The following is a 72089-nucleotide window of genomic DNA, read 5'->3' as shown; positions in this document are numbered from 1 at the left end:
GTTACAGTCTCAGTGCGTTAATTCTTTTTTTTTTAACCGTTTATTTTATTATTTTCATGTACAAACATGGCAGCAAGGAAAACATTTCTAATACAACCAAATCGCTAACCCAAAATTTTTTTTTCCATAACTGTTTCCCCCTCACCATGTCCGAACGTGTTCTTTTAATCTCACCCTCTCCCTCTCCCCGTCCCTCCCTCCCTACTTCAGTGTCTCATAATTCTATCACAGCATTGTATTTTCTCCGCTAATGTCCAGAGATGCGTTGTGAGGATTGCCATTGTTCATAAGATTTCCAGATTTTTTGGTGCTGCATCAATCTACCTGTCCGCAATGCAGTGAGTTTTGCCATCAGGCCAATGTAGTCCAGTTTCTGCAGGACTCTCGAAAGACCCGGTAGCACGGGCTGTTTCCAAGCTGCTGCCAGGACCAGCTTGCTGGCCACAAACACCTGGCCGGCAAATTGATGTATTGAATTTCGAACTCCTGTAGGTTTGAAATGCAGCAAGCAGTGGTCCATTTTCATTGGGTAGCTCACCCCAGTGACCTCATGTAGGAATTTCAGTATCTCTCCCCAGTAGGCCTGGGCATGTCTACAGGTCCACCAGATGTGAGTCATATCACCTGTAGCGTCGCACTGTCCAGCATTTAGCTGAGCCAGTGCGAAACATTTTTACAATGCGATGTGGAGTGTAATACCAACTATATAATAATTTATGGCCATTTTCGACCATAGCGCTAGACACTGAAACTCTGAGCAGAGATCTAATTGCTAATTTCCATTGGGGAAACGTATATGTTACCCCCATGGCATCACCCCATTTATTTAGATAGTGTTCTATTGGGTTGGTGTACAGAAGTAACGCTGCATAAAGTCGTGATATGCTACCCCTGCCTCCCCCCTTCATTAATCCATTTTCTACCTTTGTTTCTGCTAGGCTAAGTTCTCCTTTTGCCCGCCGGGTTAGAAAGTCTCGTACTTGGTAGTACTGGAAAGCCTGCAGGGGGGATAGCCCATGCTCTCTACGAAGCACTTCAAAAGATAGCATCCCACCTTCCTCCCACATTTGGCCTAGTGTACGTAATCCCATGTTCTCCCAACTGCAATAGGTTGTGTCCTCTCTGCCTGGCCCAAAAAGAGGAGCAAATCTAAGATACATGTGGCGGAAGTATCTGCGCCCGGAAAAAAAGCGCTCTCGGACCTTACTCCAGGTGAGCAAGGGCCATTGTATCAATGGTGGGCACCGTTTTATTAATTCCTCTAACTCCTGTTTAGCCAGCCAGGGAATGGCCCTAAGCGGAAAGGGTCCCATCCAGCCCTGTTCTATCTGCGTCCCAATATTCCCTACATCCGTGAACCATGTGGCTATGGTCCTCAGATGTGCTGCTTGGAAATATAGGGCAAAAGACGGGACCCCCATCCCCCCTCTCTCTTTAGATTGGTACATAACTTCCCTTCGAACACGCGGGGGTCTTTTTTTCCAGATGAAGGAGAATACCTTTCGCTGGAGGTTTCGTAGGAAACTATCAGAGTACCCTAGGGAGTATCACCATTTTTACTGCACTGAGTCTCCCAACCCAGGACAGTTGCAGGCCATCCCACCTTTGTAGGTCTTGGAAGAGTTTTCGTAGCGTCTCAGGGAAGTTAACTTGAAAAAGCTCATCAATGTTTCTCGGCATATTTACCCCGAGATATCTGATATAGCGCATGGCCCATCAAAATGGGGCAACTTGTTGCAGTCGGGCTTTTTGCTCAGCAGAGATATTTATATTTAATGCCTCCGATTTGTCTAGATTAATTTTGAAACCCGAGACTCTCCCATAAGCATATAGTATTTCTAGCACTCTTGGGAAGGAGGTCTCAGGATCTCTCAGCGTTAACAGAATGTCGTCAGCGAAGAGGAGTGTCCGTGTCTCTAGGCCTCCCAACCGTGGGCTTCTAATATCAGGGTGTGCTCGAAGTTGTATCGCAAGTGGCTCCATTACGATGGCAAAGAGCAAGGAGGATAACGCACACCCTTGTCTTGTCCCCCTATAAAGGAGGAAGGGTTCTGTAAGCCTACCATTTAATCGTATTGAGGCTGTGGGAAGCTTATAGATTAGGTGGAGCCAGTTGATGAATTGCCCCGAAAATCCCATTTTAACTAACACTCTGAATAGAAAGGCCCAACTCACTCTGTCAAACGCCTTTTCAGCGTCAAGTGACAGGATGCATAGAAGGGACCGTGTGTCCTGTGCGTGGTAAATCATGTGTAGGGCTCGTCGAATGTTATCAAACGTCTGTCTCCCATGCACAAATCCCGCCTGGTCTTCGTGAATAAGAGAAGGTAGACATTTCTGTACCCGTGTTGCTAAAATTTTTGTAAAGATTTTATAGTCTACCCCTAAGAGAGAGATGGGCCTGTATGATCCGCAAAGCTGGGGGTCTTTCCCGTGTTTATGAATAACCGTTATGTTGGCCAAGTTCCACGTTGGCGGGAGCCCCGAGCTAGTCTCCAGTGAATTAAATACCCTTAACATCAAAGGGGCTAACAGTTTCCCTAATGTTTTGTAGAACTTATTGGTAAAGCCGTCAGGGCCTGGTGCTTTTCCTTTAGGTAGCCCTTTTATAGTGCAAGCAATTTCTTCCAACTCAATAGGTTGTGACAACCTCTGGACATCATTACTTGCCAATTTAGGGAGCTCCTCACCCTCTATATAAGCCTCCATCTCTATATCAGTTATTTCTTCCCCTCTGGCATGCAGTGTGCCATAATAGTCTGTAAATGCCTCTTCTATATAATCAGGGTCTGTATGGATCTCTCCCCCCTCGTCTCTCAAACTCGCGATCGTATTGCGGGTTGCCTACTGTTTGAGTTTATAGGCTAGCAGGCGGCTAGCCTTATTACCAAATTCATAATGGGACTGCTGGGCTCTCTGTAAATCCTCGGCTAGATCCGCAAGCTCTAGATCGCAAATTTGATTCCGGAGCCGACGGATCTCGTCCATAATTGTCTGCGAGCCACTCAAACTGCCCCGATGAAGTTTGGATTCCTCCTGCTCTAATTGACTCCGGAGTGCAGCCTCCTTGGACATTCTCTGCTTTCTAACATGTGCCTTAAGCACTATTAAGTGGCCTCTCATGGTTGCTTTAAATCCCTCCCAAACTGTAATGGGTGAGACCTCTCCATTATCATTGAACTGGATATATTCAATAATATTTTTTTCTATGCTCGCAACATTAAGCGGATCTTGTAAGAGAGCATCATCTAAGCGCCACTCCTTCCTCCCTCCTCGGGCTTTGGGCAGCATCAATTGCATCAGTACTGGGGAATGGTCTGACCAGGTTCTGGGTAGTATCTGGTGGGTTCCCATCTTTCCTGCTACTGATATTTCCCCTAGCCAAAAATCTATCCTGGAGAACGACTGATGGACTGCAGAGTAGTATGTGTAAGTTCGCTCTTGTGGATATAGCTGGCGCCACAAATCTATTAAATGCCAATGGGCAATAAATTCTTGCAGTCGTATTCTATCTCTATGACCATAATGTGTGTTACCCGAAGAGTTATTGAGGCGAGGCTGTAAGGTAAGGTTGAAATCTCCCCCGACTATTAGAGAGCCCTCTATGTGTTGTTGAATGACCTGATCTAGCTCAGAAAAGAATCCCTCTTGCTGCATATTGGGGCCGTAAACATTCACTATAGTGTAAACCTGCCCCATCAGTGAGAAAATCACTAGGAGGTATCTTCCTCGTTTATCCCTGACCACTTTTGAAATATTCCATGATTTATCTCCCGCGAATGCTATGAGCACTCCCTTACTCTTCGTATTATCCCCATTGGATGCAAAATATATAATTGGAAACTTTTTATGGCGACACAGGTATTCAGATTTGGGCAATAGATGGGTTTCCTGCACCAGGAACACGTCCGCCCGAAGGCGAAGCATTTCTCTAAACAGGAGTTGCCGCCTCCTTGGGGTATTCAGCCCTCTCACATTGAGCAGCAATAAATTAAGTTCAGACATATTTCCTCTTAGTATATCTTTCCATAGCATTCTGGAATTTTAGCTGGCTCCTCATTTTCTGCCATTCCTGTTGGGCCTGTCCCCTAATTTCTCTGAAGTAGGCCTTCCCACCCTTCCCCCCCCTGTCTCCACCCCTCCTCCCACCCACCCCCCTGATTTTTCAAGCTGTCCCTGTGAACCATCAAGGGCATCTAGGGAAGGAGTGTGAGCTAAGTGTACGTCATGTCAAGACCCCGCTAGCACTCATATAATATAAACAATCAAAGCCCCATATTGGTTTTAAGTCACAGAACATTCTTATTAAACCGTTTAACTTTGTAACAATTGAACTTGATAAACATAGTGCCAACACATTGAGGTATCGCTCCTAACCACATCACATAGTCATCCAGAACTGTACCTTTGCCTCTCAGTAGTGCAACAAGCACCTTGATGTTCTGTAGCCTGAAATCTCTGCCAGGGCAAATCAGCCTCTCTGAAAGGCGTAAACAGATGGGATATCCTGTCTCCTAATCTGGCTCCCTTCAGGAGACTTTAGTTGCCGACTGCTGGCGCTTCAGACGTTTCTGACCATTTCCCACTCGTTGCCATTTTGGTGGTATCATCCGCGCTGTGCCTTGCTTCGCTGTTACTCCTAAGTTAGATGCCTCGCCCGTGTCTTCTTCTGGCAGAATCTCCTTCGCCTCTGAGAGTGATCTTATTTGCTGCATCTTTCCCTCTTTATAAAATACTAGGGCGAAGGGGTGCCTCCATTTGTATCGGATTCCAAGTTCCTGAAGGCGTCTGGTGACCGGTCTAAGATCTGCTCTGCGCTTTAGAGTAGTGGCCGCAAGATCTTGATATATTTCTACTGCTTATGTGTCCCAGGTAAAGTTTGGAGTCTGCCGTGCCGCTTTTGCCACTTGTTCTTTCAACTTATAGTCTCTAAAGCAGACTATTATGTCCTTTGGGAGGTTAGCCCGCGGGGATCCGAGCGCTCGGTGGGCCCGTTCTAGTTGGATTAAGCTGGGTCCATCACTGTGCCGCCCACCGCCAGGAGCTCACTCACCAATTTTTGGACCGTGGATTCGCAGTCAAGGTAGGCAGGGGATTCCGGTAACCCTCTAAAACGCAAATTGCATCTACGGCTCCGATTCTCCAGGTCCTCCAGCTTGTATAAGACCTGGTGGTGTGCCGATTCAATTGCAGTGGTTCGTTGGTCCAGGGCTTCGATCGTCTCTGACTGGGCATCCAATCTAGTCTCCACTTCCTCTATTCTGGACCCCAGCTCTCGTATTTCGCCTTTTAAGTCAGCTCCCATTATTACCAGATCATTGCGCATTGCTTTTAGATCTGCTCTGATTTCTTGGAGCCATTGCTGCCATTCGGGTCCCATTTCCTCCGCGGGCTTCCCCCGGTCTGTACTAGCCTCTGCTTCCATCGGAGGTGTTGTCTCGCTGGGAGACGCCGGCTGCTCTCGCTCCTGGCGGTTTTGCTGTGCGGCCGCCATTTTGTTTTTTCCCCCTCGTGGCTCCGAGGAGTATGCAAAGCGGGCGAAATCTACCTTCCTCGCCTCTTCCCGCATCAAAATCGCCTTCAGCCGCTGTCACTTGGGTCTCCACTCTCCGATGGAGCTTAATACGCTTTCCAGAGCGGGCTTTCAATCGTTTAATCGCTACGAGTCATGCGGAGCTCAGCTCTTAAGCGACCATGCCGCTCGATGACGTCACTTCCTCCCCCTCAGTGCGTTAATTCAACAGAACAGCTACCTATGGCAGCACCACTTAATACCGCTCACCCACAATCACCCATTGATCAACTCTTCTTCTTGCTCTTCTTGATGTGAAAGTCCTATCCCCATCCCCCATCAATCCACTCCCAATAAGTCCAGCTCCGACTACCTGTCCCCAACATTACCCTCTCATACCATCTGGACCCCCCTGGGCTCCCATTCACCTCTAGAACTTAGATCAAGGCCTGGCAGTACAGTGACAAGGAGCAGAGGTGGCCCTCCTCTGCTCCCACTTTTTCAAAATAGCATTGTTAACCTCAAGTGGCTTTCTAGCTTTACTACTGTTAGTGACCAGCCTTCTATATCATCATTTTATTTCATACTCTTCCAATTAATAGGGCCCTAATCATGTATACGGCTTTCTTAGAAGTGTCCTGGTTATACCTGTATGCTAACTAGGTACGTTTATTCCCCTTTTGAATTCAGCTGGTTTAATATAAATAGAGAAGAATTTGGAGGTTTAACCAGTAAATTTCCTAAAGATAGCCAATTAACCTTGAGCCAACACTGATACTGTAATCCAAACCGCAATTCACTAATGTGAATGACTAATGTGATTTTTTTCTTCTGTTAATAGCCCCTCTTGAAAGCAAATGGTGTACACACAGATGAATAAATTACCTGGAGCAATTACCTAAATTTTGTTGCTATGGACACAGCTAGCAAATGGTAAATGAACCTATACAGTACCTTTTTTAGAATTATGAGAAAGAGAACAACTCATCAGGGTCTCATAAAGCAAATGTACAATGGACAAGTCCCCCTCTCCCCCCTCCACTCTTAAGTGTAGAAATAAATATATATGTATATATAGTTTTAGGAAATGTGATTGTAACCTTGTATCCTTGCTTAAAATGCTTTCAGAGATGTAAGAATGAGCTTATTTTTATGATCATTACAAAGGCTTTTCTTAGAAAGTATATTGTCTTCAGCACGCTACAAAAAAAGCTTGATTGACTAGATGTTTTTGAGAGAGCTGGTAAGCACTGTATACTATTCAGAGAAAAAGACTCATTTGCAATAGAAGAACACAGAGATTCAAAATGATTGTTCTGATTTCTGCTAAAGGCTTATAAAGTCAGAGAAGTATAAGTCAATACATTTAAGAATGTGGAGTTTGTTCTATAGGATTCCCTGCCCAGTTAGAGCCCCACACGCTATCTGCTGATGTTCAGTGAAACTTAACCAAATCTCAGCATTAATCACTAAAGCCGTAGCCGGCAATTGTGTGGGCGGTCTAGGGGTGGAGTCAGCACTTAACTGCCTAAAATAGGGGTGTCCAACCCCGGTCCTCGAGGCTGCAATCCAGTCCGTCTTTTTCAGAATTCCCAATGAATATGCATGAGATCTATTTGCATGCACTGCCTCCGTTGTATGCAAATAGATCGCATGCATATTCAATGTGGAAATCCTGAAAACCCAACCTGGCAAGGGCTGAGGTTGGACACCCCTGGCCTAAGTTAACCTGAGACACTCTAAATTAAACCAGGAATATTCAAACCGTATTAATATCAATTCCAAATCTTAAAAAGGTTTGAAAATAGTGTTTTTCTGATGTCCCACCTTGTACATCCAAATATTCTGTGCATCAAAATCTTTAAAGAAAACACCCCAGTCCAATGATGTACACAAAATTTTTCCATTTATCTCCTGTTTAGATTTAAAGTTCCAGGCAGTGCAAGCTGTGAAGATCAGGCTGCTCGTAGTTTGGTCGGGGAAATAAGTGATTTACATATTATATACAGGTACTTATTTTGTACTTGGGGTAATCGAGAATTAAGTGACTTGCCCAGAGTCACAAGGAACTGCAGTGGTTCTCAGGCTGCTACACTAATCATTAGGCTACTCCTCCACTCTGTTAACATTTCTCCAAGCATACTCTAGGTCAGTGATACCCCAATCTGGTCCTGTAGGCACCTCAGCCAGTAAGGTTTTCAGGATACCCACAATGAATATCCATGAGAGGCATTTGCATGCACTACCTCCACTGCATGTAAATCCCTCTCATGAATAATCATTATTGATATCCTAAAAATCTGACTGGCCAGGTTTTGTGAACCACTGTTCTAGGCTATGTGTAATAAGAATCAAAATACAGCCCTCATTTGCACAAATAAAATGGTCCAAACCTAAAGAATGCAAAATCCTTCTTAGTGGGTTTATATATTGAATAATATAAGCAACAAATGGGGACCCCTGAGGGACTCCACACTAATTGCTAGGTAGTGCTGGTTTTTTTTTTAAAGAAATTATCCAGGTAACTTTCCTATGCAAATAAACTGCAAATACACACTATAGCTGAGTGGTCTGTTACAGAAATGTTAGTCAAAGATTGAAAACTCTGTTCTAACAGAACATGTAAATAGAAATCTGATAGAAATAAATGAACCTCACAAAATTAAAGTTAATTATATTAACTGCATTATCTGTATTATCTGCATTAATAGAAGGGTTATTTAGGGGAATACCCTGGAAGACGGTAGGCCTAAGTCCAATCCATCCAAAGTTAGATAGTTGTAATTATTTGAAAAGATGCTGTATAGGAGTTGTTCTGGTGATTTGAGCTGCTCCTGAAGTCCGAGATAACCAGTCACCTGAAGCCATTAGGGAAAGCTTCAAGGACACTAACAAGGCAACCTTTTAAAAGACAATCATAATCAAAGCCACAGGGATGGATCTAGAGTTGTGGGCAACTCTCTGCAGCTAAGTGCCAATGCCCCCTCCCCCCTCCTCACCTGGGCCTTCCACCATTGCTGCTGCTGCCTCCACCTTTATCTGCCCCCTGGGTCAGTTGCCACTGCCAGCTCCTCCCCCCAAATCTGCTATTGCTACAGCCTTGACTGGAGCCTACCTCCTCAGGCCCATGATCTAGCACTGTTGCATTTCACCCTCTCTGATAACACACAGCAGTGGCGTAGCGAAGGGTGGGCTTGCCTTGAGCTCAGGCCCACCAGTAGCAGCACACCTATGATGTGGCTGGCAGAGATTCCCAAGCTGAAAACTCCCAACAACTGTCCCTCCTGCATACCTTATAAATAGCAGATTTTCGCCTGCAGGAAGCAGCGACTGATACATACTGCTCACACCTGCCCCAAAGCCTTCCCCTCTGATGTATTCCCGCCTATGCAGAAACAGGAAGCTGCATCAGTGGGAAGGATATGGGGCCAACATGAGTACTGTGTATTAGTTGCTGCTTACTGCCGGTGAAAATCTGCTATCTAAAAGGTGTGCAGCAGAGGGGGGATATTTGAGAGGCCATAGGACATGCAGGCGAGAGAAGGAGAGACCAAATCACCTGTGGGATGGGGTGGGGTTCTTCTGCCCACCCATCTTGGGCCTAGGCCCATCCAAAATTGGGTGTCTGGCTACGCCCCTGACACAGTGCTAGAGCACAGGGCTCACACTGTGGAAAGTCAGATAAGCATGGTGCCCCTTTAAACATTGGCACCCTTCTGCCACGCTTACCTGACTTACTGTGTTCTGCGAGCCTTGCAAGAGCTAGCAGAGCAGAAAGCTATTAGAGCTGCAAGAGGAGGCAGTCATTTTAAAATTTTAAAACAAGCTGACTTCTTTGGAAAGAATCCCTGTCTGTTGGGAGGAAAGAGAAAATGGCCAGTGTTCAGATGACTGTTAAAGGAGTGAGAGACATGGCTGAGAATTCTATTCTGACAGTTTGCAAACTGCATTTTGATTTTGGTTATTGTGCTTTGGCATTTATGTTTTCTGGCTAACAAATATGAAACTGTCAGGAAGCTGGGAATTGTAAATAGAAAGACTGTTTTCCTGAGACCTAGCTGTGTGTAACAATCCTTTCCCTGAGGTGCTGGCTAGGGAAAATCAGTGACTGCTTTACAGCACATAAAAATGTATTATTTAACAAAATGTATTATCAACACTTTATAACACTTTAGCCCTTTGGGTTTTAAATGAAATGAACAATATAATTCAAAATCTATTCAAATAATATCAAACATATTTCCTATATAAAATAATCATGTCTGTCTACTTCTATTCATTGTGCATGTGCGGAAACCTTGGAACCAGAACAGTCAATCCCCTGAAAGTTCATTGAAATGCATATTATTAGAGGAACATATGACATTACAATGGTACAGGAACACACATTTGGAATATTAAATCAGTTCCCCAGCACTGGAACACAGAAAGGAGAAACCAAGGTCTCGGTAGGCACATCAAGTACAAAGCACTCCTCACTGACAAGGGTGTGAACTTTTACCACTCAACCTTCCACCACAATCTGTCCCCACTTTTTCTTTTTACCTTCATAGCCTTATCATACTCTACCATATCACTCTCATCCCCTTTCTTAATTTTTATGGGCAAGGGGTAGAATGGAGACTGGTAATTCAGGCTTGGCCTATCTGTTTGTCCTACCCTTATCCCTTATTTGCCCTGTCTATCTGTCCTGATTTAGATTGTAAGCTCTTTTGAGCAGAGACTGTCTTTTCTTCATGTTCAATTATGAAGCGCTGCGTACGACTGGTAGCACTATAGAAATGATTTGTAGTAGTAGGAGTAGAGTTAGGGTCTTGTTGGATTGTACTGAGGCAAGGAGATTGTTGGGGTTAGACCATGGGAGGAAAGGAGAAAAACTTTTTTGGAGCTGACAACTGCTGTGATTTAAACACTCCTAGGCAAGCCTTGGGAAAGGGAAATTGTAGAACAAGTGGGGAGGGAGGGAGAGAGAGGTGTCCAAAGGGCCCTCAGTGGACACATTCAGAGTAGCTCCTCCTTAATATCAAGTGCTCTACCAGAGGGCTGTCCAATCAAGATGGATTCAATATGCCCTGCATCACAAGAAGGCCTAGTGAGACCCAATCCTGCCACACCACACCCCAAACCATTATGCTATGCCTCCAGCAGCTTGAAAAAAGGTGATGGGGAATGTGTAATGGGCTGCTACAGCAAGAAATAGCTTTGAACCTAGGATGCCCACTCCAGCACCTCACACAGGTGTAAAGTATATGGAAGTTGCTACCAGGTTTCATACTGGGGGGGGGGGGGGGGGAGCACAATTGACTGTACTTTTCCTTTCCACTCCCTTCTCCCAGATCATGACTGTGGGGATCTGCGAGTGGGGCATTTCTTCAGATGAGACCTTGGACCAGATATTTCCTTGCCACTTCCTGAGGGCACCCCATCCTCTCAGGTGGTGAGGAGAAACCAAAGGAATCTGTCTGAGAGAGATGTGCAGGTACTGTTGCCAGTGCCTGCACATGTGTCTCAGACAGCTTTTATGTCCAATCATGCATGTTTTCACTTCTTTTTGTAATTCCAAAATACAATATTTACTATAATTGATGTCCTTCTCTATTTCTGCCTTGATGACAATTGTGTGTAGTGCTTCTGCTTCCATCTTCAATGTACCATTAATAAGCCACTGCAATGTTCTGATGTTGTCCAGTTTTCCTTCCATATCTTTCAAAATCGACTATGGAGTGGTTTAGTTTTATAGTTTTCTAATCTCATATCAAGTTGTTTTGCTTGCAGCCAGTGTTTTTTTAAACACTGACTGCTATGTGCAGAATTAGCCCTGGAAAGTAAGTACCAGGCCATATCTGTGCACCGACATTGAATATTCAGGGTTAATTCACATTACCTTTGCTGCCTGAGCTTATGTGGGTACCTGCTGATATTGGCTGGGACCCATATAAAAAGTTATTGGTCAGATCCTGATCCCCTTTCCACCCCTCCCCATAAAAATGAAAAATATTCCCACCACCCACTCCCCAAAGATTGTGCAAAGTAGCCACCCCTCCCCAGGGGGCTTACCTTGATGAATCTCTGGTTGTCCGGTAGTAAATGGGCAGGAGTGATGCCCATTCACTCCTGCCCTCATCTTAGGCCACTTCAAACTTTACAGCTTTATAGCTTCCAGCTAACAAAACAGTTATGATCTCAGATCTATTACTTTCCATTATGTAGTATGTAATTATTGGTTTATCCCCCATGATACATGCAGACAGTTTGTACTTTGCATGGAACTTCTATTGCATATTGAAAAGGTTATGTCTGTCACAGGACTTTGTGAACAGCCCATTCTTGCTAGTTTTCATATCACTTATGAGTAAGAGAAATTATTGCTTTGTTAAAATACTCACCTTTCAAAATGTTTAATCAAAAGTGAGTCATATCAACCATGAGCAAAATCACATTGGATAAAGTTTGTCTTAAACTTCATCAGGGTTAAGTGCAAAGCACAAAGATTTGGTGTGTATTCACCACCACTTGCAAAATTGCAGTGTTTCTTGGAATAGTAAACTGTCACCAAGTAATCATGCTTCTGATGGTAGAAGCCAATGTGTTTCATAATGACCAACACAAAAAAAAAAGCCTGAAAATATACTGTCACCAGAATTGGAATGGGTTTTCTTTTTCTTTTTTTTTTAAGTATATATGTGCTCCTACTCCCCCCTCCCCCCACCTATATTTTGCTTAATGGGCAAACACCACCGTTTTTTTTCCTTTTATTTTATAGTTATTATTAATTTAAAACAATAAAAACTATGCACACAACTCAAGATGATAAAAGGTTAACTTAAACTGTGATAAATCACAGTTATTAACTGCAGCAGTTTTGCTCTATTTCTTCTCTAATAAAAGGTCCATGGTGACCTAACCATCTGTTAATGGGAGAAACAGAAGATGAAAGAAAATGCTAGCCTAACATATTGACTATTCTTTAGAATCCATGTGTGTTTGTTTTTAATACTGTTCTACTGTCCTCACCGTTAGTATGTCAGCTAGTTTGTAAGCTCTGCTGAGCAGGGTCTGTTTCTTGTTATCTGTAAAGAGCATTGCATGTACCTTGTAGCTCTATATAAATATCTAATAGTAGCAGTATTAATGACTAATTTTTATATTGAGGAATAAAGTCCCCCAAAGAAAGTTATTTGATTGTGTCAACTTGCTGACAATTAGGACACTTTAGGTTTGACATGGGCCTCTCAAGCAGATCTCCCACAGCTGTGTTTGTATTTGTTTGTTTGAATCAGCTGCCCTAGTGTTATAGAAATAGCATCCACTTTGCAGTGCAGAAGCTTTCAGGCAGAAATTAGAGTGTATAAACCAGATTTACAACTGATCATGAATTAGGCTTATTATGCACCCTTTATCCGTTCTTTGAATCTTATTTCTTTTCTGAGGTAAGGAAATGTTTGCTTCCACTTGGAATGACTGCTGACCCACAAGGCATAGCTGATGATGGTAGTGATTTGTCTAAATCATTGAAGAACATTGCATTAGCCACTTGTTAATTTTCATGTGTAATATTTAAGAAGATGATTGAGATTCACCACCACTTTTTATTGGTATTGTCATATACAATGCTATCTTATTTTCCTTACTCTCCACTCACAATCACATCATGATGCAAATGAGAAAGGAGAAGTACAACTTTGCATTTTTGAGAGACGTGGGTAACCAGAAGTAAATTTTCTGAGTTTTATATTTATTGGTAACTAGGCAATATATATACTCAGGATTCTATACATATCATGCCTTAATTTCCATGTCGATATCAAAACGTATTTTATAACAATGTGTGTAACTTAATTGTTTAACTATCTAATCAGTGCTGCTAATTGGATGTTAACAAGCAATTATCAGCACTAATCGGAATCAAGGTTTATGTGCACAACTCGCTAAGCATATTCTATAACATGGTGTGCGTAAATTCTAAGATGCATAGTTGAAAATGGGTATGGCCATGGGCAGAGTGTGGGCATTTCTAAAATCTATGTTGTTGTTATAGAATACACCTGCTCTGTGCCCTAATTTATGCCAAATAAAACATGACGTAAATGGGTGCAACTAAATTTAATCACATGCAGAGGTGCTCGGCATAATTCTATATACCGCACAGAAATTTAAGCCTATTCTATAAAATGTAGACATACTTTAGAGAATATGCCTAGGCATATTTTTTTTCTGCACAGAATATTCAGGTGCCATATATAGAATCCTCGGGGTTACAATCAACCATAACCTCACACTCGAGAGACAAGTGAACTCTACAACCAAGAAAATGTTCCACTCAATGTGGAAACTCAAACGTGTGAAACCATTTTTCCCGAGGGAAACATTCCACAACCTGATACAATCAATGGTACTAAGCCATGCTGACTACTGCAATGGAATCTATGCGGGATGTAAAGAGCAGCTCATATACTTCAGACCGCTCAAAACACAGCAGCCAGACTCATATTTGGAAAAACGTGATTCAAAAGCGCCAAATCCCTCTGAGAAAAATTGCACTGGCTCATAATCAAAGAACGTATTGCTTTCAAGATCTGCACCTGGGTCCATAACATTATTTATGGTGAAGCCCCGGGTTACATGACCGACTTCATAGACCTGCCAACCAGAAACACAGTCGCATCAACACGTTCATACTTAAATCTCCACTACCCAAGCTGTAAAGGACTCAAATACAAATCAACTTATGCATCCAGCTTCTCCTACATAAGCACACAACTGTGGAATGCATTACCAAAAGCTGTGAAAACAACGTACGACCATCTCAACTTCTGGAAACTACTAAAGACCAACCTGTTCAAAAATGCTTACTCTACCGATCCAACTTAAGTGCCTGAACCCTGTGACACAATGTAACTAATAGCTCGTAATGAACACTATATAACTCTTCTTCTCTACGATTCCCAATATGTCTGTTACATATGAACCTTGCTCGACTATAACATCACTTTGTATTTGTTTCTCTACCGGAGCTGGCGAACGCCTTCACTATGTAAACCACATTGAGCCTGCAAATAGGTGGGAAAATGTGAGGTACAAATGCAACAAATAAATAAATCTAGCCTATAATATCTCTTTCCATAGGTGTTAAAATGTTGTAAAAATAATTCTAGGGTGGAAATACATAAATACTCCTGCACTATCCGTATAATAATAACATGCCAGCAGACTGTCTGAGCACTGTTCCATAAGAATATGCCTAAGTGACATGCATGTGAATGCAAGAGAGCATATATATATAGGTGAAGCATGGGTGGGACTTGCACAAATGTAATTTACAGAATATTACACATATCCTGCTGTATTTACACAGTTCTATGGTTGGTGTACCTGTGGGTGTGTAAATGTAAGACTCATCAACACTGTGTTCTATTAGTTTTCTATAACAAAATTTGAGTGTCCAGATGCCATTATAGAATAAGCTTTCACCATGCGGCATCAGGGCACCAAATTGGAGGCACCCACTTATAGAATTGTTCCCATAGGTTTGATGTTCAGCTGTTGTACAGGTAAGTTGTACATTGAGTTCAAGCCTGCTGAATAGCAGCCCATAGGCAAATACCACTAAATAACACCAAACAAGGAGGTCTTAAAAACAAACACATTTTATTAAAACAAAGTCAATTAAAAAGACATAACATAGCCATATTTTGAACCTACTACCTGCAGTGGTCATACAAGTTTGAATAACCCAGTGTTATAAAATCACTGTTATACGTGGTTTTATAGCTATGTAGATGGTTCTCTGGTGCCACTGGGGGGAGTAAGTGGTTGCTGACAGAATACTGCTACTGCTGCCATTAACTCCTGATGATGTGCTTTCTCTTTCCCCTGCTGTATAACTAATGCTCCTCTGATCCTTTTTTTTCTCCCTCTTGATCACCAGTTTATCCTTACAGATAAGAGATTAAGATCAAACTCTACATTCCCTGAGTTAGGAGTGTGGTTAATTACTGCAGTGATATATTGAAAACAAATCCATTTGGGGGCATTTCCACAAGATGATTTGTGGCAAGTACAGAAAAATAAACTGGTACAATCAGCATTTGTAGATTCTGTAAGAATAGGGCTTCCATATGGCTCCAGAAAAAGGAGGACACGTTGATCCAGTCTGGGTTTTGCTTCCATTGAAAGCAATGAACCTTTTTTTATGATTTTGGCTTGCTTTTTTAAAGCTTTAATTCTAATTTGCCGGTGTTTAGGCTTTTCCCTATTTTTTTTTTGATTCACTTTCCATTCTTCAAAAAAAAAAAAAAAGTCATTATTGGTTCTAATAACCTCATTTACATCACTATTTAACTACATTAGCAGTGCCTTGGTTTTTGACCAACCTTTTATAATGCATGCAATATATTTGATCTGGACTTCTAAGATAGTATTTTAAATGGTGCCCCTGCCACATTCAACTTCTCCTTTTGTTTGTAATTCTCATTTTGAAATAGTCCCAGGTTGTTGTTTTTTAAGTAAAATGCAACTGTAGTAATTTTCCTCCAGTGATCAAGTCAAATTTGATTACATTATAATCACTTTGTATTTATTATGATAGTATTACTGGTAAACACTTACATGCTTTGTAGCTGAGTTAAGAGGCATTGTGCTGTAGTTGAGAGGGAATATTTAATTTTTTTATTGTATTTATTATGAGGCTATGACTGTTGAGATGATATATGTTTTGTGTGCTCAGCTAAACTGGATTACTTTCAGTGTAGTAAACATTCAACATATTACAAGTCTATATAACAAAAAAGCAGAATGGTCTCTGTTACACAAGAGTTCAAAGTTTCCATCTTATATAAATGAAGAAGTATAAGGGCCCTTTAACTAAGCCGCCTACTTGTGCCCAATGTGCATCAATTTTGAGTTACCACCTGGTTGCTGCATGGCCCTTGTGATAATTTCATTTTTGACGTATGTCTACTACACGTGCCAGAAAATATTTTTATTTTCCGGCACGCGGATGGTAATCAGGCGGTAATCGGCATTCTACATGCATAGACCATTACCGCCCAGTTACTACGTGAGACCTTACCGCTAGGTCAATGGCTAGTAGTAAGGTATCAGACCCAAAATGGATGTGCAGCAATTTTTATTTTGCTGCTCGTCCATTTTCAGCAAAAATTTATAAAAGGTATTTTTTACAGGTGAGCTGAAAAATTATTCTGCATGCTCCCAAAACGTGTGTCTACACTACTGCAGGCCATTTTTCAGTGCACCTTTGTAAAAGGACCCCCAAATTTGTACAAACCTGTACACTGTCAACCTATATCTGGTACTGATCACCATGTTTTAATGAATGCTTAGGGGCACTTTTACTAAGCTATGTGTCTACACGCACCCAATGCATGCCAAAATTGAGTTACTGACCAGTTACCTCATGGCTCTTGCGGTAATTTCATTTTTGGTGTGTGTCCAATATGTGCAGCCAAAATAATTTTTATTTTCGGCCACGCGTACTGGACATGCGCCAAGTGGCGTTTGAAGTGCGTAGGTCATTACCACCCGGTTACCGCGTGAGACTTTACCACTAGGTCAGTGGCTGGCGGTAATGTCACAGTCCCAAAATGAACGCGGAGCAATTTTGATTTTGCTGCATATCCATTTTTGGCAAAAATTTTGAAAAGGCCATTTTTACAGGTGTGCTGAAAAATGGATTGGCGTGCACCCAAAACCTGTGCCTACACTACTGCAAGCCATTTTTCAGTGCACCGTAGTAAAACAACCCCTTAGTTTGAAGGTAAAAATGTATAGAGTCTCTGATGACTTTGTTAAAATGAGAGTAGCATGGGAAAATTAGATGAATGCTCTTGTGATAACAGTTGTCTTCAGGGATCCTTTACCTACTGGAATTTCAAGATGCTACAATGAATGTGCATTAGTTACAGATTCTGCCTTAGCTATATGCAACATCATTCTCCTTAGTCATATTTGCCAGCTAGGTGGGGGATGGGGTTAGAGGAGTATTGTGTAGTATAAAATGTTCTGTTAAGTACGCTAGAAGATTATTAAAATCAGCTGGATGGCATGCCTATTGAAAGGTACTGGGGAGAACACTGCAAATATGTGGTTCTCTCTTTCATTAAAGATGTATGTATATGTAGTGTATGCTACAGTAATTGTTTTTCTTTTTTAAAATTTTTTATGAAAGTTTAAGTTGTGCTTCAATTTAGGGGTCTTTTTACTAAGGTACACAAACAGATTTAACATGCGCTAATTGATAAGATGTCCATAGGACTATAATAAGTGTCTTATCATTTAGCGCATGCTAATCGTAAGGACTCCTTAGTGATTTATTACTAGTATTTTAACATAAATATAGATAGAATCATTTGTCAGTTATAATTTTTTTCTTTTGTAGGTGGACTTCTCCACCAATTTGGCCTTCCCTATCATTCCTAAAAAGATTATAGCCTGGTATGGTTGCATCCCATTCATGAGAATCATTAAACTATAGGATTAACACTCATTAACCTCTTTGCTTTATATAATAATTAGGGGCATTTAAAGAGTGCAGAAGCAGGGCAGTCACTATAGGAAGAGTGGCTGGAGGACAATGTGTACAGAATGCATTCTCATAGCTCCATCTACCCTCTATCTGTCCCTAGTAATTTGCTATTTAATTTACTGTCAGACTATGCCCTTCATTTGACTCTGATATTGTTTTTAAAAAGAAGCTCATGTATACAGGTTTCATCTGCCAATAAAATACATTGTTAAAACCAAGATAATCTTTTCTTTTTTTTTTTTAACCTAGAAATCTAATTGTTACAAGTGATTTCATCTTCAAATCTATCAGAGATATTTCTTAAGTCAGTGAAAGCTTGTTTATGAACCACAGAACATATTGTACAAGAACAAAAATTGAACAGGCTCGTTCCAATACTTTAATGGAAAATGTAGTTACATACATAAAATGGAATACCATATACAAATGTATAGTACAGACAAACCTAAAAGTAATTGCAAAAATATACATCATACAATCTTCAAATTAGAGACACATCATGGACTAGATTCTATAAATGGTGTCGAAAAATCAGAGCTGAAAAATTTAAGCATTGAGCACTATTCTATAAAGGATCAGCATCCTTTATAGAATATTGCTAAGCACAAATGACTCCTAACTTTAGGTGCCAATCGAGCCTATTCTGGGAATGCCCCTGTCCATGCCTTCTTGAAATTACACACTATAGGAGTTCCGTGCACAGCATTTAAAGAATATGATGTGCGTGTAACTTTCAACTAAGTCCAATTAACACAAATAATTGGTTGTTAGCCAATTATTGGCATTTGATTGGCTCATTAACCAATTTAATTGCACACATGAATTGACTATAGCTATGATTTGCATGGGCAATTTTAATCACCATATACAGAATCCAGGGCATGTGTGTAAAGTTTGGGGCTCAAAATCAGCAGGTTAACATTAGCAGATTTTTGTTAGTGACCTGGAATAATAAGAAATAAACCACAGTTAGTGTTCAAGTAGCTTCTTTACAAGCTCACATTTTAACTTTTAATATAATTATACAATTATATAATAAGACAGTTTTGCACAAATCTTCCACACCTCCCCCTTTCCCCAGAAATGTTCTTAACTATTAAAAATGGTTAATTTAAAAGCTAATTTTGGCAAAAGCAGTATTCAACATGTGAATCTTGCTGTTTTGATCAATACTGTGGCTTAACTAGCTGGTAAAATATTTACTTCAAAACCTACTGTTTGCTAAGATGCATTAGCTGTTATTGTGGCTGTCTAGTCAGACATATTAATTAATACGTTAACAGCCAAACACAAAAGTAGGTGAAGAATGCATCTTACTGTTAGAACTAAATTTTGTAAATGGCGCCTAATAAAACCCATCACTGAAAAAAAAAATAACGTTTAGTGCTATTCTATAAACTGTGCTTAAAGTTAGGTATTATTTATAGAATAGTGCTTAACGCCAGGAACCGAGACTACATTTAGGAGTGACCATTTACACTAACAAAATCTTGAAGTAAATCTCCGTGCCTAAATTAGGCATGGATCCTGTTTATTCTATAAAAAACATACATAAATTGTGGAAATGTCCCTATCCACCCCCTTTTTGGGCCTGTGCGTAAAATTTAATAAGAACACAGAAAAAGCAAACACTAGGCCTTTATTCTGTCAATGACCCGACACGGGCCGTGTTTCGGCGTACGGACGCCTGCATCAGGGGTCAAAATGGTCCTATGGATCTGCTCAAGGACTAATAAGATAAAATAAAATAAAAAGATGTGTATCCCGTTGTATGTTGGCAATCTATATGCTGCAAAACCGCGGTTTCAATACTGACGGCGGTTTTTTGCACCATATAGACTGCCAACATACAATGGGATACATATCCCAATTGCTCTTTTAATTTAATTTTATCTCATTAGTCCTTCAGCAGATCCATAGGACCATTTTGACCCCTGATGCAGGCGTCCCTAGGCCGAAACACGGCTTGCATCGTGGTCATTGTCAGAATGAAGGATAACATTTTTCTCAATCCTGAAGGCCCAGTGTTTGCTTTTTCTGTGTTCTTGTTTATATTTGTATGCTGTTACCCTCTCTTTTTGTGACAGTAAATTTTAATAACCAACTAGCACCAATAATTGTTTGTTAAGAAGCCAATTATTGTTGCAAATTGACTGGTTATTCAATTAAGTTGCATGTGCACTCAAATTTGTGTACACAATTTTTAGCAACTTTTATATAATTTGGGAGTTAATGTGCAGTCAATGTCACCTGAATGGATATAACTACACTATGTAGTCTGCCATGCAATTAAGACATATTCAACATACCTGTGGCTGATACCCCCAACAGTTAATATAGAGGTCATACAGTTAGCACATGTCAAAGTTTAGTAATTACCACATGGTAATACCTCTCCACACCAGAAATCTCAGCATAAATCCAGTCCAAGGTATCTGCCTGCCTCTCTGACATTGCTACTTGGATGTCTCACTGCCACATGAAGCTCACTATGTCCAAAACTGAGTTCCTTATCTTCCCACCTAAACCAACCTCTCCCCTTCCCCCATTCTCTATTTCTGTCGACAACACGCTCATTCTTCCTGTCTCATCTGCTCGTAACCTTGGGGTCATCTTCGACTCATCCCTCTCCTTCTCTGCACATATTCAACAGATTGCAATATCGCCAAAATTTGCCCTTTCCTTTCTGAACATGCTATCAGAACCATCATCCACACTCTCATCACCGCTCGCTTAGATTACTGCAACTTGCTTCTCACAGGTCTTCCACTCAGCCACCTCTCTCCTCTTCAATCTGTTCAAAATTCTGCTGCATGACTAATATTTCGCCAAAGTCGTTATGCCCATATCAGCCCTCTCCTGAAGTCACTTCACTGGCTCCCTATCCGTTTCCATATAAAATTCAAGCTCCTCTTATTGACTTATAAGTGCATTCACTCTGCAGCCCCTCACTACCTCTCCACCCTCATCTCTCCCTACACTCCTTCCCAGGAATGCCATTCACTAGACAAATCTCTCCTAATTGCACCCTTCTCCTCCTTCGCTAACTCCAGACTCTGTTCCTTTTGTCTCGCCGCACTTTATGCCTGGAATGGGCTTCCTGAGCCATTACATCTAGCTCCATCCCTGGCCGCCTTCAAATCCGGACTAAAGGCCTACCTGTTTGATGCTAATTTTGACTCCTAACTTGTCACTTGCTCGTAACCTTTATCTTGTCTTCCTTTCTTCAATAGTCCCTTTCCCTATGTGTCCTTCTGTCTGTCCTACCCTTATCCTTATTGGTCCTGTCTGTCCTGATTTAGATTGTAAGCTCTTTTAAGCAGGGGCTGTCTTTTCTTTCGTCATGTTCAATTGTGAAGCACTGCGTACGACTGGTAGCGCTATGGAAATAATTTATAGTAGTAGTAGTAGTATGGTAAGTGAAAAATCTTACGCATGCTATAGTACATAGGCCCCTCACTTTGCAAATGAATATACTGTTTCCTAGTAAAAGGGACTTAGCAAAATTTTGTAACTACATAGAAATGTTCCCAAACCATCTGTTTGGATTGCAAAAAAAATGCTCGTCCAAACTTTTTCCAGCAATGAGAAATCATATTATATTTTGTGTATATACTTTGTTAGAACACATGGAGGCGTATTTTATTTATTTATTTGTAACATTTGTATCCCACATTTCCCCACCTATTTGCAGGCTCAGTGTGGCTTACTTAGTTTCGTAATGGTGATTACCAGTTCCAGAAAAGAAAAATACATAGTTAAGGTAGAGGAGACAGAATGGATTAGGTAATCAGGTAAGGAAAGTTCATTTTATAAAAAAAATGAAAGGTATTGGATTAAACTTCATTCGTGATAAATTAGCTTGAACAATCAGGAATATTAAACTTCTAATCATGATAAAATTAGTATGAACAATTAGGAAATAAAGAATTGCGTTTTGTGTAACCTATGGAACTTTGTAAGGCTTAGTGCTTTGAAAATCAGCACCATAGGGCCCTATTTATTAAGCCATGCTAGAAGCATTTTAGCATTTTTAGCACACACTAACTATTAGCACGTGCTAACTGTGTAAGCACCCAGAATATTCCTATGGACACCTACACAATTAGCATGTGCTAAGTTTGTGCATGCGCTAAAAACGCTAGAGCACCTTCGTAAATAGAGCCCAAAGGGGTCCTTTTACTAAAGGGTTGGTGAGCGGCAACAGGCTTGCTGCGTGCCAATCCGGAACTACCACAGGAGCCCAGCAGTGGTTCCCACCCCCAGTGCATGCCATTTCCTCTTCTATTTTTGTAGCGCCAGGGCTTACCCGGCAGTACCATGTGCAGTCCGGTTACTGCCGGGTTAGTATGGGAGCCCCTACCGCTATCTCAATGGGTGATGGTAAGGGCTCTCCCCGAAATGGCTTTGCGGTAAGTGTTTCTCTTACTTCACGACCATTTTTTCTCAAAAAAAGATAGCCTTTTACCCACTGTGATGAAAGGGGTCCTCAGCGTACATCATTAACACATGCTGATGCTAGCGCAGGCCCTCTTTTATCACAGCTTAGTAAAAGGGCCACTACAACAGAATGAAAATAAAACCAATGTTTTGGAACATTTTTTAAAGAATATTACTGTAAATAAACTGACCATTTACCATATGTGGTTACAATTTTGATGGGTTTGGGAATTAGGAGAGCAGTATGGAAAGAGTGATGTTTAAAAGTTGGTTTCTTATGTCACTGCAGGACATTATTCAGATACGTACATTTCTGTAGTAGCATCAACATCTGTTCCATCACAGCACTTCTTTAAATAAAAAAAAAATGCTTAATGCTCAAATCACCATCTTCTATGGCACATTAATGTATTTATAGTACTAATCCATTAAAAAAATAAAACAAACATTTCTGCTAGTCTTAATGAGTGTCACATTGGGGCTGACAAAAATTGCATCAACAAAGCTAGCTGCCTCTAATCTGGGTTCCTGCACTTGAATCCAGAAACAGGGGGGACCAGGCCAGCATGCAAATATGAAGACACCTCCAAGGCAGAACCAAATAGGTTCCTGAATGGCAGATGCTGAAGAGATAAGTAAGGCCTAGCAGGTATATACAGGATTCCCAAGTTTTAATGTTACAATAGCATGAGAATTGTACATATAAATCTTGCTTCAGATACACTAAAATCTTTTACAAGATACCTCATTATAAGACTTGCTTTTTGCGTTAATGTTTTCTATTTTTTCTTATTTTGACTGAAAACCCCTCTATTTGTAACTCTCAAAACCACCTTAGAAATGGAGTGAATAAGCACATTTGTTTTGAAGAGGGTCTTGAAAACTGACAGTCTCATGCAGCATCACAGTGATAAAAATCATTCCCCCAGTTACTACTACTACTACTATTACTACTTATCATTTCTATAGCGCTACAAGGCATACACAGCGTTGTACACCATACACAAAAAGACAGTCCCTGCTCAAAGAGCTTACAATCTAGATAAGACAGGCAGACAGACAGAACAATTAAGGGTAAGGGAAAGAGGTGAGGTGAGAATAAAAGGACAGGTCAAGTAAGTGGTGGTTAGGAGTCAAAAGCAGTGGTAAAGAGGTGGGCTTTAAGTTTGGACTTCAAAACAGCCAAAGAGGGGGCTAGACGTACAGGCTTGGGAAGTCTATTCCAAGCGTGAGGTGCAGCAAGATAAAAGGAACGGAGTCTGGAATTAGCAATAGAGGAGAAGGGGACAGATAAGAGAGATTTATCAACAGAACGGAGTACCTGAGGGGGGGGGGGCGTAGGGAGAGACAAGAGTGGAGAGGTACTGGGGAGCGGCAGAGTGAATGCACTTATAGGTCAATAAGAGAAGTTTGAATTGAATGTGGAAACGGATAGGGAGCCAGTGAAGTGACTTAAGGAGAGGGCTAATGCTAATATAGCGACTTTGGCGGAAAATGAAATATCATGCAAGGAAAAGGCAGCTTTGACTGGTTATTTAATTTCTGGGAGACTGCAATAACAGATGGGCATGACCTAGCAGATATCCTGAAGACCTGACTGACTGGGATTCCCCCAGGACAGGTTTGAGAACCCCTGACCTAGTACAACATGTTGCTTAATTTACTGGCCCAGAATACACTGGAATTGTATTATGTGGTGGAAAGCATCAGTCAGTGTTACAATGTTCAGGGACTATAAAGAGCACCATTCCACCACAAATATTGGGGCCCTTTTACTAAGCCGCATAAGCATCTACGCATGCCCAATGCACGCCAAAATGGAGTTACTGCCCGGTAATTAATTTTTGGCGTGTGTCCGATACATGCGTCTAATAAATATTTTTTATTTTCCAGCGTGCGTAACGGATGCATGCTAAGTGGCATTTGGCGCACGTAGGTCATTACTGCCTGGTTACTGTGTGAGTCTTTACCGCTAGGTCAATGGCTGGCGGTAAGGTCTCAGAGCCAAAATGGACACGCGGCAATTTGCATTTTGCCGCACGGCCATTTTTGGCAAAAATTTCAAAAAGATCTTTTTTTTACAGACGTGCTAAAAAATGGATTGGCACACGTCCAAAACCCGCGCCTACACTACCACAAGCCATTTTTCAGCGCGCCTTTGTGAAAGGACCCCATTGTTAATTAAAAGAAAAAAAAAAAAACTGAATGGGTAAAAAAGTCAGTTTTAGGATATGCTTATAATTCAGTCATAGAGAAATGATCCTTGCTCTCTCTACAGCTTAGATACCATTCACTAGTGTTTTCATACAGTTCTGTCTTGGAAGCATTTTCAAACTGGGATGTACAGCACTCAGGAAAAAGTGAGGCTTAAGTACACTCCAGTATTTATTCACACTTTACATTTCAACAGCCCGCTTTACATTTCAAGAGTGAAAACATCTTCAGTTCAAGATAAAAGAGTTACAAAATTATGCGTCAAAATGTAATATCACTCTTGTTACTCAATTTTCTTTTAGGTATATTTTATAGCTGGTAGGAAAGCAGTAGTAGTATATTTTCACCCTCATGCACAAGGCAGCCACTGGAAATGCAAACAATATCTGTAAAATAATTTGATTCCTAGATTTATAGCAGATCTGCTGCCCCAATTGAAGCAAAGAAAAATCTAGAATCAAACTTTTTAAGAAGTCAAATTCTTGTATGCCTTGGATAGAACTAGAAACCCAGATTATAAGCACAGAAAATCTTCCTGACATTTGCCTACTCAGGATTTATTTCCAAACAAGAAGTACAAAATTGTCAGAAATGTCAACTGACAAAATAGATAAGGTAAATGAAAGCCACTGGATGGATCACAAACTATAGATTTTTCTTTTCTAGACAAACGTGCAATTCATTAGGGAGCATGACTATTGAGCTCAATGTACATTAAGAAGGTAGAACTCTTGTCACAATTCAATGGACTGGTAATATAAATAAAAATATTCAAAACACTCTGTGTAAATAGAGCATTATGGTCACAGTATCTGCAGTTTAGTAACACACTTTTCACTCATTGTGGGCAGAAGCAAATAACTGAGCAAGTGCTAGTGCCAAATAACTAATCCCCATAGGCACATATGTGCTTTTCAGAGCAAAGGAGGGCTGTGTCCACGTTTTGCATTATTTCAACTATGCATTAATTCATATCCTCTATGACCTGAAGAAGAAAACAATCGGGCCATGTCCATACCTAATCAATTCTGCCATCTGATGGGTGACTTTCTATGCACTCACTACTTTCTTTGTAATCTTTGGAACAAGAATGGGCCACGTCTATGTATTATAAATCTTGTGGAGTTGAGATGCCACATGTGTATAGATTGTTGATAGATTAAAGCCGATTCAGGCATTACTTGTTCTTTTTACTGAAATGAATAGCTCACAACTTAGATGGCCAATATCTCCCATTGCAACAATGTGGACTTCACCTGCTTTCAGGGGCTCATATTCAACTCAGCTTCTCTTACAACCACCCAGTGGCATTTCCTGCAAAGTAATTTCATCCCACTGCATACAAGTATCCTTTTTGAAGCTCAAGTAATTTGTTTGGGAATAAGTGAGGAGGAGTGGACAGACATCCCAATGATTCAGATCAGGTAATATCAGCAAGTTCAATATTTGAGATGAGAGTTAGACAGCATATATGGCTCATTATTCTAAATTCTTTAGACGTTTCACATCTAGAGAAGAAAAAAAAATCATCATAAATTTGGAGGTTAGAAGAAACAATCTGGCAAGCAGCAAAGAAACACTGACCCCTTTCCACTATACTTTTCCAAGAATCCCTAATCAGCTTTTTCTAAAGTAATTTAATTCAGTGAACTATATACAAATTATGTGAAGTAGACACTGGAAAATTATGTTTACATTAAATTTATTCCATGTACCAAATTCATGCAAATATTTGCACTGAGAGGAAGACAAGTATATATTTACACATTTTAATTCTTTTATGCTATCACTATGAATTTGTATTTGCTGCATCATTAATACAGAGGCTAAAAGAGATGCTCATAACCATTTGCCAGATAAAGCAACTTAAAATGGACTAGCAAGTTCCAAATATCTCTTAAACTGTTTATCCAGAATAGCACTGCTGCTAAGTAATTAAGAAATATCTACTATATACAAGACAACTTCTACCCCAATTACTAAAGTCAAAGGGTCCTTTTACTAAGCTGCAGGAAAAATGGCCCTATGCTAGCGACAGGGGCCATTTTCCTGCGTGCATGAAAAGCCCCTAGACAAATATGGCCATGCGGCAGCACATGGAGGTGCCCAATTACTGCCAGTTTACCGTCACGCAAGCCATTTCCGGGGATTTTCTTTTTCCTCTGAAATAGAGAGGTATGGTAGCCATGTCAGTCCACTCTTAAAGGTTAACAATAGAAATCAAACAAAATAAAACATGGAAAAGAAAATAAGATGATACCTTTTTTATTGGACATAACTTAATACATTTCTTGATTAGCTTTCGAAGGTTGGGGCAACCTTCGAAAGCTAATCAAGAAATGTATTAAGTTATGTCCAATAAAAAAGGTATCATCTTATTTTCTTTTCCATGTTTTATTTTGTTTGATTTCTATTGATAACCTTTTTCCTCTGGAAATGACGCACGCTCAGGGCAGAACTGCTGCCGGTGACTGCATTGGGCCAGCAGTAGTCCAGATTTAGCATTCGGTAAGCCCGCTTTGGGCTTACTGATGCTTTGTAAAATACTCCCATACTAAGGATAATGCTCACAGCCTGAGGTGACAAGCTAAATGCCATTTATCTAACATTACCTGCTATACACTAGGCTAACACTGACAGCAGCTGTAATCTGCCATCTTGACCACAAGCAGTCTCTGCTGTGCTTTCAAATTAAGAAAGAGTATAGGATGAGGGGGGGGGGGGGAGCAGAGAGCCTTGTATAGAAGAAGCAGTTATCACAATAGGGCAGTACAAAGAAAGTCAGATCACAACAGTACATGGGCTGATTCAACAGTAGTGAAAGTGCTGGATGGGAACCTACATTTTTTAAACAGATGGCTTCCCCAACCTTTCATTAAAAATTAAAAGAATGAACAAATCATGCATGCAAGGAAATTGTAACTGGCTTCATAAGGCACTATTGCTAGTGATATCTGACTTGCCTCTCTCTCACAACTGGCAATGAGTAAACAAGTATTTTCCCACTGTTCATCATGATGTCACACACACCACATATAATTAAAATTAGATACTGCTTCAGACATCTTGTAACATAACGTTATCTATGCACTGCAGAACACAAATGAGCATTCAAATACTCTGTGCCAAAACAAGGATTTAAACTTATAACTGAGGTCTAGTTTCAGCAAATGTGGGTTTTCCTACCTGTTGAGGAGCTTGATATAACCACTGATCTGTATCATTGGTAAATTTCATGTAGGCAAAGATGTTACAGACATCAGGAACGCTGTAATAATTCTATAAAATCAAAATAGCTTTTTAGGATCACATACAGTATTCCCCCAGATTCTATATATGATGCTTAGATTTCCATGCGGAATACGTGCATAACTTAATTTGCATAACAAGCCAATCAGCATTTTTAACAGCACTTAACAAGCAATAATGAGCACTAATTCACAATTATCACAATTTATGCACAGAAATCGCAAAGCATATTCTATAAAGAACTGTGCTTAAATTGTAAAGTACACAGTTCAAACTAAACACATATAGTTTAAAAAGGGAGCATTTATGGGTATGTTTATAAGCGTTTTGCTGGCGTTCCAACAGTTCTGCATGTAATTACAGAATACAGGTCAGTGCACCTAAGTCTACGTGCACGGATTTACACCAGGTTTTTACTGGCGTAAATGAACATGCGTAGATGTAGGCGCAATGGTATTAACTAAGTGTACGCTATAAACCACACCAAAATCTTATAGAATACACTTAGTTCCAAGCAGATGTTTGAGGCACCATTTATAGAATCTGACCCAATGTGTGTAAAGTATTTCTTTAAAAAAATGCATCAAGTTTTCAATATAGGAGTCATGAAAAAGTACATGAATATTAAATCATTTGTTTTGTGTGTGTGCCAGAACTTATGATAAAATAATATTTAATAAACTAGCATGATATCAGTCAAGAAACATTCTGTGAAATATCTAGTTACATGAAAGCTTGAAGAACATGTTCCATTACAAAGCATTTGTCCAGGAACCCTATGAAGCTCTGAGCAAACACTGGTGTATACAACCAGATTAGCAAATACTTTAACATCACATACAAAAACAGAAAATTTAGCATATACCAAATGAATACTTCACTACCTGCACATGCACATGCTCCATTCTACTACTCAGATTACTGGTATAAGAGGAGTGAAAAGGAATCTCAGGCTACAGTCTGGTTGATGGCAAGCAACCTATCTTCAGCAAAAGAAATGGTATTGCAATTCAGAAAAATGGTATGTTTCACAACCTTTCCTGACCACTGGACTCAAGTGTTATCAAGGTATACTCACATGTGCTCTTTTGCATAGCAACCACTTATCTTCCACAGGGGTCTGTTGAGTCTTTCTAACATTATCTGCATTTCTAGAAGATAATATCCAACTGTCTATGTTCAGAGGGAGGTGGAATGGGGTTAGGAGATCCGATGTTTGACTCTTACAGCTACTCTCATCCATCTCCTTGCTTGCTTTCTCTTCTGTGTTTGCTACTATGCTTTGAGATTTGGGCAACCAGGTTTTAGGATGATTACGTGAGGCCTCAGGATTCTCAAGCTGTGCTATGGCAGTTTGTGACATTCTTCTACAGGGGGGAAGCCAGATGCTCTGGGCAGGATTTTGTTTTTCAGACTCCACGCTTGTCCATAACACCTGGGTTAGTGGCATCATGATTTTATCTTGTACTTTCTTATGTTCATCTGGAGTCCTACAGAGGTAAAACCAGATGTTCTGGACAGAATCTGTTCTCTCAGATTCTAGGCTTGTCTTATGTACCTGGTTCAGTGGCATCCCATTTTTATCTTGTCCTTTCTTCTGCTCCTCAGGAGTTCTCCTACAGGTATAAAGCCAGATGTTCTGGACAGAGTCTGCTTTCTCAGATTCCAGGCTTGTCTTAAGCACCTGGTTCAATGGCATCTCATTTTTGTCTTTTCCTTCTTTCTTCAGCAGCCACATATTAAGAGCATCCTCCTCACAGCTTTCTCTACAGATATACTCTGAGAAGCTACTGCAGGTCTCTTTGACCTTGCCTTCATCCTCCACTTTAAATGCCAGCTGCTGATCCTGTAGAAGCCAGGTGTCACTGTTGGATGCAGCAAGAAATGTCTTCCCACCCAGATGCTCATTCAGGCACTTCAGGTTTCTACGATTCTCAACCTCAACAGCAGCTGTTTGGCCACCACAATTATTGCAGGATTTGGCTTTTAGGAGCCAATCATTCATATCATAGCTCTCTTTACAGGGCCTAAGAACACATTCCCACTTATATGTTAAGTCATTTTCAACTTCAGCTTCAGAGGATGTAAGCAGCCAATCAGAAAAGTCCATATCTTCCTGCTCAAAGAATTCTAATTCATCAATCTTCTCAATGGAGAAGGCAGAGCTCGCAATAGAACAATTCCGATTCCGAAAATGTCTTTCCTCAGGAACATCTTTTTGCTGACTCTTCAGAACCCAGTGCTCCAAATCCTTTAGCTGTCCAAAGATGTGCTCCATGTTAAAAGCACAGCCTTTCGATGTGCAGAAATCCTATTTGATGATAAAACATAATTCAATCCATTCAGTTGTAAGATTAAATGTAAAACAACATTTTGAAAAAAATGTGCTGTAGTTCTGAAATCCATTGCTTTCATCCTCTCCTCAGCACAAAAAGACACACACACACACACACACACACACACACACACACACACACACACAAAATACCATGCTGATCTCTTGGTGCTCATCCAAGAGCCAATCCTGAGGGTTGGAGCTAGGTAGAGAAAAAGCCTGAGGAGGAGTACTGGCAGCTTTACTTTCCAAAATCCATTCACTGAGTGAAGTTTCCAGTCTTCCAGGAATTGGTCTCTACAAAATCACACACAATCCATTATTTCATGGCACAGGGGAAAAAGGAAAAATATATTATACATAGATATGAGCCTTTACTTAGCGCCTGGTACAAAAAAAACACATCTAAAGTCTGCACAGATGAAGCAGTACCAGAGAACTGGGTGTCATCATCTTTGATGACAAGAAGAAGGTAACCAATTTATGTGATAAGATAGAAACTTTGATACAATATATGGGTGATAAACAGAAAGAAAACAAAAGAAAGGAAAATAAAGTTAAACCTTCTTTATTGGACTAATATATTTTTGACAGGCTTTCAAAGGCAGAGCCACCTTCTTCAGCAAAGTATGGAGCAGAAGATGACAATATCAGAATATATCATTGAAACATGAAAGCATTTCAATGGCAGCCTTTTATGTGGTCACACAAAATTAACTGGATGGGAATAATTCTAGTTGTAGGCAGCGAGGTGCTGCTTAATTGGGAAGCATTTATTTATTTACATATGTAACTGACCTCTTATAGAAGACCAACTAACAGAAAAGCATGTGCCACAATTTGATGATATGCAATTAGCTAGTGGAGTGTTAGACATCCAGCACATCTCCTAATGCTCTGATAAACAGAAAAACAAATTGCTCTGCCAGAGTGACACAATGCAGTCTAATTAAACCAGAGGAACATGAAGATACTCATCTGCAAGCTGGAGTGTGCATTCAGTTTGTATGGGCACCTAAAATTCTTAAAGTATTTGCAAATCACTTGTACATGCATATACCAACAAAGTAACACATGTACAATTGATTGTGCATGTACAATACATGTCTAAAAAAATCAGAGAGGTCAAAAAATTAAAAATGTCTGAAAATCATAATTAAAAAAAGCATAACCCTATTTTTTAAAAATATGCACAACCCTGCACTGTACATGTTTAAGTCCTGGCATGAAGCAATTCCGCATCAACCAAGGATTCTGAAGCACAAAGATACAGTATAAAGAGCCACCACAGGAGTTTGAATTTACGGCCTCTGAAAGCTGTTTAAAGTACAGGAGTCTTACACAATCCAAAAGCACTTAATACTTGTGTGATGATAAAGTAATTAGCTAGTGGAAAAAAGCACAAAGGGCCCTCAAAATTAGATAGGCATAAAATTGTTGCTTTATTAAAAGACCCGACAGGGTCCGTCTTTCGGCGGAACACCTGCATCAGGGGTCTCAGTGGTAGTCAGTTGTTTCCTAATGTAGTCTGGTGAATCAGTGGAGAATATCAGATTACAGAGCTTCCAGGTTCTCATAATTGCGCTTTGTTGTTATGAATGCGCTGCACTCTGATGGCAGGAGGTAGTGCATATTTTGATGGTTTGATGGTGCTTGCTCTCTTGTGTTTTATATATGTGATTGTGAGTATCTGGAAGCCCTTTAATCCAATATTCTGCACTGATTCATCAGACTACATTAGGAGACAACTGACTACCACTGAGCTGAGACCCCTGACGCAGGTGTTCCACTGAAACACAGACTGTGAAGCCACAATTTCATGTTTGCCCAATTTAGAAAGAATGCCCTCTGTGCTTTTTTCCACTAGCTGGCATGTTTGGTTCTGCTTTGGAATCCCTCTCTCTTTTTTGTTAAGGAAAAAGTAAGTCAGGCAAATCTAATATATGCCTTGTCCAAATCATTGTTTTACAGTTTGTAGAAGTCTAGGGGGGGAAAGAGCAATATATATAAATCAAAAACACTGCTTAAAACAAACTGGGATTATACATAGGACTAGGGGTAGAAACATGCATTTTTAAGGGCTTCAGTCTTACCATGGTTTTGACAGAGCCAAAAGAAATGATTGTGTGGTGAAGTGCAGAAATCCGCAAACTCAGGGATGAAGCCTCTTCTGGTTTGAGAGTCAGGTTGCCCGGTCTAAAAAATGGATAATTTATATTTCTTAAAATGCTTAACAAACTATACCCACCTATAAAAATATTTAATAGGCTCTCATTTTATCCACATCTAGAATTTTTATAATGCTTATATTAGGAAACCTATGGTGCTCATTTTTGAAGAACACAGATGTCTCAAAATGCTCTCCAAATTGTCCAGCTGCCAAAAATGTCCAAATATCAATTTTGTAAATGCAGAAAAAAAATGGCCAACACTGCAGTTCATCCAAATAGCAAAGGACCATGTTGGGGGCAGGTAGGAGGAGTGTTTTAGATGTGGCTAGGGAGGGCCCAAACACAGGATGACCGATAGCAACAATAAAAAAACATCCAAGTCTTAGATGCAGGACATACTCTGTTTCAATCACATCCAGGGTAAAAAAAAAAAAAAGGTGCTCAGATTAAGCAGCTGACCACTGCAGGGATTAAGGCATGACCCCTCCGTAATTCCCCAGTTGTTATTGTCCCCCTTCCTTTCCCCTGAAAGTGAAACTGGACAGGGATACCAGGCTCTATGATAATCTCAAGCATTCTGACCAAATCAGGAAACAAATATGAGGAGTAGCCTAGTGGTTAGTGCAGTGGGCGTTAAACCAAGGCACCTTAGTTTAGATCCCACTTATTTTTTTAATTGTGAGCCCTCCAGAAATAATATCTACTGTACCTAAATATATAAGCCACCTGCAAACCTGAAGGCAATTAAAGTGGTGTACATTCAGATACAGTACATATTTTTCTGTTCCTGGAGGGCTCACATTTACAAAACAACCTCCCTGTTTACTAAATTGCGCTAGTGGCTGCCATGCACTAATGCCAGCACAGTCCATTCACATGCGGCATTGTGTCCGCAATGCCGCACAGCTTAGTAAACAGGGTGGTAAAAGATTTGAAGAAGGATTTGAACCAGGGTCCCTTGGTATAAAGTCCACTGCACTAACCATTAGGCTACCCCTCTGCTCTGGCTGGTTGTCTATGTGGCAACTTTCCACAAAATGATGCCAGACAGATGTTCCTGTTTCAGTTTTTCTGTCGTTCACAATTTGGATGTTTTATTTTGAAAAATGGCTATTCAATTTGGACGTTCTCAGCACGAGAATGTCCATCTTGCAGACATTTTCAAATAGAAAATCTGGATGTTTTTCCTGTTTGAAAATGGTTGCGAGACAGATGGGGGTTTTTTTTGGACGTTATGAGCAGGATGACCAAGTTCTGACTTAGACGACTTTTTGAAAATGTCCCTCTATGCATTCAGGACATGCAGGGATCACAATGCAGGGAAAACAAAAATAAAAACCATGCACTGTTTACAAAAGTAGGAAAAAGGGAGAAGCAATTAAGTAGTTTTGAACAGCTGGCAGTATATCAAAAATTAGACCTTCCTGAAACAATAGCTGCTTCTTTTACTGTGGTAATATGCTACGACAACTTAGCTGCTATAGATTTCAGGGATTTTATAAGCACATTATCAGCTATTGCACAATTTGCTTTCCAATAATTTTTTTTGCTATTGTTCCTCTTTGTTTTATAAATGCCTTTGGCTCCTCCTGCCTTCTTTACATACAGTCTGTTATTGAAAAGTTGGTTTTAATGAAATTCAAAGTAGTGAAAGATCAGATGTATTTTTTTTTTTTACCTCTCTCGACAAGCAGAAATCTGATTAGCTAGGTTGTTACTATGAGGATTTTCCAGCTGGTACATTAGGCAAATTAACTGTTCCAACAACTACAGAGAAAGCACAATACTAGGTATTACCATTCTGGCTTCTCATTAAGCATATAACATTTAAGTACAGACACAATGATTACCTGAACAGTGAAGTCACACAACAGTACACATGACCTGTCACTCTTAAGATTTGTATGCCAGACCTATGCCCTTTTGAGCTGCGTAGAGGAGTTTTTTACACTAACCAGAAAAGCTGACAAGTTTAATAAAGCAAAAGAAAGCCAGAGAGTCCTCTTCTTACCCAGTAGAGTTTGTTGCAAGGCTTCCTCTTTCAGCTGCTGGATTAGCTCTACCTGGCCTATGAGCCAAACCTCCTGACTATGCAGGCACTCCAGTTGATAGCTAATGCATGCTTGGATCTGTCTTTAACCTGTAAGAACCAACATTAGCCCATGAGCACATTCACACATGCTTTCCACTACTTCATGAACTGGTGGAACCACAGTGCCACCTTAGCTCAGTATTCTGGAATAATTCATGTACTTTCACGGTTTGGTGTTCAAATAACTACTTTCTTCAAACCATCAAACTTCAGTAAGAGGCACACCACCGTACACTGATACAGTAATCTGCAATAGCCAATCACCACAAAACTTTGATCTTCCTCCCGATGAAACAGCTTTTCTCCGCAGTACTCAAGAGTTTCAAGAATGCTGCTTCATATGACAGATGAAGGTGTCTCAACTGCTTATAAATCCAGCTTTTAACAGTACGCATGTGTAGCTACCTACATCATACAAGCTGAGACACGCAGCACAAAATCCCTGTCCCTAGAAAAGTGAAAAATATTTTCAAGTGCATAATGATTTCATGATCCATGACAATGCAGATAATCCCTTGAAGATTCAGGGGTTTGGTCCAATTTTGATTGCATAGTACCTCCCCTCCTACACAAACAAGTTCCAAGCTTCACTGAATAATCTTCTTAATAAACAGATGTGCCATAACATCACCCTCAGTGCTTTACAGAGCTGGCAAAAGTATTTTTACAGCTGCATAAACAATGAATCACAGACAAAAATAGAAGCAAGCTTATACCACAGTGATTTCTAGAAGTAAAAATAACTCATCAAACATTGATAATCCCAATAGGAGCTAAGGTAAAAAGGACAACGCTGCTGACAACAGCTCTTTCTATAGCCATGTCAGATTTGGAAGTTGCAGGAATGTTTATTCCATTGTCACCCAGGCATAACAAATACAATCCTTGCCTTACTACTCTGTGCACAAAGTTGCCATCCTGGCACTTTCAGTTCACTCCTTGTTTTCTTCCTTCCTCCCCCCCCCCAAAAAAAAACAAAAAATAAAAAATACTGGACTACAAAACCACATAGAAACACAATGAGAGACTTTCAGTAGAGTCAGAAAACCAGGACTGGTAAAATAAGCCAGAGTGAGCCAGATGAACCGAGAACACCAAAAACTAAAGAGTTAGGAAGCAGACTAAAAAAGAATAGATCAAGTCAGTGAACAAATACCTCTCTGCCATTGTCTTTAATCTGCTGCTTTGCCTTCAGGATCCCAGCAATGGCTACCTCTAGGTCCTTCTTAGTTTGGAGACACTTCATGAGGGGAGATCTGCCAACAGCATCCCCAATCGTGTCCTTTGATGAACTCATTCTTCTCAGTGGTTCTATTTCAAGGAATAAAAATGAACACAGTTGACTTATTGACTACGGCTAACTCACAAACAACATCCCATTATATTGCACACACTCCAGAAAATCAATACATTTCGAGTCTATATGATTTACAGCATTAGCCAAATACCAATGAAGGGTGCACAGTTTGCAAAAGCTGATTGGGTTGAATGGTTGACACTCCACAGCATTTACCTCACAGCATTTGCACTTACTGCATGGTAATTTTAGTATTAACCATACAATAAGTGCAAACATTACCATGTTAGTAAAACAGACCCTTGATTTTGTCTTCTCCTCTAATATTGGATCTCTGTATATTGGGTACATCAGCATAGTTTTATATTTGTCTCATGATGATTCTCATTTTCTTTGAATTTTATTTTGTTTCATTTTATAACATGCAATGCTTTCTCTCCCAGGCTAAATGCATGCCAGGAACCCCTTCACTAGAATGCACTCAAATGAACTGTAGACAATTTTCAGATCATGGGCATAGCCACGGGGGTAGGCGGGGCTGCAGGGCAGAGGCCCTTCCCCTTTTATCTCAGGCTCTTCCAATGCAGCATAACCTGCTGTTGTTGACCAAGGTATCAAAAGCAGCAAGAGATGCTTTGCTATGATCTCATCTGGCATATCTCCCTCCCCCTTTCTCAATCCAGCATCTCCCCCTCTCTGACACCCCTTTCCTCCCATGCACCCTTGATCCAACATCTTCACCATCTCTTTCAAACTCTCCTCCCCGTTATAGGGGAGAGACTATAGATCAACTTATACAACAAACAACAGAATTTGAATATGTGTTGTTGCTACTGGGTGGGTCTGAGCCCACAGATTGTGTCAAAACAAATCTTATTTTTTGACTAAGTAACTAGAGAATTAGATTGAGGACATTCACTGACTATGGTTTACATGTGTTTCAGCAAAGTTATTGATACAGTCCTATTGAAGAAGCTCATGTATATACAATCAAGACTACTCCATCATGGTCTGTATATTGGGACTTGCAGCATTCATATCAATGGCAGGATCAGGCATGCTAAGTCCTATACTGCTTTAGGATGTAAATTCAAAACCAGAGCAGACCAAAAAGTCTCTAATCTAGAACTGGGTAACTTTGCATATCTGTAAAAGAGAAGGGGGGGTGGAATTCACTCTAAAATAGGGGTTCTTAACCCAGTCCTCAGGACACACCCAAGCCAGTCAACTTTTCAGAATATCCACAATGAATATGCATGAGATAGTTTTGCACACAATGAAGGTCCTGCCTGCAAATTTCTCTCATGCATATTTATTGTGGATATTCTGAAAACCTGACTGGCTGCATGTATCCTGAGGACTGGGTTGAGAACCCCTGCTCTAAGACTGTGGAATAGTGGAGTGCCTAAAGAACAGGTTCTGGTCTGTTCGTAAGAACATAAGGATGTAAGAGTAGCCATACTGGGTCAGACCAATGGTCCATCTAGCCCAGTATCCTGTCAGGTCACAAGCACTTGACAGAAATCCAAATCATGGCAGCATTTCATGCTACAAATCCCAGGGCAAGCATGTCTGTTTCAAGTTCTTCTAGGAACTTGTCCAACCCTTTTTTTTTTTTACCCAGATACACTAACTGCTGTGTTCAGTTACCACATCCTCTGGCAAAGAGTTCCAGAGCTGAGTGAAAAAATATATCCTCCTATTTGTTTTAAAAGTATTTCCATGTAACTTCCTTGAGTGTCCCCTAGTGTTTGTACTTTTGGAACGAGTAAAAAATCAATTTACTTCTATTCATTCTACACCACTCAGAATTTTGTAGACCTCAATCATATCTCCCCTCATCTATCTCTTTTCCAAGCTGAAGAGCCCTAACCTCTTTAGCCTTTCCACATACAAGAAGAGTTCCATTCCCTTTATCATTTTGGTCGCTCTTCTTTGAAACTTTTCTAATTCCCCTTTATCTTTTTTGAGATACAGCAAACAGAACTGAACTTGATAATCAAGGTATGGTTTCACCATGGAGCGATACAGAGGTATTATAGTATTTTCGATCTTATTCACCATCCCTTTCCTAATAATTCTATCATCCTGTTTGATTTTTTGGCCACCACTGCAGACTGAACAGATTTCAGCATATTATCTAGAATGACATCTAGATCTTTTCTTGAGTGCTGACCCCCAAGGTGGACCCTAGCATCAGGTAATTATGATTTGGATTATTCTTTCCAATGTGCATCACTTTGAATTTGTCCACATTAAATTTCATCTGCTATTTGGATGCCCAATCTTCTAATTTCCTAAGGTCTTCCTGCAATAGTTCACAGTCTGCAAATGTTTTAACAACCTTGAATAATTTCGTTTCATTTGCAAATTTCATCACCTCACATGTCATTCTAATTTCCATATCATTTATAAATATGTTAAATAGCACTGGTCTCAGTATCGATCCTTGTGGCACTCCACTATTCACCCTCCTCCACTGAGTGAAATGACCATTTAACTCTACCCTCTGTTTGCTGTCCAATAACCAATTCCTAATCCACACCAGAACACTGCCTCCTATCCCATGACTCTTTAATCTTTTCAGAAGTCTCATGAGGAACTTTATCAAAAGCTTTCTGAAAATCTAGATACACTACATCAATATCTTTGTGATAGTATGGAAAGGTTAGACTTTTTTGTGTAATTTTTGGGAATGGCAAAGTTGATGCTGTATAAGCAGAGGTAGTTGAACTTAAAAAAAGCAGGAAGAATGGTCAAAAGCAATTGCGGGGCAAAATCCAAAGCAGTTCAACGTAGGTATGGTGGGTGGGTGAGGCCAGAATGGATGTTCAGTGACCAGGAAAAGAGACCTCAGGGTGATAAAACAGGGTGATGAAAGTAGAAAAACAATTTCATAAGTAATGGCATAGCTATGGGTGGGCCTAAGCCCACCCATTCTCGGCTTAGGCCCACCCAGTTGTGGCGCTTTAGTCATTTCTCTATCTCTCCTCTGCCTGCAGCCCAGCATCTTTCCCCTCTCTGAATTCCCCCATCCCTCCCAGTGTACCTCAGAAGCTTCTTGGCATCCACAGTGCTTCATACTTGTTGCCTGTGCCGGTTCCCATATCATGCCAGTGATGTTATCATAGGTGGGACACAACAGAGGGAAGCCTGCAGGGGTAAGTGCAGGCAGTGAAGATGAAGCATTGCAGCCACTGAGATGCTTCTGAGATACACCAGGAAGAGAAAGGGTATTTCAGAGAGGGGGAAGATGCCAGTCTGCGGGGGCAGGGGGTGTGATAGATAGAAATTGCTGACCTAAGGGGGGGGGGGTTGGAAGGTCCCATAGAAAATAGTAGGTCTGGCTACTCTACTAGCAAAAGGGGAGGTAATAATGCCCTATACTGGTGATTGTGGTATAGCAAGGGCGGCTGCCACCCAGGGCGGTTTGCCGCTGCACCCCCCCCCCTTTGGCGAACCGATACCCCCCCAGGTGCAGCACAACACTGCCCCCTCGACGCATCATTCCCCCCCCGGAGTGCATTCTTACCTGCTGGGAACTGTGTTGGTTCCGCTGGTTCCCTGCTCTCTCTGCCCTGGAACAGGAAGTAACCTGTTCCGGGGCAGAGGGAGCAGGGAACCAGTGGAGCTGACACCTGCCCCCCAGCGGCGTGCACCCGGGGCGGACCGCTCCTCCGGCCCCCTTCCTTCCTACGCCACTGGGTAAGGCCGTATATCAGAAAGGACATGCAGGCAAGCTAAAGATGGTACAGAGGAAGGCAATCAAAAAAGTGTTGAGTCTACACCAAAAGACATAAGCTGAGACCTGATGATTTAACATATGTATGCCCCAGAGATCAGCAGATACAAGAGACACAACAGTTACTTGAAAAGTTTTAATGCAATAATGCAAAGCAAAAAAAAAAAAATGTTTCCAAAGGAAAGGAGGCTGTACAACTGGGAGTCAAGATATGGTGCTACAGGGAGACATCAGGAAATATCTTTATATGGTAAGTGTAGTGGATGTCTAGCATGCCCTTCCAGAGGGGGCTGTGAACACAAATAAAATTCAAAAAGGCATGGGATAAACACAGAGGAAGCTATAATGGCAGAGGATAGAAACAAAGCACTGAGGTAACCCGCACAGAACAGTGAGTCAGCCCGGTATTGTGCTTCTAAGACGGAATGAGAGTAATGCAACAGTTGTCCATTCCTTCTTTAGCAAAAATTCATTTTGCAGAAACCAGAACATGCTCTCTCTTGACTGCAGATTCATCTGGATGGAAAATGCTGTCTACTTCCCTTAGGCTTACATCTGACACTGCTGGATGTAAGAAGCAGCTTAAAACTTTTTTTTGTCCTGTTTTGGTAGCTAATCGTGTAACAGTAAGGGCAGCTTACTGAATTGGCTAGATTCATGTGTTTCACAGATATTCCCTCAAATTCTATACATGGCGCTCAAAATTGTGCATGTAAATTTTGGCGCACCCAATTTAATAATTGGGTGCTAACGATTTAATTATTGGCACTAATTGACAATTTGAATTTACACGCACAGGTTCCTAATTATTATTCTGTGAAGATGTGCATGTAAAGTTTTAAGCGCAAATCTGAAAATAGGACATGACCATGGGAGGGGCATGGGCGAGACAGAGGCATTCTTAAAATTTGCCTGCATTGTTATAGAATATGGCAGATCTGCTCCTCATTTATGCATGAGGATTTATACCAGGTTTTAGTTGGTGTGAATCCTCGCACTCAAAATCTGTCGCGGAAACGGTCAAAGTTGACGGGGGTGTGTCGCAGGTGTGGTGAAGGCGGGACTGGGGTGTGTTTATCGGCCAAGGAGAGATGTGCGTCCTCGGCCGATAATTGAAAAAAGAAAGGCGTTTTTAGCACAAATTTGGGTCACTTTTTTTGGACCCTTTTTTATCACGAACAAGTCCCAAAAAAGTGCCCTAAATGACCAGATGACCACCGGAGGGAATTGGGGATGACCACTCCTGACTCCCCCAGTGGTCAATAAACCCCTCCCACCCAAAAAAAAGAACTTTAAAAACTTTTTTTCCAGCCTGAATGCCAGCCTCAAATGTCATCCCCAGCTCCATCACAGCAGTATGCAGGTTCCTGGAGCATTTGTTAGTGAGTGCAGTGGACTTCAGGCAGGTGGACCCAGGCCCATCCCCCCCTACCTGTTACACTTGTGGTGGTAAATGGGAGTGCTCCAAACCGCCCCCAAAACCCACTGTACCCACGTCTAGGTGCCCCCCTTCAGCCATAAGTGCTATGGTAATGGTGTAGAGTTGTGGGCAGTGGGTTTTGGGAGGATTTGGGGGCTCAGCACCCAAGGGAAGGGAACTATGGACTTCAGAGGTAATTAACTTTTTTTTTAATTGTTACAAGTGCCCCCTAGGGTGCCCGGTTGGTGTCCTGGCATGTGAGGGGGACCAGTGCACACAAATCCTGGCCCCTCCCATGACCCAATGCCTTGGATTTGTTGGTTTTTGAGCTGGGTGCCTTCGTTTTCCATTATCGCTGAAAAACGATACCGCTCAGCTCAAATCCGCACAAATCCGATGCTTTTGGCTGGCACAAACCGTATTATCAGAAAAAAGATGGACGCCCATTTTTTTTCAAAAATACAGTTTGTCCTGCCCCTTCACATACCCGTTCTCGGAGATAGACGCCCATGGAGATGGGCGTTCGCGTTTGATTATGCCCCTCCATGTATACCAATACCTGCAGTGAAAGCATGTGACCTTATCTAATTTATTCTGTTTTATAGTGTCATAATTTGGTTTTTGTCCCTGTTTTTGTTATGATATTTTTAATTATGTTATATTGTAAGTGGAATAAAAATATTTAAATAGCCTGTATGAAGCAACAGTTGCTTTTTTGGTTGGTCTACCCAATAAGGTGTTTATGGTTGTAACACAACCATAAGCACCTTATTGGGCAGACCATTTCAGTCTATCTGCTGTTTCAGTGTAAGTCTGTGTATCCTAACCAGTGTGTCTTCAGACCTGATCCTGTGTGCCATGAAAAAGTCCCCACTGTTGATGCTGAGGTCCAGACCCACATGTGGAATCTGCTTTCACAGCAACAAGACGCGCTAATGGCAGCTCAAACATGCAGGATTTCCCTTCAGAGCATCCATCTTTCCTTCCTATAAACAGCACAAGCCCTTTACTGGAGACTAAACAAGTGGCATGTAGGAACTTTGTGGCCTACATATTACACACAAGCCTGGAAAGGATTCTGGAGAAAATGCATAGCCAAATGAAGCCATACAAATGTTACTGGACTTGAATCATTGTATCAATAATTAAAAAAAAAGTTTCCATAAAGAACTAAGCTGCAAAAACAAAAACATTAGTTATGTCATATCCTCTCACTTGGTCTACCAATCAATTCAGTGGTACTGTAGGTGCCTTAGGAAGACAGTATTAAGTTATGGGATACAAGTTCTATACAAACAAGGCAATAGATTATGAAATCCAAACAATTTAAAACAGGTGAAGACAATCTTATATAAGATATAGCAACTGCAACCTTTCCCAACAACAGCAAAGCTAAGTCTGGCATGACTCAGTGCACAATGCAGGTGTGTAGGGTTCAGCTTCTATTTTTTTCCAGTTAATGTTTATGCTTCTGAAGGTTAAAAGATGAAGAGCTCAGGAAAATTAAACCCTTTGTTTATTCACTGGTCGGACACAGCCTAGACAATCCTCTGATAGGGTATTTTAAGCGGCTAGGAAATCCTACCCTGAACCCAAGGATAAACTTCTCAAGGATAAGAGGGAATTCAACTTTCTTCCCTTGCAAACACCAGGACTTTAACTATTTGTTTGCAAGGGAACAGCCATGTCCATTCAAAAAGGATCACTCTGTAAAAATCAAGCCCATAGTGCTGTATCTGCATGGCTAGACAGCTACAACTGACTGGTGGATGACCATCAACGATCATGCCAAAACACATTTTCTGGCATGTTTGCCTAACAATGCAGACAGTGATTCACAGCAGTCTTGAAACACAAAAATGATTTTAAACCATGAATGTGGCAAACAGACATGGAATAATAATATGCTGGGCTATACAAGGCTGCAGTTTTAGCTAAAATGATACAGTGAGATGAAAATGCAAAGATAAAATGTACATGTTTGCCTTTCATAATCTTCAACATTTTAAACAAGGAGCAATATATAGATTTGGTGTGATTTTGGAATGTATTTTCTATGGAAAAATTCTCAACTTTGACCTCAAGTTTTGAATCCAAAACTAATATTATAAGGTCGGTCCCTAATGACCTAGCTCCACATCAAGTTGATGGGTTAGATGAAGTCATCCAAAAGTTATTGGAGGGATGGACACATGCACAAACATAGGTACAATCTAATAAGAGTCTACTGATACTGAGCCAGGACTACAAAGCCAGTAAGGACAAATATCAAAAATTCATAATGAACCAGATTCTACAGATGGCATCCAAATTTTGGAGCAAAAAGAAAATGAGTGCTGAATGCTATTCTATAAATGACATTCTGAGTTGGGTACTATTTATAGAATAGTGTCAAGATCTGCTCCCAACTTTAGGTGTGAGGATTTGAAAATAGCTTGCCCAGCTTCTTTGGTTCTTAGCCCACTGCTCCAGAACTGCCACATTATCCAGCTTCAAGGAAGGAGATCTTTTGTCCAGTCCTGTTTTTGAACTTACATATTAATTCAGTATGCTATTTGTAGTCCCTGATTTTACCCATTGATATCAGTGCTACATGTTCCATAATGCACCGTGATATGGTTGTCAGAAATCCAGAACTGCCTTAAAATCTCCCTCCTGGGCATTTGTAACTTGGGAGCACTCCAGTTTTAATTATTATCCCATTCCATTCATTACTTGCATAGTCCCAATGCTCATTAACCATTAGCACTGACAGACCCACGGCAGAGAGGCCAAGGGTGGCCTATACCAAAGCTGGAGATTTACCAGCACAATGCTGGGGATTTAAAGCCAATGAGTGAGATTTCTTTCACAGGCCCCTGTCATTTTTTAAACCAGCTCTGGCATGTGTACATTTCAAAAATTGACATATTATAATCAATAAATACAAAATAAAAAAAATTCTACCTTTAGTGTCTGGTAATTTTAGTTTTCTAATCATGTTAGTTCCAGTCTCTGCTTTCCTATGTCTTCTCTTAACTGTCTTGCCTGGGTCTCCTTGTCCATTTGGCACATCTTTTCTCCCCATGCCCACCATCCATCTTCTCTCTGTATCCTTACTCCACCCTACCCTGCATCATCTTGTGTTCTTGCCCCTATCTTGTTGCCATGTTGGGCTTCTCCCCCTCTGTAACCCTATTCTTGCCTTGTCCAACATAACTTTTCTGTGTCCCTATGCCTGCCACCCATCATATTGACATCTCCTCCTCTCTCCCCTTCTTCTGCTCTCCCACCCCCACCCAGTGGTCCAGTGAGTGTTTTACTCTTTCCACATGCTCCTGTTCCAGCTCCCAATTGGAGATCCAACACATTCCTTGCTCCCTTCCCCTTCCACCATCCTATCATCTCTTCCTCTCACCTCCCCCTGACACTTTCTTCCTTTCCTTCCACTGCTCCCCAGTGGCCTGGCCGGCATCTTTGATTTTCCTAGCTCCTGTGGTCCTCCAAAGTCATTTAAGGCCACCATCCGTAGCTCTGAACAAACGTTGCTTCCGGCCAAAATGGGGCCTTTCTTCTGCTACAACTGCCTCCAGAAACCGTAAATATCATCAGTGAAGGCAGGAATGGCAGAAGAAAGGCTCTTCATTGGCCTGAAGCAGCATCCCTTTCCTAATAATTCCTAGCGCTGTTTCCCTTTTTGGCTATTGCCACACACTAGGCAGATTTCAGTGTAATGTCTACAATGATGCCTAGATCTTTTCCTTGGGTGCTGAACCCCCCCCCCCCCCCCAAAGTTAGACCCTAGTATCGGGTAACTATGATTTGGATTATTCTTCTCAATGTGCATACGTTTCCATTTGTCTACATTAAATTTCATCTGCCCAGTCTTCCAATTTCCTAAGGTCTTCCAGCAATTTTTCACAGTTCGCTGGAATGTGACGGGGGGGGGGGGGGGGTCCACAAATGCATATTTGTATCAGAGGCATAGCCATGGGAGGCCTTGGGGATTTGGACCCCCCAATTTGTGTTCAGGACTTCTGGCTGACAGGGGTCCTCATGCCTCGCCAGTGGAAGTGCTCCTTCACTTGCAACCACCACTGCCGCAGCACTATGCATGCTCATTTTCCGCTAAACTGAGCATGTGCAGGGGACAGTGCTCTTAAGTGCATGCCCGGATTTGTGAAAACTGAGCATGCATTGGGGAAAGACCGGGCATGGAGGTGGCAGTGGCATCAGGTGAGAGCTGCACTTTTGTGGGCAGGGTTAGGTATCCTCACCAGCTCATGTATGTGAATGTCTCAGGGGGACAAAGAGCAGTGGCAGGGCAAGGCACAATTTTGTGCCCCCCCCCCCCCCCCACACACACACACATACTTTGTGCTCTGGCTTACATGAAATTGAAGGTCTGAATATGTGTCTGGTTTGCATAGGGCACAACATAGTTTTAATCTGACCCTGCCTATAACTTTGTAAAAAAAAAAAAGTTTAACACGCACATTTAGCGTTGGAAACTTTCCACCAGGACCAGGCTAATGTAGAAGAGTTGGCTTAGAGTAGAGGTGTCTAGCGGCATCCCTTCTCTCCCTCAACCTAACACCCTGCCCTGCCTCGGACTGCTTTCTGCACTGGCCCCAACCTCCCTCCCTCTCCCTTCTCCCAGACCCCTAATATAAAACAAAAAATACACAAAAAATATGCTGGTTATCTAATGGTCCCCCCTCCCAACACAACCCAACCTGTAGTTTTGAGTATTGCCCCCTTCCCCCAAAATAAAAAAAAGAACCCTAGTGGTCCTGTGGCTCCCTGGCCCACTGCTCTCTCCCCAGTTGCAATCATGCCCTGGTGGCCTAGCAGAATCCCATCTACCACCCCCTAAACCTGATATCACCCTCTTCAAAATGGTGGAGCCATGCCCTCTGTGGTGCATTCTAAGATGCAACAGGTGGGCGGTTGTCTACCATATAGTGGAGTTACTCCCTTATATGATAGTCAGGCCCCACCCAATGTATCCCAGGATGCACCACGGTGAGCAGGATGCCTCCACTTTGAAGATGGTGGCTTCAGATGCAGGAACAAGTGAGCATCACTTCTGCCTCTTTTGAGGTAAGGGGGCTGGTAAGGGAATCTTGAGTCAAAGGACTTTTAAATTGATTTATCGTGAGATGGATCCCCAAGTCTGCATTCCAGTGGTGCACATAGATATTACTGCCATGATTTTAACACAGCAGTAACTTGCATGCCTATTAGTTTGAGAATGCCACGGCTATTTTTTTTTGTACTAATTTCAAAGTAGAAAAGGACTGTACTGCAAACCTTTGAGCATCAGCCCCTGTGTCATTTGAGGGCTCTCTCACTGATATGTTGCAGCCAATCAGGAGCCAGCTTTCGTTTGCTTTGGGAGCTTTATAAAGATGTTTTTAAAACATGTTTAAACAATATTAAACTTTGTTTTTGTACCAAATGTCACCAGTACTTATGTGCTACATCTGAATCTTGCTTTTATCCAAAAATTTCCATCTTTACACTTTATTCTATCTTTATATTTAACTCTGTACTACTTCCACCTTTTGCAAGCTTAAACAACCTTTCTGCCACTTTGCAACCAACCAACTAGCTTTCTTGTGGTTTAAAAATTCTCAAGATCTCAAAAATATTTTCTCATTTTAATCATGAGCCGTTTCTTTGTCGGTCTCATTATAGGGCGCCAGCATGAACGTTTGGGCCATTTATGAGCTCTTTGGCTGGCCCCCTTTATTTTCCTAGCAGCCTCTGAGTTCAAATGTGGTAAAAAAACAAACAAACTTGCATTCGTGAATGTAATTTGCACAGTTTGTGCCCAAAATAGCATCCCAAGACCAAGGGACTCCCTCTGGGTCTTTGTTGATAATATTGGCATTCAAAATGAATTTAAACCACTGGTTCAGGGCTTTATGTGTGTTCCAGGGCCTTCCTTGAGCTTGCTGACCTGCACTGCCCATTTCCTTGCATGCACGAATTATGTGATCATTGACATCATCGTGAACCATGTCATCGTGTATGTGTGCAGACATTTATTGCTCTCCTAGGCCACAAAAACAACTGGTGACTCCACTACTCTGCTCTGCCATCCTCCCAATACTAGCAGCCAGCCTAGAACAAGAGCAGTCGTGCCAGACACATGAGTCCCGCACCCGAAGTGTCCATGACACAGGACTCTCTTCACAAGTCTCCCAGAACCAGACTCAAGCCCCAGAAGTGCCCAGGTACATTTTAAATTCAGGTTAGTTTCCCCAGCCACCAAGGAGAGGGGGTGTGGCTCTACCAATGAGCGAGACCACCAAAATAGCCCCAGTGGTTGAGGCCACCTGCAGCTGAATCCTTCCTTGTTTTTCTCCTCCCATGCCTGAGTCTGGTAGCTCTCCAGCTCTTTACCTGCCCGCCAGTCCTCCAAATGCTGTAGTGGGTCATGGAAGAGAATCCTACTCTGATACAACTTACTATGAGTGGGTCACAGCAGAGGAAAACTTCTGCAAACCAGAGGCAGCATTCAGCACTGTCTCAACTGTGACCCACTACAGCATTAGGAGGACCGTTACTATATTACTCCAGAAAAAGGAGGACAGATTGAGCTAGTCTGGGCTTTACTTCCATTGATGGAAGTAAAATCCAGACTGGTTCAATCTGTCCTTTTTTTTCTGGAGCCATATGGTAACTCTACCGGTGGGTGAGTGAGGAGCTGCAGAAATGCCAGACCTGGGCATGTGTGTGTGTGTGTGGGGGGGGGGGGGGGGGGGCGGTAGGGTGATGGGGGGGAGCAAAGGGAAGAGAGAAGGAGTGAGAAAAAATAGATAATGGACATAGACAGAAGACCCTGGAGGCAGATATGAAAAACAAAACAGAAAAGCAAGAGACAGAGGGACAAAAACAATGCTCAAAGTTTGAGAAATGAATATAGAGGTGGACCTTGGAATCAAGGATTCTTGGAATAAGAACTGATAAAACAAAGTTTATTATGATAAAAAGGCAATAGATCTACATAAAACAAATCTCCAAAAGATGGTGGAAATTCAGAAGATAGACTCGTACTCAACTTGGTTCTGTGTTTCGGCACTAAGTGCCTGCATCAGGAGTCAACAATGATCTAAAGCCACAAATAAAAACAGTTACAATACGGAAATTTACACACACACATATATGTTTTAAAAAACGAAACTCTTAACATATACTCAAAAGTTATATCTAAAACTGTAACTTAAAAATACTAGACAACTGTGATTCCTCAGCAGGCTGAATATTGTGTGCAGATGATAAATAATATTAGTGTTGTTACGTCATTCCTAAAGTGCACAGATCTACTATACGTGTTATTTGTAGTCATGGTGGATATCTCAAGCTGTGTTTTCAGAAAAGGGCAACCTAATATAATCTAATCACGTTCTTGCAACTCCAAGCTGTAAGAAGGAAAATAAACTATTTTATAGGATATTACTTAGAGAAAAGCGTCACCCAAGGTAAGTTGTCAAACCAAGGAAGTGTTTATTGGTAGCCAAAATTGGAATGGAAATTTTTTCCTCAGAACAAATACTAACCCTTTTGAAATGTATTATTTATGAGTTCAATACAAAGAAACTTAAAAAAAAAGTTTAGCTGAACCTTACAATTTACTTTGATTTGTTTTTCTTATATTTATTTCTCCTAAATTAGGCAGAAGTATAAAGAAACTCTCTGGCTCAAGGCCTCCACAATTCATCAGATAAGTATAGCTTTTAGGCTTCAAGAGCTGTTTAAAAGTTAGCTCTATTCTTTCTTAACTTTAAACCCACTTTCCAATATAAAAATTGATTCTTTATGGGTTTTTTTTATTATTATTTTCCTCCAGGTACCAGAATTTCACTGAATCCCCCCCCCCCCCCCCCCCCCCAGCCTACACCAGGTAAATAAATTCTTCTTTTGTCTCTCTTTTTATAGTGAAATCTGTGTCTGTGGCTTGTGTTGAGGTGAAAATTGAACCTTTCCTGGTTGATGTACTTTGTACTTTCTTGAAAGTTAGGGCCCTTAGACTGCAACGACGGCCTTGTGCAGTGCAGACGTCTTACTCAGTAGAAACAGGATTATTCACCTCACCTAACTTTAAACAAAAGGAAGGACATTCCTAAAGAAACTATTCCTCCTATAACAAAGTTATATTATATACCGCAAAAATCAGCTATGAAAGAGGGACAATATGAATGTGTGAATGAACAGCCTAATATTGATGTTGACAATATCTCTGCTTTTTTGAAGCAATCAACTGAAACAATAACTCTGAGAGCCACTTTGCTAATTACATTTGTGTTTGAACAGGACTTAAATGTGATCTTGAGACTTTACTTTAAATTGCCAAAGACCCCTTTTTATGGGGAGAAAATCTGGATTTATCCCGATGTTACTCGACAGACCTAAGACAGGAGGAAAGATTTTTTGAAAATGAAACAAGAAGTTCTGAAACTGGGAGGGACATTTTTCCTTGCATATCCCAGTAAATGCTTGGTCCGTTTTGCTGAAACTAAATATTCCTTTATTGTTCCAGAACAGTTGAATTCTTTTCTAGATACTAAACAACTGAGATAATATAAGAATCATGTGAAGCCACCACGTGTAGCCTTATTATATGTTAAGTTAATCCACAAATAACTCTTCTCAAGTTTTGACTATGTCCCCAAATAGTGGTCTAAGGAAACGTTGAATATATATATATAATGATATGTTATGAATAAAAATGTATGATATTTCCTTTTTTGGTTTATATTTAACGTTATATTTCTGTACAAGTAGAATGCTTGTTTAAATATTGAAACTAATAAATAGATTTAAATATAAACAAAAGGAAGGAAAACTCTATCTCACCTAGTAACTGGATACCTTTAATGAGCTTATTAAAATAAACACTGTGGCACACTAGCTAGAAACAAACAAAAAACATAAAAATGCTTCTAATTACCCTAACTTTCCAGGGGTTACACTCTGTCACTTTCTCTACCACTAGAAAGGAGCTCTTTTGTTTTCCTCTTCTTCTTGGCTTCTTCAAGGTCTCACTTCAGACTTTGAACATACTCCTCCTTACACCACCACATGCAGCTTGGTCTGATACAAGGGCAACTCATTAATCAACATTCATCTTCACCAACCACCCTGTCATGCTGTTTTCTCTTTTGTATCTTTTTGATTATCTTTTAAAATGCCTAAACCACACAAACCTTAATATTTTTTCCCACATGTCAAATTTAATCCACACCTGGGCACTTTCTCTATCCAATAAACCAGTCACTTGCAGCCAGATGCACTAAAACCCTCGCAAAAAGCTCTTACCTTAGCGATCCTCGTTGCTGCAAACCGAATCTGAGGAAGTCGGGCATGCATGAAGGAAATCGCATGCAAATGAGCTGCTCACTGTTAGCTCATTTGAATGTGATTTCCTTCTTTGGGGGGAAAGCCAGTCTGCTGAGTATGCACAGATCAGCCAATCGCTAAGCGCAGCTGATCTGCGCATGCTCAGAGCAGATTTCTTACATGCACAGAAGCTGCGTATATGAAAGCCATATAAAACTTCTTTTTTTCCTTGAAAATTGTTCTTGAAAACTGCCAAGCAGCATAAAGCATTGGTGAACTGTTGTGCTGCAAACAGACGAGGCAGCAAATCACTCCTCCAGATTATGAGAAGTTCCTCCTGCCAGCCAATCGTAGCGAGTTTAGCTGTGATTGGCTGCTGGAACACGAGGAGGTGGAACAAGCAGGAGAGCTCCGGAGTGCGGGATTTGTAGCATTTGTAGCTGAGCCCTGCAAAACCTTTTTTTTAAACTGCTGTGTTTGAAGGGCAGCAAACAGTCCGGGCTCCAAACACTTCATGCCTTCCCTGCTCCATTGTGTCTCCTCTCTCCAGTGTCCTTCTCCTCCTGCAGTGGCAAAGGTGGCTGTGGAACTGTCAGGACCGATAGCTCCAGACCTCACGTTAAGATTTCAGCGCTGAAGGTAGGATTTGCTTCTGTGCATCCGGTCGGAAAATGGCTGTGCATTGCCTTGTTAGCACATTTGTATAGTAAGTAGCTCATTATAATAGCTTTGCATTCCGTTTTCGTTAGCTACTACTGTGATAGGAAAATAGCTCGGAGAGCCCTTTTGTGCATGCCGCGTTTTACTCTTTGCTCGCTAAGGACTGACCGTTCATTTGTCTCTTAGATTGTAAGTTCTTTGAGCAGGGACCATCCCTCTATGTTAAATTGTACAGTGCTGCGTAACCCTAGTAGCGCTTTAGAAATGTTAAGTAGTAGTAGTAGTAGTAGTAGTAGTAGTAAACCGGCTAGCACTAGTTTAAAAACCACATTGTTGGCTCGTTAGGTTTAGTGCATCTGGCCCTCAGTCAAAATACGTAATTTAAATACCACACTAGGTCACACTGAAAGCCTAAACAAGCAGAATCACTTTCAGAAATCTGTACTCTTCGGCTTCCAGGGCTCCTCTTAGCAACTGACACTGGTGACGTAACCATGGAAACCACAGCTTGGCTGGGTCACCATTTAAGAAGCAGCCAATCTCAAAGCCCTCAGAGCCCATGGTGTTTTTCACCTGTCACTCATGGAACCCTGAATAAACATTTCAATCTCCATTTTGATTTTAAAAATCTCCATAGGAAAAAATGGCAAAATGACATTTTTTCAGACTTTTACTATTAAATTCCAGTTAAACTGAACCAAAATTTCTGTGAGCAACATTCCTGTGAGCAACATGCATATCTTTTCACATAAAACTGTTCTCAGTTTTCAAAATTCCCTCTTTTTAAGGGAAGTTGTCCAATTTTCCTTAATAAAATTACTTTAAAACTCACAAACCTCACTAAAATCATTTTAGAAAAATTAAGTAAAAATCCCAGACCTCTAAAATCACCCCAAATGTTAATATCAGGATTTCTCCACTTTAAACATTTTTTGACAAAAAACACCCCCTCCCCCAGTTTACCTTAAGAGGTTCTAAGGACATTGGCATGCAAAGCGTCCGCGGATAGCATTTGGAAAACTTACTTTTGAGAGAAGACAAGGAGGCCTACGGTTACCCGATTTACGCACATATAACGTGGCAGCGCTGATGCGCTGGATTCATGAATTAATATCAGGGGAGGGTTTTTACGCTTTGTCGGGCTTTTGGGAGAGCTGGTGTAGGCCGAATGATCTGTTCAATGTTTTAGAATTCAGGGTAGTGCAAGGGGCTAGGAAAATAGTGGAGAACCCTTATGTGGCGGCCTTACTGTGGGCCTGGAGGTGGTGGAGAGGACAGGGTGGCGTGGTGAAAGGAATCAGTCTGTTTGTGCCATTGGTGGGGAGGAGTGGGAAGGTCAGTCTTTCAAACATGGAGGAAGAAGGGATGTAGATTTATAGGCCACTTTAGGAAGTCTGGGGAAGATGCGTTCCCCACATTCGAAATGGTTAAAGATGAGCTGAAGATTCCAGGTTGCCAATTTTTTGCATATCTCCAGGTGCGGGATTATGTATTGCGAGTGGAACGCAGGAGCCAGGTAGTAGTGCGTTTTACCACATTAGATCAAGTGTTTCTGCAGATGCCGTTCCGTTGTAATAAATTAGCACAGTGGAGCAGAGTGATCAGAGAGAATCTGAAAGGGCATCACCTTTTCAAACTAGCGGCATTGTGGAGCCAGGACGTAGTGGAGGCAATCACGGTGGACCGACTGGGAGCCATTTTTGGGAACCTGCATAAACTAACTCCAAATGCTTCTTTGCAAGACATACAGTATAAAATTCTCTACAGAGTTCACATCACTAAGGAAAGGGGAAATAATTTAGGGATGTGGGAGAATGCCACTTGTAATAAGTGTGGGAACAGAGTGGGCACATTTGTACATTCGTTCATGGAATGTCCGGCTCTGAATGCATTATGGTCTGTGGCGCTGAGTGCGCTGGAAGATACCTTACAATGCACTCTGGAGTGGAAGTACTCCATCACATTAATGGGGTGTGGGAACTCACGCACGGAATAGGAGTTGGGGGCGGCGCAGTGTGCATTTGTTCTGCTAGCGATGGTATTAATTAAAAAGTGCATCCTGCAAGTCTGGGTTGATGCAGCACCCCAGTCCTTGGACGCGTAGAAGAATAGCATGAGTGAAATGGCAAAGTGGGTGCTCCAAGCGCAAAAATCTGCTGTTTCTCTGGGCAAGCGGCAGTATCGAGATATATGGGGAAGGGTGCTCTCCTCTAAAAACAAAGGGTCTTGAACCAGGAATCCGGGACACGGGGTGGGAGGGGAAGAAAGCGGGAGGGAGGGGTAGGGCATGGTGGGGATTGGGGGGGATCGCCTAAGGGGATGGGGGGAATAAAAAGGGGAAAAGTTATGAAGTTCAATATTATAGTGCTTACGATGCATAGAATATGTTTGGATTTCAATGTTGGAATATCTGTTTTTTTCTCTTTTTTATGCTGTAATGTGGTTTGTGGTTGACTTTATACAACAATAAAGAATTAAAAAAACAAATTAAAAAAAAAGAGGTTCTAAGGAACCCATAACTACAAACAAAAATTAAATTAATGTAACCCTTTTTTAACCACTTACCTGGATCCCTATAGGCTCCCCCATGTAGCGACTACCTTCAAACCGGGTCCCAATGGACCCCTAGCAACCCAAAACACTCTGACTGGAAAAATGCAAAATTCATGGATCTCTGACTGGGCATGCTCAAAAATTGAGCTTCAGGCTGCACTTTGGACCTAGTCGGAGCCCCAGAAATGCACTAAGCATGTGTGAACTCTTGCACATGTTCAGTATGCCCCACCCGACAGGTCAGACCCAAAGCCGGACTTTTTCTTGACTACCTCGGCTCTGGAAAACCTCATCCCTGGGCTGGACAGCATTATGGATGTGTTTTTGCAACTTCTGCAAACTGTTGCAGTTTTTTTGCAACCTCCACCCACAGACCACAGGGATTTTTCTAGAGATGACCAACAGTTGGGCACTGGTCATCAATGACTGCTAAGGCTAACAAGGATGACAAAAATGGGCCAGGAATGGACTACAGACTCTCCGGACCTCCCCCCACCCAAGTACTAAAATGTATCCCTTTAGGGGGTTCCAGTAGATTTATGCTGAGAGCATATATGGATGTACAGCAACATATCAATAACAACCACATCAATAATTCAAATTAATTATCTAGTGTTCAGCACATATAGCAATAAAAAAGGGTATTGGAAAAAAAAAGGGGGGGAAACCACACATAATATTTAGATAATAGATATATGTATTTGTATATCAAAATTAAGACCATTCTTGTAAATTATTTTTAAAACACATAATTATCATATGTGAAATAACTTTCACATAAGATAATTATGTGTTTTAAAAATAATAATAAATGGACCAAACAATCTCTTTAAACCTTAAAACTATAAATGAAGGTATAGGACTAAAGTTCTATTAAATAGAAAGTAGAAAATGGACTACTGCTGTGGCTGAAAGATTTTAAACTATAAGGGGAAACCATAAGGGAGCTCAGCTATTTTTAGTGTTCTGTACACATTTTCAAGGTAATTACAGTAGCAGTTAATTAGTTTAACACAATGAGCTGTTCACAACAGACTTCAATTCAAAAAATAGCTTGGATGTAAATATGTATCTCTCACAGTTTCTCCCTCTGCAAACACAGTAATATTAGCTAGGTGTCTGTGTTATGAATCAAATATGTCATGGCTGCAGTGGTTTATAAAGGAGGAAAAAAAAAGATAAAAGTCTGTATGTGTTAGACTTGACAAGGGGAACTAAAGACAAAAGTAAGGGATTTGTAAAATGAATATGTAGTATAGCTTACCTTAGAACACCATTAAAGTCAAAAGATCAATTAATGACTTATGGAGTGGAGGAGTAGCCTGGTGGTTAGGGTGGTGGACTTTGATCCTGAGGAACTGAGTTCAATTCCCACTTCAAGCACAGGCAGCTCCTTGTGACTCTGGGCAAGTCACTTAACCTTCCATACAATATGTAAGCCACATTGAGCCTGCCATGAGTGGGAAAGTGCAGGGTACAAATGTAACAAAAAAAAAAATAGAAAAGCTCATAAAGGTATAAATACTTTCTTTGCATCAAGCTCTGAAAACATACAGTGTAAAAAAAGTGTTTAGTGAGGGTTTCAAATGAGGAGATGGGACCTCATTTGGGTAAAGATGTCCAAGCTTAGTTTTGAAAAAAAAATGTCATCTCAGAGGAATTCAAGCCTCATTTTGAAAAGGATACAAGCCTTGTTTTGGATCCCATTAGTGTCAATGATCAAACAAAATGATATTGATTTTAAGGAATGTAAACGGTGAATATCCAAAGTGTAAAAATATGCTGTGTGAGATAAGTATATAAAAGAAATATATTAAATATATGAAAACAGAGGACTGTGCATGGTCTAATGGGACCCCCCCCCCCCCTTTACATTTGCTGTTGGTGATGCCAAAGCCCTGCCAATTAAATAAATACAGTGCCCTGGCTCCCCTCCTCCTCACCCTGCTTCCTTAAGGCGCCAACACCGGGAATTCTAGCATCAGCGACTGCAGGCATGCTCCCTTCTGCATTAAGGAAGATGTGGAAGGAGGAGGGGATCATTACAAATGTGTAAATGGCTTTTAGTTAATGTACACACATCAAACAGTGACTGTTTTACAGTAGACAATAACCCACTTTTCAAAAACTTCTGGATTTGAGTTTGACTGAGTCTGAGCCCAAGGGTAGTTATCAGAAGAGTGGATATTACCTCAACAACTTTGGCTGGCTTCTGAGATATGTCTGAAAGTCTTTGCATGACATATGCTTAAAGTTGTGCTGCAGGAACAAAATTCCTTTGACAGATTCAACTAGCATGGAAACAGAAAGTGGATTAGCAATGCCTTCCTGTCTCTTTAGTCAGTCTAGACACAAGGGGTTCTAATAGGTGGGAAATTGACCATGGACTCCAGAAACGATAGGACACAGCACCATGTTTTGGGCATATGGTCTGCCTCAGGAGTCTGTTGATGACAACTAGATGACAAAGAGGGGCATAATCGAACGGGGACAACCATCTCTAAGGGCGCCCATCTCTAAGGACGTCCCGGCGAAGGGGGTGGGCAAACCGCTATTATCGAAACAAGATGGGCGGCCATCTTTTGTTTCGATAATACGGTTGGGGACGCCCAAATTTCAACATTTACGTCAACCTTAGAGATGGTTGACCTAAATGTTGAGATGGGCGACCTTAGAGATGCTCGCCCCGGTTTTCGGCGATAAAGGAAACTGAGGACGCCCATCTCAAAAACGACCAAATCCAAGGCATTTGGTCATGGAAGGAGCCAGCATTCATAGTGCACTGGTCCCCCTCACATGCCAGGACACAAACTGGGCACCCTAGGGGGCACTGCAGTGGACTTCACAAATTGCTCCCAGGTGCCTAGCTCCCTTACCTTCGGTGCTGAGTCCCCCAACCCCCCCCAAAAAAACCCACTCCCAACAACTGTACAACACTACCATAGCCCTAAGAGGTGAAGGGGGACCTACATGTGGGTACAGTGGGTTTTGAAGGGCTCACAACAAGTGTAACAGGTGGGGGGATGGGCCTTTGTCCGCCTGGCTGAAGTGCACTGCAACCACTAAAACTGCTCCAGGGACCTGCATACTGCTGTGATGGAGCTGGGTATGACATTTGAGGCTGGCAAAAAAAAATTAGGGTGGAAGGGGGTTGGTGACCACTAGGGGAGTAAGGGGAGGTCATCCCCAATTCTCTCCGGTTGTCATCTGGTCAGTTTGGGCACCTTTTTGAGGCTCGGTCGTGAATAAAAATGGACCAAGTAAAGTCGACCAAATGGTCATCAGGGACGCCCTTCTTTTTTCCATTATCGGCCGAGGATGCCCATCTCTTAAGCACGTCCCAATCCCGCCTTCACTACGCCTCCGACATGCCCCCGTGAACTTTGGTCATCCCCGCGACGGACTGCAGTTGAGGATGCCCAAAATCGGCTTTCGATTATGCCATTTTGGGCGACCCTGAGAGAAAGACACCTATCTCCCGATTTGTGTTGGAAGATGGGCGCTCTTCACTTTTGAAAATGCCCCTGAAAATCTCCAATTCAAAAAACATTAAAGAAGAGTCCACAGAAATGTCCTCTTCTCTTAAAACTTCTCAATGAAACTTTTGCATTGAAAAGATACTGTGTTGTAGATTTTGTCATGTAGTTGTTATCAACAAACTCCTGAGGCAGGTCATAGTATCAAGGTTGTCCCTCTCACTTTTGGAGTCCACAGTCATTTCCCATTTGTTTTCTGCTGTTGCTATACCCTGTGGGATTTCAGAGTTCTCCACTTTGGTGGATTTCTACTAGACTGACTAATAGACCAGAGATGGTTTCTCTCATTATGTGGGTAGGTGAGTGTGCCATAGGCACATAAAGAAAAAGAGAACATTTTAATAAAAATGAAAAAAAAAACCTGGAAGACATATCTGAAGAAGTCCAAAGGAGGACATATGGTAACCCTAAGAATACTACTCCTTGTTTTACTTTCTTAAAACCAAACAAGAATACTATTACTTGGAAGTATGATATGTATGCCAAGGCAGAAGACTTGCAGCACAATTACGATCATTAGGTGTGAGCAGTGGTATGAGAAGCATGGGATGTGGATCAGAGATGGGGGTGTGTAAAAAAAGAGAGGGAAGGGGGATGGAAACAAAAAGGACAAAGAGGGGATTGGTGGCCATGGGTAATATGGCTAGGTGTGTGTGTGTGTGGGGGGGGGGGGGGGCTGATTGAAACCATTATTTCCATTAAGTCTAAGAATGCATCTGCTAAGAAATGTAGAGTTAATCACTCAAATTTATAAACTTTTCCACGAGATTGGAGTTGTTTAAATCTGATGCTATAACACCAGTTTCTTGTTTATATATTTTAATGCCCGTTCCTTGAATAATAAGTCATTGTTAGTTCATGATTTAACCCAGGATCTTTATCCGGGTTTTGCTTTTATAATCAAGACTTGGCTAAACGAGTTAGAAAGTCCTGTAATTTCAAAGATTTGTCCTTTAGGTTATAATATTCTCCATCAATGTCGAACTAGTAAGAAAGGAGGAGGATTAGCTATTTTTAATTTTTTTTTCATTTAAAATTTGTTGAACCTAAATTTGTTTTTCAGTTAACTGCTGATACTATGAAGGCATCTAGGCCCTCTGTTACAAAGCTGTGCCAGTGATTTCTGTGCAGTAAAAGAGAAGAATCCCATTCAAATCCCTATGGGCTTCCTCTTATTTGTCGTGCGGGAATCGCTAGTGTGGCTTTGTAAAAGAAGCCCCTAATTTGGAAAAGGTTCTTGTTATCTATCATCTTCCAGGGTTATGGTCTAGAATTTGACAGGTTTTATTTGATGCAGCTTCTCATTATACTTCTGTTTTTGCTAGACTTGTGTTAATATGGAAATGGAACTTGATATACCACCTTTCTGAGGTTTTTGCAACTATATTCAAAGCGGTTTACATATATTTAGGTACTTATTTTGTACCAAGGACAATGGAGGGTTGAGTGACTTGCCCAGAGTCACAAGGAGCTGTAGTGGGAATTGAACTCAGTTCACCAGGATCAAAGTCCACTGCACTAACCACTAGGCCACTCCTCAACTAAATCTAAATTTAGAGAATTATCTGGATTCTAGTGTGTTGCAATTTAAATATTTCTTTTCTACTTTACAATTAGCCAATTTCCTACCAGGTCAAACACATGTTAAGGGCTATTCCTTAGACTTGATTACTTCTTATCCACCTGTTTGAACTTCTGATGTTGTATGACTGCCAGTTTTATGGTAAGATAATTTCATGTTGACATTTAATCTAAACATATTAATGTCAAAAGACCTCATAATTCTAATAGGAAAGTTATTTTAGGAAGAGGCAAGATTGAGGCTGATAAATTTTGGCAATTATTTACTGACCACCTGAAAAATGATGATGTTGAAATTCCATCTCAAATTCTATGTGAAATGATTCTGTTATTAAGATCTTAGATTGTATTGCTCCTTTAATAAAAGAAGAGTATCCAGAAATATAGCTCCCTGGTATGATCTTAAGTTAGTACAGCAGAAACAGGAGTGTCGTTGTTTGGATAGGATATGGTGAAGATCAAATAAGGAAGATTTCAAATTACAATGGAAAGTACAAATGTCACAGTATAAATTTATTGTGAATACTGCAAAACAAACCTATTGTGCTGATATTATTGATTATTCTTCTTTATCATCCAAAACACTCTTTAGAATAATTAATAGTATAATTTCATTACCAAATCCTGGTAATCATGTTCTTGAAATACAACCAAATACTCAGTCTCCGGCTGATTTCTTTTTTTTTTTTTTTTTACAAAGGTTGGTAAGTTAAGAACTGAACTGGAAAGAATGCAACAGTCTGAACTGTCCTAGAAAGTTAGCTTACTGGCTTTGGATGTAGGTATGCATATTCACGTTGACAGATATTGGACATCTTTTTTATTGATTCTGGTGCTGAAATGTCATTACTGCTTTACACATTTGCTCATTTTCATTGTTCTCAAGACTACGGGGATGAAGCTATCTCATTTGAATCCTCTTTCTCTTTTGAAGTGGTTACATTCTGGAAAACTTCCCCCAATTGATTTATAGTCTATCACTTATTATAAAACTTTTACAAAAGTTTTTAAAACATTTCTACTTGACAGATTTGTTTTGCAACAATAATTTGTTGAGGTGGTTAATTTGATGAGGTTTGTATGACTACTGCATAGTCATTGTATTGAATCTATATATGATGTTGTAATTCTTTTTCTTTAATATTTTCTTATTATTGTGTTCCTAGGATGTACCATTATCTTGTTCATTGTGATCCGCATTGAACCAATCTTTTTAGGTATATGTGTAATATAAGAATAAATATTATTATGATTCATAGAGTACTTATTCTCATCCCTAAGGCCAACAATTTAGATATGTCTAAATCAGCTAGGTTTTGGCCAATAGCCAGTATTCCTTTGTTTCCCAAATTGTTAGAGGCAACTGTTAGGGGAAGATTGATGTGTTACTTAGAGAAATTTTCATTACTTCACGATTCACAATGTGGCTTTAGAAATTACCACAGCACTGACTCATTACTGCTAGTGCTATTGATTAAGATCAGAAACTCAATAAGCTATGGCATGCAGTCTTTACTATTGCAATTTGATAGGCCGGATACTTTTGACATCATTGACCACTCCATTTTGCTTGGTATCCTTCAGGAGGTCAGAATCTCTGGAGTGGTCTTTACTTGGTTTCAGGAATTTCTGACAAAATAAAGTTATTGTGTTGTGAAAAATGGTGAAAAATCGAAACCCTGGGTTCAACTGAGCAGGGTACCCCAGGGTTCACCGCTTTCACCAATTTTATTTAATACAGTAATGAGTACTGTGAGCACTATTGCCCTACCATGAGGCACCTGTTTGCTTTCATACACTGATGATATATTTTTCTGGCTCCCTATCTCTGATACTTTAACTCCAACTTACTCCGTAGTGTCATCATGTAATAAGAATCTAAAGTCCTGTGTCACCAGGCAAATGTTGATGCTCAATGCAGATAAAACTAAGGTTGACTGGTTTAACAATACTTTAGCTACAATTCCAGCTGAGATTGCTTTAGGATCATCTCAGCTATTACCCCTGGACAAGTTATCCCAGGTTCTATGGGTTTTATTTGATTCAACTCTCTCATTTGAACCACAGATGAGTAATTTGACAAAAAATGTATTTTTTTAATTGACAACTGAGAACAATTCTACTACTACTACTACTTAACATTTCTAAAGTGCTACTAGGGTTATGCAGCGCTGTACAATTTAACGTGGAAGGACAGTCATCTAAAATACAGGTGTACAACCTAAAGACAAGTGTACAATCTAAAAGACAGGTGTACAATCTAGAGACAAGTGTACAATCTAAAAAACAAGTGTGCAATCTAAAAGTGTACAATCTAAAAGACAAGTGTAGAGTCAGTCTGATAGGGCATACTATATTTCTTGAAAGGTTAGGTACGGAAAGCAGCATTGAAGAGGTGAGTTTTAAACACAGATTTGAAGATGGGTAGGGAGGGGGCTTGGCGTAGGGAAAGAGGAAGGTTGTTCCAGGCATAGGGTGAGGCAAGGCAGAATGAGTGGAGCCTGGAGTTGGCAGTGGTGGAGAAGGGTACTGAAAGGAGGGATTTGTCCTGAGAGCGGAGGTTACGGGCGGGAACATAGGGGGAGATGAGGGTAGAGAGGTAGTGAGGAGCTGCAGACCGGGTGCATTTGTAGGTAAGAAGGAGAAGCTTGAATTGTATGCGGTATCTGATCGGAAGCCAGTGAAGTGACTTGAGGAGAGGGGTGATATGAGTATATCGGTTCTGGCGGAATATTAGACGTGCGGCAGCGTTCTGAATGGATTGAAGGGGGGATAGATGGCTAAGTGGGAGGCTGGTGAGGAGTAAGTTGCAGTAGTCAAGGTGAGAGGTAATGAGAGAGTGGATGAGAGTTCGTGTGGTGTGCTCAGAGAGGAAGGGGCGAATTTTGCTGATGTTGAAGAGGAAGAAGCGACAGGTCTTGGCAGTCTGTTGGATATGTGCAGAGAAGGAGAGGGAGGAGTCGAAGATGACTCCGAGGTTGCAGGCAGATGGGACGGGGAAGATGAGGGTGTTATCAACTGAGATAGAGAATGGAGGAAGAGGAGAAGTGGGTTTAGGTGGAAAGATGAGGAGCTCGGTTTTGGACATGTTCAACTTCAGGTGGCGGTTGGACATCCAGGCAGCAATGTCGGATAAGCAGGCCGATACCTTGGCCTGGGTCTCCGCGGTGATGTCTGGTGTGGAGAGATATAGCTGGGTGTCATCAGCATAAAGATGATACTGAAAACCATGAGATGAGATCAGTGAGCCTAGGGAAGAGGTGTAGATTGAGAAGAGAAGGGGTCCAAGGACAGATCTCTGGGGAACTCCAACAGATAGTGGGATGGGAGTGGAGGAAGATCCATGAGAGTGTACCCTGAAGGTGCGGTGGGAGAGATAAGAGGAGAACCAGGAGAGGACAGAGCCTTGGAACCCAAAAGAGGACAGTGTGGCAAGAAGTAAATCATGATTGACAGTGTCAAATGCAGCGGATAGATCAAGGAGGATGAGGATGGAATAGTGGCCTCTGGATTTGGCGAGGAGCAGGTCATTGCAGACTTTAGAGAGTGCTGTTTCCGTCGAGTATAGAGGGCGAAAACCGGATTGAAGTGGATCGAGGATGGCACAAGAGGAGAGAAAATCAAGGCAGCGACTGTGAACGGCACGCTCGAGTATTTTGGAGAGGAAGGGTAGGAGAGAGATGGGGCGGTAGTTGGAGGGGCAGGTATTTATTTATTTATTTATTGCATTTGTATCCCACATTTTCCCACCTATTTGCGGGCTCAGTGTGGCTTACAATAAGACATGAATAATAGAAATACATTTGTTATGACTAGGTTATGGATTACATTGAACAGAGTTGTGCGAGACATTCGAATATGATTGGGAGTATAACAATGGGACATCAACATAGAAACATTAGAAGGAGACAATGGGAAAAAAGGGCATTGTTAGAAACCTAGACATATAGTGTACATAGTTCCGTGAATAAATGTATGATTGACTGGATAAAGGGATGAGGGATCAGAAGTGGATGTGTATTGCATTGGTGAACAGTAAATGTGGTCTCTATGTGTTTTGGCTCTTTCCGTAAGTTTGTTCAAACAGGTGAGTCTTCAGTAGTTTACGGAAGGAGGCTTGTTCGTTAATCGTTCTTAGGTTGCGCGGTAATGTATTCCAAGACTTCGTGCTCATGTAGGAAAAGGTTGACATGTATATCGTCTTGTACTTCAAGCCCTTGCAAGTTGGGTAGTGAAGGTTGAGGTGAGTTCGGGATGATCTTTTGGCGTTTCTGGGTGGTAGGTCTATTAAATCAGACATGTACGCTGGGGCTTCACCGTAAATGATCTTATGGACTAATGTGCAAATTGTAAAAGTAACGCGGTCCTTGAGTGGAAGCCAATGTAGTTTCTCTCGTAGTGTCAAGTGATGGGTTTTTTTAGGAGAGGTGTGACTACGGCGTGCTTGAAGGTGTCAGGGACAGTTGCAGTGGAAAGAGAAAGGTTAAGGATGCGACAGATGGAGGGGGTGACAGTATGGGAGATGGTGTTAAGTAGGTTGGTGGGGATGGGATCGGAGGAACAGGTGGTGCATTTCGAGGAGGAAAGAAGGCGGGAGGTTTCATCCTCGGTGATCTCAGGAAAGGAGGAGAAAGAGGCCATGGTTGGTTGGTTGTTGGATGGGGCTACAGGCTGAAGAGGAGGTGGTGGCTTGGTAGTGAACTCAAGGTTGATCTTTTGCACCTTGTCGCGGAAGTAGTCAGCCAGTGATTGAGGAGAGAGTGAAGGGGGAGTGGGAGCGGGGGGCACTTTGAGGAATTTTGATGCAAAACATTTTGCCCTTGTGGTTCAATCCTACATATTAGCACAATTAAATTACTGTAATTTGTTAAATGCTGATCTCCCCTTCCCCCCCAAAAAAAACAATTAAATAGATTGCAGCTCTTACAGAACACAGCCACTAAGATGATTTTTTTTTTGTCATAGCAAATTTGACAGGGCTACTACATTGCTCTTAGATATGCACTGGTTTCCAGTGAATGTCAGGATTATCTTCAATGTATCTTGTCTAGTTTTCAAATCATTACACGGCTTAACCTCTGTCATATTGTACGACTTACTTTATCATTCTTCTACCTGATTTATTTTACAATTTAAAAAGATAATCGCAATAATCTTCTTTTTCCTCCAGTTTATTATCTTGTTTCTAAGAAACATCATAAAATATCCTATTCATATGAGGCAGCACAATATTGGAGATCTCTTCCAGTTGAAATAAGAACCAATCATTTATATATGTCTTTCCGGAAAAGTCTTAAGACTTTTTTGTTTGCTGAATTTCTATTTTCTAGGTCAGATTGACTATCACTGTAAAATGATTAGATATTATTCCTTTATTGTTTTCAATTTCTTAATATAACTGTGATTTTACTGTAGATCATATCTTGTAAACTGCTCTGGACCCTTATGGGAATTTAGCGGTATAGATAAAACCTGAGTAGATTAGATTAGATTAGAACACTGTCTCTGCAACATCCAGAGTCCATGATAAAGGAATTACATTGATGTCATCCACATTATAATATACAGCATGGCCATGGAACCACTAGGATGGACCTCTCTTTAATCTTTTGCTATTTATGTTTAACACTATATCATAGATTGCACAGTAAATGTTGTAAAGTACATAAAAGCTCTACCGCCATGGTGTACAGCAGTACGGTATTTTCTCAGTTTACGGAAGCCTAACAGCTATACTTCTTTTTGTTAAGCTATCAGCCAAACACAAGAGATTTAATAGACCCCTGATGCAGGCCTTGGAGCCAAAATATGGCCGTGTCAGGTCGGTTTTTTAGCTGTTATATTAAAGACTTCCTGATATCCTCCTTGAGCTGTCCTCACTTTTTTGTTCAATGCCCTATTTTTCAGTGTCATTTACTGAATTTGGTCCGTGATATATAATGCCCATATAAACAAATGTGATTTCCAGCTACCTAGGATACAGTTATGACTCTTATAGTCAGCATAATTTTATCTTTATCTTCCAGTCTGAGGAAGAGAAATATGACCAAAGATGATAACTGGTTAGTGTTATATACAGCACCAGTCAAGCACATGCCTGGAATACCTCACCATGACAATTGGTTGCAGATGCATTCTCTACCAGAGGAAGCTCACAAGAGTAGGCCCTACATTGAATTAATAAGCATACAGGACTAAGGGGTCATTTTATTAAGCAGTGGTAGGGCTAACTCATGGGCAGCGCACGCCAAATTGGCACTATTGCTGAGGTAGAGCGGGTGCCTGGCGGTAATTCTGAAGTTGCCATGGTTGGAGGTGTGGCCTCTTGTATGCTATTAAGATACCTATGTAAATGCCAAACTAAGCTTCTGGAGTCAGACATTGAAAGGACAATTTATAACTGGGAACCCACATTTATGTGTCACTTACCAAATACCAACTGAAAAAAAATATTTCATAATATTTTAAAGGCTAAAGGGTCCTTTTACTAAGGCATGCTAATGATTTAGCACGAGATAATGAATTAGTGTCTGTTAAGTGCTGGGCTGCACAACATTAAGCACACACTAACAATTAGCTTGTGCTAAATCCGTTAGCGTGCCTTAATAAAAAAAACCCTAAGTATTATCACATTATCCATATTTCTTTAAGGCAATTTCTCCTTATATGGAAAGATGACAACCCCCCCCCCCCCCAGCAGTAGTACTACAAGACTCCTGCTAGAGATCATTGGCACCATTTTGAAACCCAGAGCCAAACAGAGTGGGAGCAGAGGGAGGTTGCTCTTGCTTTCTTTTCACTAGACAACCAGTGATATCCTGGGTAGCTTTAGGGGATGGGGAAGGTTTTGTGTTCAGTGGAGTTTGGCTCTCGGGGGTTCTATTCTGGGATCCTTGGTCTTGAGGGGCCTTGTTGAGGGGGTATGTGCTGGGGAACTATGTCTTATGGAAGTTGAAGGTAAGGGGCTATGATTATGGAGGCAGGTGCTATCCAGGAGAGAAAGTACTAATGGGGAATCAAATTGAGACATCAGGGAAAACAGATTGTGGAGAATATTTAAAGGGTCAGACGGTAATCTGGGGTGACTTGGGTGGTGCTGAATTACAGAGCCATGGTATGCTACCAGACTGACAGTAGCACAGCTATACTTAATACAATCTCTTGAGGTTGTGTTAACTGCAACCATGCTATCAGCAGTTGGGACTGCTACTGCATAGTTATGTGCTGCATGATAGCTGTCATTGCTAGCCATGCCCAATTTCCCCGCCCCCTTCAACATTAACCACTTAACCTGGGAATTTTATTATGTGACATTTTTAGTGTATTGTTGCTGTAAGCTCATCCCAATTCTAATGGCTACTGTACATTAAAATCCATGTTAGTTCATGTTTTCTCTTGGTTAGTTCATGGAATGTTATACTCAGGTAAAGAAGATATTTCTCCATTTCCATAGGGCTTACTACCTATGCTTATATTCAGTCACAGAAGATTAAGAAATTGTCAAGATCCCAAGGAATATCAGTGGCATTTGAACCCTGTTTTTCTGGTTTTTCATCTGCTGCTCTAACCAGTAGGGTGCTCACTCACACTGACTTTACTGGAAGATTACTTCTCATTCTTTCTATCTGGTCACAGGATTTAGTTAGTGTTGATAAGGGAGTTTTAACATATCAATGACTGCTCTTATACTGGCAAAATATTCCTACTTTCAGTATAGAGCCATCCTCAGAATAAATGATTTCACTACCCACTAGAGTCTAATACATATTATTCAGTTGGGAAGCCACTTGTGGTTAGATAATATGCCATCTTCAATTCTAAGCATGCAATTCCCCTTTAAATTTCAAAGAGATCAATTTTAAATTTCTTCTGTTATGTCTAAAGACAATTTATCTTGCAATTTACACTTACTTTAAAACCAGTTTTCAAACTCATCAAATAAGAAAGTTAAATTAGGACCATACTGTCCTTTTACAAAAATGAATATGCAAAGCAAATTACTTTTTGCATATAATTTTTGTATCAATTTCTATTACATTATGAATAAGACAGATATATTTCCAATGTAGAATGTATGCTTTACTTAAGAGGCTAGCGTTATCTGACTGACACTAATACAGCTAAATGTTTGGTTTGGACTGTTAAGTACTGTTTATTTATTTCTCAGGTGGCTTTATCATAATAGTTCTCAATAAATAACATAAATTACTTAAAATCTAATCATTCATCTTGTCTTGGTTTTGCTCTGTCTGAAGGAGCGGCTGTGTCCCATTCATCTCATTTGATCATGCTCTCTTTTTCCTGGTTCAGTGTGCTTAGCACCTCACACATAATATTTAACATGAAACCCAACCTGAAACCTGCTTTTAGGATGGCAACTAAAGTATATTAAGAAGATAGTATGTGAATTAGTACAAGTGAAATGTTAATGCAAAGCCATGGCAACTGTCAATGCCCTGACATGACAGTTCACACTAATTCACATCTAATAGAATAGTCTTTTATGAGGTAGGAAAGGGCTGCCTGTGAAAGAGGAGTTGTGTGAGGGAATGAGTGCTGTAGTGATGGGTGTCCCTGAGAACACTCCCTCACTGAGGTTGCAGTTTAGATATCTCATGGCAGATGGCGCTAACTTGTCATGTCATAGGCTGTCAGAGGGGCGGGGCTCAGGCCAGGAGGTGTTTAAATGCCCTGGAGTTGAGTAGATCAGAAATGTGAGACATACTCAGATTATACCTCTTTTGGGTATAATTAGGGAATGTGGCTCTTAGTATGAAGTAGAAAAAAATGAAACAAAAACACTTTGGCATTAGATAATATACTGTCAGGAAAGTAACCACGCTCTCTTTATCTATAGATCCAAATTCTCGTGCCCAATTATACTAACAAATAATGACACAACACCCCAAGGTATTATAAAAATAGACAATAATTTATTTGCATAGCAGCAAATACAGTGAAAAAGATACAAGAATAATGACAGAGATGGTCTTATCTTATTAAGCCTAAAGCAAAACACATGAATCTCTGAAATAGGCTTCTAATTCAGCCAGCTATAATCACCCCTGAGCAGCAACATGGGCAACTATACAACCTGGTCAGAGGTATCACATGACATCCAGAAGGTACCAGTGTGTTCCTCAGGCAGGTCAGACAAACTGGCAGAGTGGGGACAGCACTTCAGATCTGTAGAAAATGAAAATAGCAACCACATTTTTCTCCAATATGAGCTTATTTTAAACAGAAATTGCAGGCTGCAGCTGGGTTGGTGATGTGCACTCTTGGCCTTGTTGTTGATGCACAACAACTTTGTTTGTATCAGATGTTGTGACATGAGCACCACAATACTGTCCCACTGGCACCACGTTGAAGGGGCACTTTCACCCTGAAATAATTGAACCAGTAATCAATGTGCTTTTCTTGGGTAAGCACAAGCTTCAAAGTCTATAGTAGGAAATTTGTGAATTCCCATTATGGCGATGTAGTTGTTATTCTCCCTGTCCACTGGTAACCTTGGTGATGTTTTGCATTGTCCTTGCAGACATGCAAGTCTGAGGCCTAACAAGCAACAGACTTTAGCAGTGAAAGATGAAGATAGCCTGAGTCTGTATTTTAATATCAGGTTGGTAATTCTGGAATGTACCATGTAGTATCACTTTATATTGTGTTCTCTGTAGGTTCATTTTGCTCCCACAGTGATGCCCTGAGGTAAGTGGTCTCAAGGAGTGAGACTCCGAGTACAGAGGTCTCCTGAAAGAGGGCTTGAGTGAAGGAATCCTCCCAGAAGTGTTTTGTTGACTGAAGTACCTGAAGAGAACCCCGGGGAAGAGAAGCAGCACCACAACCGACCTTGCTACCCTGTAATTGCCAGAAGCAGAAGCTTATTTGAGATAGGCCAAGTTTATCTTGGAACCTGGTTAACATTGAGGGGCATAATCAAATGGCGCCAGCCATCTATATGGCCGGCGCTGCAAACAGCGGTCCAAACCGTATTATCGAAAAAGATGGCCGGCCATCTTTCGTTTTGATAATACGGTTGGGGCCAGCCAAATGTCAGAGATGGCCGGGTTTGAGATGGCCGACATCGGTTTTCGCTGATAATGGAAACTGATGTGGTCATCTCAAACCTGGCCAAATCCAAGGCATTTGGTCATGGGAGGAGCCAGCATTTGTAGAGCACTGGTCCCCCTCACATGCCAGGACACCAACTGGGCACCCTAGAGGGCACTGCAGTTGGCTTCAAAAATTGCTCTGAGGTGCATACCTCCCTTACCTTGTGTGCTGAGCCCCCCAAATTCCCCCCAAAACCCACTACCCACAACTGTATACCACTACCATAGCCCTAAGGGGTGAAGGGTGGCACCTACATGTGGGTACAGTGGGTTTGGGGGGGGTTGGAGGGCTCACATTTACCACCACAAGTGTAACAGGTAGGGGGGGATGGGCCTGCACCCACTAAAAACTGCTCCAGGGACCTGCATACTGCTGTCATGGAGCTGGGTATGACATTTGAGGCTGGCATAGGGGCTGGCAAAAAAATGATTTTTAATTTTTTGGGGGGTGGGTGGGAGGGGGTTGTGACCACAGGGGGAGTAAGGGGAGGTCATCCCCGATTCCCTCCGGTGGTCATCTGCTCAGTTGGGGCACTTTTTTGAAGCTTGCTCCTAAAAATAAATGGACCAAGTAAAGCCGGTGAAGTGCTCGTCAGATCCGGCCTTCTTTTTTCCATTATCGGCCGAAACCGGTCATCTCATAACCACGCCCCCGCCCTGCCTTCCATAGCCTGCCAAAACACCCGCTTTAACTTTGGCCGGCTCTGCGACGGAAAGCAGTTGAAGCCAGCGAAAATCGGCTTTCGATTATACCGATTTTGCCGGCTTCAGGAGATGGCCTGCCATCTCCCGATTTGTGTCTGAAAATCGCCGGCCTTCTCATTCGAAAATAAGCTGGATTGTGAGTTTGGGTTCAGGGCCAAGCCAGACCCCATTTGTGCTGAGTATTGAAAGATAGGACTTGAACTTTGAGACTCCAGGACAGAGCCAAGCTGTTTGAGCTATCCTTTTTGGAGTGTCGGACAAATGCATGCTGTGGGCCTACAACAGCAGGTCATGGGAGGAAATGTATGAATGTAAGGAGTGAATTTACGTCTCTTTCCTCCTGACCTGTGAAGGGAATAGGTCAGCTATTGCTCTGCATGAAAATAAAAATTTGATTACTCTTAACCCTCTGTGTGGCTGTATTTAATAAGGACACAGGCCTGTCTGCTAGCCATGCTGCCACAAGTTGGTAACTACATCCTTGTTGTCAACCTGCAGAAATCATTGTTAAATGACTCAGTACATTATATCTGCTCTGGAGTAGGTGAAAATGTATAGACTTTAAGTACTTATATACCTACAGTGGGGGAAATAAGTATTTGATCCCTTGCTGATTTTGTAAGTTTGCCCACTGACAAAGACATGAGCAGCCCATAATTGAAGGGTAGGTTATTGGTAACAGTGAGAGATAGCACATCACAAATTAAATCCGGAAAATCACATTGTGGAAAGTATATGAATTTATTTGCATTCTGCAGAGGGAAATAAGTATTTAATCCCTCTGGCAAACAAGACCTAATACTTGGTGGCAAAACCCTTGTTGGCAAGCACAGCGGTCAGACGTCTTCTGTAGTTGATGATGAGGTTTGCACACATGTCAGGAGGAATTTTGGTCCACTCCTCTTTGCAGATCATCTCTAAATCATTAAGAGTTCTGGGCTGTCGCTTGGCAACTCGCAGCTTCAGCTCCCTCCATAAGTTTTCAATGGGATTAAGGTCTGGTGACTGGCTAGGCCACTCCATGACCCTAATGTGCTTCTTCCTGAGCCACTCCTTTGTTGCCTTGGCTGTATGTTTTGGGTCATTGTCGTGCTGGAAGACCCAGCCACGACCCATTTTTAAGGCCCTGGCGGAGGGAAGGAGGTTGTCACTCAGAATTGTACGGTACATGGCCCCATCCATTCTCCCATTGATGCGGTGAAGTAGTCCTGTGCCCTTAGCAGAGAAACACCCCCAAAACATAACATTTCCACCTCCATGCTTGACAGTGGGGACGGTGTTCTTTGGGTCATAGGCAGCATTTCTCTTCCTCCAAACACGGCGAGTTGAGTTCATGCCAAAGAGCTCAATTTTTGTCTCATCTGACCACAGCACCTTCTCCCAATCACTCTCGGCATCATCCAGGTGTTCACTGGCAAACTTCAGACGGGCCGTCACATGTGCCTTCCGGAGCAGGGGGACCTTGCGGGCACTGCAGGATTGCAATCCGTTATGTCGTAATGTGTTACCAATGGTTTTCGTGGTGACAGTGGTCCCAGCTGCCTTGAGATCATTGACAAGTTCCCCCCTTGTAGTTGTAGGCTGATTTCTAACCTTCCTCATGATCAAGGATACCCCACGAGGTGAGATTTTGCGTGGAGCCCCAGATCTTTGTCGATTGACAGTCATTTTGTACTTCTTCCATTTTCTTACTATGGCACCAACAGTTGTCTCCTTCTCGCCCAGCGTCTTACTGATGGTTTTGTAGCCCATTCCAGCCTTGTGCAGGTGTATGATCTTGTCCCTGACATCCTTAGACAGCTCCTTGCTCTTGGCCATTTTGTAGAGGTTAGAGTCTGACTGATTCACTGAGTCTGTGGACAGGTGTCTTTCATACAGGTGACCATTGCCGACAGCTGTCTGTCATGCAGGTAACGAGTTGATTTGGAGCATCTACCTGGTCTGTAGGGGCCAGATCTCTTACTGGTTGGTGGGGGATCAAATACTTATTTCCCTCTGCAGAATGCAAATAAATTCATATACTTTCCACAATGTGATTTTCCGGATTTAATTTGTGATGTGCTATCTCTCACTGTTACCAATAACCTACCCTTCAATTATGGGCTGCTCATGTCTTTGTCAGTGGGCAAACTTACAAAATCAGCAAGGGATCAAATACTTATTTCCCCCACTGTACATGTTTTATAAACAGGTACACTTTGTGACTGCACCATGATCTACTTACACTATCCCCTAGATTATATAAAGAATGTCTATATTTGGGCACCCAAATTAGCATGTGATCAGGAGTTGTGCATGCTGCTAATTTATTAACTAAGTGCTAACAATCAATTATTGGTGTCGGTTGGCGCTAATTTAAAGTTGTACATGCAACTGCCTATGTGTGATTCTACTGTGCCTGCATTTTCTCGTGTGCAATTGAAAAGCGGGTGTGGCTATGGCAGGGGCATGGGTGGATCAAGGGTGATCCAAACAGTTGGACACACTGTTATAGAATACTGTCATTTCTACACCTAAGCTGAGCACCAAAATTACATGAGGTTTCAGCTTTCAAAAGCCTGGCACCATTCGTGGGAATCAGCATTAAGTTCTATTCAGT

The 72089-nt window shown here is 41.3% G+C and overlaps 1 protein-coding gene across 1 annotated transcript; it reads right to left on the bottom strand.

The window, feature by feature from the left end:
• Positions 1-22789: 22789 nt before the first annotated feature.
• LOC115469621 (nuclear receptor coactivator 4-like) lies at positions 22790-47021 on the bottom strand. The gene is given in 12 exon segments (XM_030202415.1): positions 22790-22846; positions 27897-27989; positions 29038-29323; positions 29561-30270; positions 30448-30591; positions 31504-31611; positions 32388-32490; positions 34144-34232; positions 34477-34486; positions 34488-34594; positions 35714-35868; positions 46961-47021. Coding segments are annotated over 12 exon segments (1923 nt in total).
• Positions 47022-72089: the final 25068 nt, after the last annotated feature.

The sequence above is a fragment of the Microcaecilia unicolor genome, chromosome 4 (assembly GCF_901765095.1).
Source record: "Microcaecilia unicolor chromosome 4, aMicUni1.1, whole genome shotgun sequence".
NCBI classification, from domain to species: Eukaryota; Metazoa; Chordata; class Amphibia; order Gymnophiona; family Siphonopidae; genus Microcaecilia; species Microcaecilia unicolor.
Note: the sequence above shows the minus strand (reverse complement) of the source record. Positions and strands in the feature narration are given on the sequence as shown.